The sequence below is a fragment of the Phoca vitulina genome, unplaced genomic scaffold, assembly GCF_004348235.1.
Source record: "Phoca vitulina isolate PV1807 unplaced genomic scaffold, GSC_HSeal_1.0 scaffold7, whole genome shotgun sequence".
Taxonomy (NCBI): Eukaryota; Metazoa; Chordata; class Mammalia; order Carnivora; family Phocidae; genus Phoca; species Phoca vitulina.
In genome coordinates, this window is record NW_022589710.1 from 32777805 (window position 1) to 32849893 (window position 72089).

The 72089-nt window shown below is 38.3% G+C and overlaps 1 protein-coding gene across 5 annotated transcripts; it reads left to right on the forward strand.

Annotated features, from left to right (window-relative positions):
• Positions 1–6603: 6603 nt before the first annotated feature.
• PPM1A (protein phosphatase, Mg2+/Mn2+ dependent 1A) lies at positions 6604–53473 on the forward strand. 5 transcript variants are annotated; one of them, XM_032405236.1, is made up of 7 exons: positions 7418–7807; positions 8492–8575; positions 37003–37856; positions 40069–40186; positions 44327–44435; positions 45878–45935; positions 46910–53473. In XM_032405236.1, the coding sequence occupies exons 3-7, from the start codon at positions 37023–37025 to the stop codon at positions 46937–46939; spliced, it is 1149 nt and encodes a 382-aa protein (XP_032261127.1). In that variant the 5' UTR covers positions 7418–7807; positions 8492–8575; positions 37003–37022; the 3' UTR covers positions 46940–53473. The 5 variants fall into 5 exon arrangements, with proteins under 5 accessions (XP_032261130.1, XP_032261131.1, XP_032261127.1 ...); XM_032405239.1 differs by lacking the exons at positions 7418–7807; positions 8492–8575 and adding an exon at positions 6604–6628; XM_032405240.1 differs by lacking the exons at positions 7418–7807; positions 8492–8575 and adding an exon at positions 6898–6920.
• The last annotated feature ends 18616 nt before the right edge of the window (positions 53474–72089 follow it).

Below are 72089 nucleotides of genomic sequence, written 5' to 3' on the forward strand. Positions count from 1 at the left end.
CATATTAAGATGTAAAAATATCTGCCTTAGGTAAGGACACCTAAACTACCATTCTCACTGGATGGCACAAGGTATAAATAACTAGTAGAATTTTAGTCTTCAGCCTTCAGTTGTGTGTTGGGAGAGCATCAAGTGGAGAGGGAGAGGATAATGAGGTTCTTGGAGAGTATTTTTGAGGGCAGTAGGTATTCACCTGTAATTGAACCACTTGAATGGGTGTCTATCTTACCTACTCTTAATTTAGCCTTTCCTACAAGGTACTCCTTGCTACATTTTACTGTACTAACCAAGAAAGGTTTTGTGATGAGTCATTGGCAAAAATATCCAAGTATCCTTCTCAGAAAATGAAAACATAAACTCCAATAACAAGAGATCTCTAGAAGACCTCAATCCTACCACCAAAATGTAATCATTCTATGATATTTAAAGCTGAAAATAATTTCACTTCCTCTTTAAGGATTTATGAAACTGACATGAAAGGATTTTTCTACTTCCACTTTTACTTTTCTAAAATCTCTTCTTCATATTGCAGCAAGAGCAAAACATAGATCAGATCACATCATTCCCCTGCATAAAAACCTCCAGTGGTTTTCCATCACACTTAAAATAAAATCAAAATGCTTACTGTGGCCAATAGGCACCCTGCCTACATAGCACTCTCTCCCACATTGACCGTGTCCCGGACATCCCAGAGTTCTGTCTGTTCCTTGACATGTCAAGAGCACTCCCACCCCAGGGCCTTTGCTCTTGCCTGGGTCTTCCCTTAGATTGTTACATGGTAGTTTCCTCTGTTATCCAGGCCTGCCCAGCTGCCACCCCTGTAACAGGCTTTCTCTGACCGGCTGCTGTAAAGTAACCTTTCCTTTGCCCCCTCTCCCATCCTGCTTGCCCACGTCATACTTTGTTCTACATATATTACAGTATTTATTCCTCTGTAAGAAGCTTGTTTGTTTTCTGTTAACCCCAAGTAAGCTCTATGAAAACTGCCTTTCTTCTTCAACACAATATCCCCAGCCTCTAGAGCACTGCCTGGGATTTTTGAGGTACTCAATACCTATCGATTAGATAAAATGCATGGTGGTGACTCAAGTCTATAATATAAAAATTACAAATACTATAACGTATAAAATATAGAGTTTGGAGTCCTTCCTTTAAAGCTGTATAAGAAGAACAACCTAGAGTTTAGGTTCAGAACCAAATGGTCACCTCTGGTATAGATGGCATGAAGTGGAAACTCACATAAAAAGGGTCAGCAGTGGTGGGGATGTCATAGGTCACACATACATTCCCACAGGCCCTCAGTAAGCCAATGGACTAGAAGTCAAAACAAGTCTTGAAAAGAATAATTTTAGCCCTACAACTGACAACTCTGTTGTGAACCTTTGTAGGCCTATAGAAGAGATAAAATATTGCATGGAAGATGTCAAAACATTTACAATGTGTTATTATTAAAAATATCACATGATGTGCTTTAAAGTAACAGTTACATTTTCTTGTGGCAGGTTCTTTCTGTGCAAGATCTCATCTGTTTCTGCAAGGTGATTATTCCTGTGTTCCTGATGAAGAAACCAAGGTTAAGAGAGGTTAATAACTTGTCCACAGGATAAACAGAGCAGAGATAGGCTTTGGGATATCCTCTTTGGCTCTAACGTTTTTAAAATATTCAAAAATGATTGTTATGAATATCTTCAGACAGAATAAATATGCTCTCCTCCTCCACAGTTTTCACAGAGTCTTAGGAGAAGGGAAGAGAGAAGTTTTCCTTGAGTAGAGAGAGCAGGAGAACGGAATTGGTGACAGCTGGAAACAAAATTCTAAGAGAAGTGATGATTTTAAATGGAGCATGAGAAATATTTTGCTGTTCAATGTGCTGTGTACCTCCTCTCCTAAGACATCTTCAGCAAGAGCACCATTTTTGGGCTTGTTCTTTTTTTCTTGGATGCGAAACTGAAGTGGAAAGGGCCTCAAAAAAAGAGAAAGTCAGTTCAAGAGTCAGCTTCTGGGACAGAAAAAGCAGTGACTTTGGACTCAGATGGTCTCAGGTCTGCAAAAGAGCTCTTATCCTCAGCCTTAGTTTCCTCTTCTGTAAAATAGGGGGTGAGAGAGAGAGAGGGGAAGTATCTTTTTTTGCTTCTGGGACAGAAAAGCAGTGACTTTGGACTCAGATGGTCTCAGGTCTGCAAAAGAGTTCTTTTCCTCAGCCTTAGTTTCCTCTTCTGTAAAATGGGGGGTGAGAAAGAGAGGGGGGAAGTATCTTTTTTTTACAAAGTTATTGTGAGAATTAAATAACACCCATAAGGGGCCTGGTATGGAGCTTGGCATATTCTGTATCTTTTTTTTTTTTTTTTAAGATTTTATTTATTTATTTGACAGAGAGAGAGACAGTGAGAGAGGGAATAAAAGCAGGGGGAGCGGGAGAGGGAGAAGCAGTCTTCCTGGCGAGCAGGGAGCCCGATGCGGGGCTTGATCCCAGGACCCTGGGATCATGACCTGAGCCAAAGGCAGATGCTTAGTGACTGAGCCACCCAGGCACCCCAGAGCTTGGCATATTCTAGTCCATATTCATTCCCTTCCCCTTATATTGAACTAGAATTGTTTTCTCTGGAATTCCCATGAGTTGGTTCTTGTTCTACTCTGCAGAATCTGAAGGGATTCTATCACTTTTTTCATGTGATAAAGCTCTAGTTTGTCTAGAGCTTTCAAGAAAAGAAAATGTGTATCAACATCTCTGTATGAATTGCTCTCAAGCCTAAAATGACTTCATTTTTCAATTACTGTTTTTACTACCCAATTAAAAACACTTTTAAGAAAGAATCAAGATAAAGATTAAAAGTGAATCTACATACTGAACAAACCCTTCAAATATTAAGGAATAAGATAAGTATACATCTCACCATGCAGCTTTTCTAAAGGCAAAGGATCTAATTTGGTAATTAGTTAACCTTATTGAGCACTCACTGTGTGTCAAGGATGTACCAGTTCTTCTGTATTTGGCTGCTTTTAGCTACAAATAACTGAATACAAAAATAAAAGTGGCTTAAACAATGAGAAATATTATCCAGTCCCGCTCCCAAAATAAATTCCCAAGATAGGCAGTTGCAGGGATGCCTCAGTGGCTCAACAATGTGCAGGACCCAACCTTTTGTCATCACTCACCTTCTCCACGTTACACTGGTTCTTTGCAAGATGGCTCAGAAGTTGCAGGCTCACACATAGACGTAACAGCATTGGTTGAAGAAGGCATTTTCTCTTGGGTGACTCTTCTTATTATGGAGGAAAATCTTTCCCAGATCCATCTTCCAAGGCTTTTCCCCAAGTTCCATGGGTCAGAACGGCATCACATCGCCATGCCTTAAGCCTGTGCTTCCCAATTTTTTCACATCGTGATACAAACAGGGGTCCAACATACAGGGGTACCTGGGTGAGGCTGTTTGTGGCCAGACAGGACAGTCTCAGGTTTCAGCAGCTGACCCTTATTCAAATATTCCAAGGGCTTAAGAGATCAATACTTTGTTACATTTCTAACCCATTCAGACCCTACTCTGAAGACTCCCTAGGACTTGGCCTGTGGTGTTCATGGGGACCCCCATTTCTCTTAAAAGATCCAGGAGGAGTCACAGTGGCCACACAGGACGGCTGGCTCCTATCTGCTCCACCCCGATGGGGCGCCTCAGTGATGTCACACAGGACCGGGTTCTCTAAGCCTTTTCATTCTGTGACAGTCCTTTAAAGACCTCAGTTTTTCATGACCTTTATGGTGGGGGGGGAGGGGGAGGATGGAGGCAAGAGGGCCAGGTGGGGGGCACACCCCCCACCGACAAAATTAGTTTAGGGGCACTATCCACTGATACGTACTGCTTCAGGAGAAAGTGGGTAGCAGAGGCTGTAATTTGGACTAAGCTAAGAAAAAGCGAGAAGAGCAGAATGGGGAAAAGAAGGGCAAAGGGGACTAAAAAAGAACAGAAGAAAGGGAGAAGAGTGATAAGGAGAAAAGAGAGAAGAGGAGGACGGATGAAGAGGATATTTGTGAGAAAGACTCGTGGAACAGGTAGTGAAGTAGGAGGAGGAAGGAAGAGTTGAAGTTCTGTTCTGCTTGGCTTCGTGACCCCTGAGTAGTGGTTGACTTCAGTGTGAGAGGATGGATGGCTCAGGTGAGGGGAATTCTCAGGCACTCCCCCAAGGGATCACTTAAATTGCTGACCTCGATTTTGAGAGGCCCAAGCCAGGCTGTCTCAAGGGACTCTCCTGGATGGATTCACAATAGTAATTTGGGAACAAGCAATGTACCCTTCACTTTAAATTGTGATTCTGGAGAAAAAGAGGAGAGGGTATTGCTAACCAGATTAAGCTTCAGACTCCTCACCTCAGCCCCCATCCTCACCCCATGCCTCCCAAGTACTAAGCTAATAGCACACAGTTAAATTCAGGACTTGAAAGCCAATCTTCCAGAAAATCTTCTTCCTCTTTGGTAATTGAAATGTAAACAGATTTCCAAAGCAGCGTAGGATAGTTTTACAATATGCCTATAAGAAATTACTAAAATACAATTATGAGAATATATTCTCACTGAGGTTTCACAGAAACTCATATGAACATCCCAAATACACGTCGGAGGCCCCCTATAGTTTAAACAAAAAGAAAACTTTTAAGCCTCTTTTTTCTTTCTTTTTTTTTTTTAAGATTTTATTTATTTGACAGAGAGAGACACAGCGAGAGAGGGAACACAAGCTGGGGGACTGGGAGAGGGAGAAGCAGGCTTCCTGCGGAGCAGGGAGCCCGATGCGGGGCTCGATGTGGGTCTCGATGCGGGGCTCGATGCGGGGCTCGATCCCAGGACCCTGGGATAATGACCTGAGCCAAAGGCAGACGCTTAACGACTGAGCCACCCAGGCTACCCTTAAGCCTCTTTTTTCAATGTCCTTTTCTCCCTTCTAAATAGTTGGGTTTGGTCTATAGCATAATATTTCAGGAACATAATATTTAATATAATAATAAGGAACGGGATATTATAATATCAAGCGTATTTATTCAGACAATATTAAGATATCTTTGTTCCAAACTTTAAAATGTTATCTGATAACCCATGAGTTTCCTAGTTCATACCAAAATGTCCCTGCAAGCTGTATCCGGATATAAGAAATAGTAGGAAGGTACAGCTTTATCAGCAGTCTGTGGTACACTGTGCAGCCTCCTTAAAAATCTCTTTATGCTCTTATTTTCTATTCTTCTGCCTCTTCTGCTATAATTGACCCAGATTCTCCTGCAAGTGTAGAACAGAGAGAAGAAAAGATATGGAAGCCTAAAGGAAGGAAGCAGAAAGATAAGCAAGTCCTTCAAGTTGACTATGGTCCACTACTGTCATTGGCTACCCAGGCTCTGCCTTAGGAATAAGAAAATTTGCTTTCCAGGGGCACTTCACATAGTGGTTGCCACATGGGCTTTTTAATTTTACAATTGTAATGAGTCTACTAGCATGCTAATCATGCTGTTACTTGTCTTAAGTATTAGGGATTTCAATACGGCGCAGTTTCAAAGATCTTTGATCTAATTTCCCTTTTTTTTTTTTTTTTTTGGCAAGTGTACAGAGAAGTAATTAGGAACTGTATCCTCAGATGATACTGGGACCAAATGCATAAGTGAATTTTATTTTCACATTGTATACCTGGAAAAGATCCATCTTCCTCTTACTCTAAGAAATTCTAACGCCATAGATAGTGGGGAGAGTGATTTTTGGGTTTCTTGAAGAATTGGCCAGCCAGGGACTATTTGGTGAAACTGTTTTATCCTGTTGTCAGGTTCCAGGCCTAAATGTGAAAGGAAGAGAATCTTCTCAAAAAAGTCATGTAGAGAAAATTGGAGATGGCTTTCACAGCTTCAAAAACAGCTAAGTGTGCGCTGAATGACAGAAAGAATAAACAGATTGCTTTTGATCTAAGAGTTGGGGCAACAAAGTGCTTTTAGGATATACAAAGTAACAGGGTATAAATTGCTACAGTGAGTTCCTGAGATAAAATGGAGAGGCCTCATCACAAGTTTACCTTCTTATTGGCCAGAACACAATTTGACTAATATTTTCAGGTGCTCTTTTTAAAGTACTTGCCTCCTACAGTGAACTATCTGGTTTTTTCTTTGTATATACGAGACCATCTTTTTAAAACACGGATTTTTCTTTTAAACTTCTCTTCCAGCCAGCGTGGTATAGGTCAAATCCATGAACAGGTTAAGCCTCTGACAAGAGAGGGAAAGACACCCCGGCCAATGGGAACGCATGCTGGTGATGTACTGCTCCCAGTTCTGATTCATTGGCCGCCTAGGGTTTGTCATTCTATCCCGGCGTCTGCAAACAGCGTGGGTCGGTTTTCTGTAGTCCAGCTAGCTAAACTGGATTTTGGCCGCCTGCATGTGCAGTTTCAATTAGGTTCACTTGATCTCTAACTCTTAACAGAAGCAGCTGTTACGTTTCTGATCATTCTCAACAAAAATCTTGCGTTCCTTAAACCTTGCAGGAGGTCGTTGGAGGTCCCCTGTGACAGAATCACATGACTGTCTAACATGTGCAAATAAATACAAGGTGGAATCCGATGAGCTACACATGGAAAACCTGCCAGAAACTCAGAGCATGTGCCCCGTGCGTGTATCAGCCGCAGTCGCGTGTGGGTGGGTGGTGGTAGGGTGTGGCTGCCCTTCGGGACCAGAGGTGTGTGGTTGGGGCACCTGCGTGGGGCTCCCGGGGTCACTGGCGAGGGTGGCTCCAGAGGCCTCGGGCCCCGGGGGAGGGGGTCTGGCGGCTGCCTGGGTGCAACAGTGCGTTCAAGCCGCAGCCGCCAGGGGGCAACGAGGCCGCGACCGCGTCCGAGAGAGGTCGAAAGCACGGGGTCGGTCCTCCGGGTTCTGAGAACGGCGTCTTTGCAGGGAGTGGGGTGTGTATTCAAGACAAGTGGAAGCGCGGGGCGGGAGGAGCCGACGCCCTAGGGGGAGCTCCCGAGTCCGGGCTCGACAGACTGCCGGGTTTGGAGGAGCTCTCGATGGCCGGGGCTCCTTACGCTTACACACTCTGTCCAGCCCCCAGGGCCGGGGGCATAAGGGCCCCAGTCCCGGTTCCGATCCGGGATTCGGATGCTCCCTTCGGCCTCAGCCTGGGGCCCCGGCCGCGAGGGGGCTGCGGCGAGAGAAGCTGGGTAGGGCAGTGATGTCATCTGCGGCCGCCCCTCCCCCGCCTGCCGGCCCTCGCCGCAGTTCCTGCCCAACGACATCCGGGTCTCTCCAGCTGCTCCGCCGCGCCGCAGCTGTAGCGGCCGCCGAGCCCGCGGGGCGGGGCGGACAGAGGAGTCGGGGAGGGGCAGCACGGCGCCGCCGTGAGCGCGCCTGCGCGGGGACGCGCTCGAGGCGGCGGCGGCGGCGCTAGGGGCGGGAGCGCGCGCGGGAGCGAGGGAGCAGTGGTCTCGGCGCCGGCCCGGCCCGCAGCTTCGGGTGTTCGGGCGGCTGCAGCGCCGGAACGGGTGGTTGGGGAGGGGGGGTGGGGGGGCGCCAGGCAGGTGGGGCGCGAAAGCGATGAATCTTCGGATCTTCCTCCTCCTCCTCCGGGACCCGCTCTCCGCCTCCCGCTCCAACGCCCGGATGATCTGAGCCGCGAGGGCGCTGAGAGCGGGGGGCCCGGACGCAGCCCGGCTCCTCCCCTCCTCCGCCCCCTCCCCGGCCTGACCTGGCCGGCGGCCGCCGCGGTGACCCCCTTCCAGCCCCCTCCCCGGCCGCCGTCGCCACCGCTGCCTTGGCCGACCAGGGACCTGCCAGCCCGCGGCTGCTCCTGGTAAGCGCGACGCTCGGGCCGAAGGCGGGCGGGCGGGCGGGCGGCGCGGGCCTGCGCGGCGGCGGTGGCAGCCAGGCCTGGGCCTGGGGCCTGTAAACAAGCCGGGCGTCTGCCCGGGCGCTCCCGGGAGGAGACACGACAACTCCACCCCCTGGCCCGGCCTCCTCCCCGAAGCCGGGCGGCGGGCCGCAAGGGGTTAACGCTCAGCGAGGGCGGTGGCGGCGGCGCGGGGAGGGGGCGCGACCCTCCCGCCGCCGAGGCCCGGCGGGTGTTTGTGGCCGCGACGCGGGCGAGAGCCCCAGGCCAGCCTGGCCCGAGAACGGCGGGCGGAACTTTTCCGAAACGAAGAGTAGGGCGTCGCGGCGCCCCCACCCGCAGGGCCGCCCAGGGCTCCAACCCCTGGGAGGGAGGCCTGGAGAAAGGAGGGGGTAGGCTTCCTTTGGACCGCACTTAGCCTCGAGACACCAAATTCTGGAGGATTTGCTTCAGGTTTTAGAGGGGTCTGAGCTGAGAGTGAGGCTCCTTGCGAACTCAAGTCTGTGATGCCTCCAGTTCATTCATTACATCGAACAAATCCATTGAAGTAAATCACACTGATTTCTTGTATTTTTAACTGTAAATTGTGTGATAAAGTTCTTAATGTTAGAGGTTGGTGGTTGAGGTATGGTTCTGTTCTGCTTGTAGATTTAAATATTGAAACACAGCTGGCTGTGGAGAGCCTTCTACCAACCGCAGTTTAGATACGTTTTGAAAATTTCATCACCTGAGGTATTTTTCCTTCTCTCTTCTCAAGCACCGCATGGTACTTACAGATCCACAAAGGTCATACTTAAGTTGTCCAAGCCAAGAAATGTATGCGCCGCCCCCATCCCTACCCCTGAATTTTCGGCAGATTGCACTAATGAGCGGAATGAGTTTTAGTGATTTGTAGAATGATGGGAGGTGTAAAAATCAGTGGGATATAGGTATTATTTTCCCAGAGTAGGTGATTTTGACATTATTGAAAGAAATTAAAAATTTTAAAAATTGTTCTGAGGAAAAAGGCTTAATCTTTTCAAACTTGCGTATTGGGATTTTAAACACAACCAGTTTTTAGATGCAAAGAGCTCTGAAGAGTAAGGGGATTTATTTATTTAAACGGTACTCTGCTGAGCCTTAGGGGTTCCACAGCTCCCAGGAGTTCAGCAGGGCTTACTCCCCAATTCCTCTTTAACTGGAACAACTTCACTTTTATAACTTTTATATTTTTACATATTGGGCCTTTTACAAATATTGTATTTCTGTAACACTTTAGAAAATTGATTAGGGAGATAGTGACCCACCCCACTGCCAATTTTCTAATCATAGATGTTACCTTTGATTAAATGTTTCTTTGTCAGTAAATAATTTGAACCACAAAGTGGCATTCCTTGCCTGATGTTATAGTTCTGTTCTTATGTGTAACTCACATATATCTGAATAAACATTCAATCATGTAGGGATGATTACTTTTAAGCTGCAAGTTGGCGGCAGTGACACATTATTGAAAGTATAATGAGAAGTGCACATGGAAGTTACTAAATACATTTTTGATGTGATATCATCAAACATTTTTCACATTAGTGAAGTAATTTTATTATGGGAGAGGTATATAAGACCAGGAAGTTTGGCTAGCTACCTCAGTATATATTTGAGAAATAAAAGGGTTGAATGCCAGAGTCATTAAAATTTCTTTTTTAGGCGCACCTAGGTGGCTCATTTGGTTAAGCTTCCGACTCTTGCTCTCAGCTCAGGTCTTTTATTCCAGGGTCGTGAGTTCAAGCTCCACCTTGGGCGCTATGCTGGGCTTGGAGCCTACTTTAAAAAAAATTTTTTTTCTTGGGGCGCCTGGGTGGCTCATTCCTTAAGCGTCTGCCTTCGGCTCAGGTCATGATCCCGGGGTCCCGGGATCCAGCCTCGCATCGGGCTCCCTGCTCGGCGGGAAGCCTGTTTCTCCCTCTCCCACTCCCCCTGCTTATGTTCCCTCTCTCGCTGTGTCTCTGTCAAATAAATAAATAAAATCTTTTAAAAAAAAATTTTTTTTTTTCTTTTTTGGTGGAAATTTACATAAATTTCTTTAAACATTCTTTTTTTTTTAAACACAAGTTGTATGTTTTCATATTTCAGTTTGAAAGGCTGGAATGATGACCATAATTACAGTATAACCTGTTGAAGGGAACACTGTACTAGGAGATAAGAATTGTTTAGTCATGACTGTGCTCCAAAATGTCTGTGTCCATGGACAAGTCCTTTAACCTTTTGAGTTTCAGTTTACAAATCAGTAAAGCCAAAGTGGTAAACTGTATTATCAAATGCATGGCCAGTTGTTAAATTTTTTTATTCTGCTAACATTGTCTGTTCAAAATGCCTTGACCAAATGCCTGGTATATGCCAGGCACTTAGATGTTTCAGTATTCTATTTTTTTTTTTAAAGATTTTTTTTTTATTTATTTGACAGAGAGATAGAGAGCACAAGTAGGCAGAGAGGCAGGCAGAGGGAGAGGGAGAAGCAGGCTCCCTGCCGAGCAGGGAGCCTGATGCGGGGCTCGATCCCAGGACCCTGGGATCATGACCTGAGCCGAAGGCAGCCGCTTAACCAGCTGAGCCACCCAGGTGCCCCAGATGTTTCAGTATTCTAAATCTGCATGTTATTTAAAAATAAGTGTCTTCCATAAAAGAATTTTAAGTTGGTGGTTGATCTTTAGGGATGATATTCTTGTAGGCAGGCTTTATTGATTTTTCTGTTGGGATTGGGAAGTCTAGAAAAACTCTTGGAGGAAGAAGGGTGGGGATTCCACAAGAGAATGGGTGGTTGAGACTGCAGGTTTGAACAAGCACAGGACCCTTGGTAGTTTGATGTGAAGGGCATTATAAGAACACATTATGAAGATGTTTCTGTGAGTTCAAGCTGGGTCTTGCTTATCTTGACTTGTTAATACACCTTTGTCTGAAAATTTGTTTCCTAATACCTAATTTTTTTTTAAGATTTGATTTATTTTTAGAGAACGAGAGCACAAGCAGAGGGGAGGGGAGGAGCACAGGGAGAGGGAGAAGCAGACTCCCCACTGAGCAGGGAACCCACCGTGGGACTCAGTCCCAGGACCCCGGGATCATGACCCGAGCCAAAGGCAGACTCCCAACCAACTGAGCCACCCAGGTGCCCCTAGCACCTACTTTTTTTCAAAGGAATCTATAGCAACATTGTGTTGTCACATGGTAAACATTGCTAAGCAGTTACCAAAAACTTACAGTCTTTGAATTTGTTCAGATTATACTTAGACTATTTATTATAGTAGCTAATAAAATGTGTAGCCAATTCTGGCTTAGCTGTGAATGCTTATTTATTTAATAATTTAAAACTAAAGACTGACATATGTCCACAGGAAGCTTGTTGTCCCTGTAATGTGCACCCATAAGAGCTGGATTAATTTCTTAAGGTGGAAGTCCGTGATCATGTAGATATAATTATAGGGTGATATTTTGATGATCGACCCCACCCCCTCATGATTATCTAACTCTTGCCTGGGCACCTGACTCTTGAGTGGTACTGATTACTTTCCATCCTTAGATCAGAGGAAGGAGGCAGCCATGTAAGAAAGTCGGCTCAAGTGGAGTCCTATAAGAGTTAAGCAAGAAGATAAAATAAGGTGTGGCCCTGTGAAATGTGTGGACCTTGGGTGAGGGGAAGGTGTGAGGCAACTAGGTAAAAGTTTGTATCTTCCTGTACCTTAGGTAGTAACTTTATGCCAGAATGTGTTCTGTCTTTCATTTCAAATAATGTCGGTGACAAATTTTTAAAATTCAGTTGCTTCATTTATTATTGCACTATTAGCCAAGAAATTCTCTGAATTTCTACCTGGGATTATTAACCACCCTTATATGAAAGGAGCTTGGGTTAAATTACATAAAAATCAAAAGGTTGATTATATTCTTCTTTTGCTCTTTTTAATGTCAAATGTACAAGTAACAATTTTATATTTTATTGAGTCTCCAGAATAGATTCCTTGACGATTTTGACCTTTGCATGTCCTAGCTATCTATGTACTACCTAGATAATCTCTTTACCTAGCTTTTCTTTTGCTGAGACAGGTAGGAGGAGCTAGAAAAAGGAAACGATTAAGAGAGGTGAACTTCTGTATACCTTTATTTAAAATGTAATAGACTAGAATTTTTTTAAGAAACTGAGAGAAGAGTACTAGATGTTAATGTGTATTAATAGACTACTGATACTATGTTTATGAAATTAGAGGTGTCTTAAACATTCCTTGAATAAATGTGTGATAAAGGAGGGAGCTTGAGTTTTTATAATTTTTAATATGTTTATTTGGAATCCATTGATCAAGTTTATGTAGTATTCATATTTAGGATCTGGATTGAAAGTCATTAGAGTTTTTGTAGCTGATATGATTTGAATTAAAATCCTATGAGAACAAACTACTTCTAGATACAGAATAAAGAAATAATAAAAGCCAAAGTGTATTGACCATTTGTCAGGCTTTAATTTTCCCCACAACCCTCTAAAGTATATGATGTTATTTCTGTTTTACAAATGAAGAAACATAGATTCAGAGAATCTAAGTAACATGCCAGAATCAGAGCTGTGTAGTTATAAAGTTATTTTCAAAATATTCCTGATTGAATTTTTCCCAACTAGATGAGCCGCCTTGTTCCTAGGAATCAAAAATTGAGAAGCTGAATGTTAACACTATGATTCAGATTCCTAGAATTAGAAGACACCTTATAAATTTATGTATAAATTAAGTCTTCCAATACAGGAGTCTCTTCTGAAACCTTCAGAAAAGATTTAAGAAGTTAAGTTCATTTTCTCATTCTCTAAGTTTCCGAAGTCAACAGAGCTAAACAATTTTATGTCTTCAACTATCATTGTTTAGATTGAGGAATGGAATCAATATTAAATTCTCAAATGGTTGATATCCTTAATGAAGGACTAAGGGAAATGTTTCTAAGTACATACATTAAAGACTTTAGAGAGGAGGTGATGGTAAAATTTTCTAGTGGGGTGATTTTGGGCAAGCTCCTTGATTTCTCTAAGCCTCAGTTTTCTTACCTGTTGTCTTATGGGAAAGGCTTTCTCATAAGGTGTTCTTTTTTTTTTTTTTTTTTAAAGATTTTACTTATTTATTGGAAACAGAGAGAGAGCATGAGAGGGGGGAGGATCAGAGGGAGAAGCAGACTCCCCGCTGAGCAGGGAGCCCAATGTAGGACTCGATCCTGGGACTCCAGGATCATGACCTGAGCCGACAACCAACTGAGCCACCCAGGTGCCCCTCATAAGGTATTCTTGAAGATTAAGTGAGATGATTGTGTAAAATACTTGACGTTTTCTACCATGAAGAAAGTACTAAATAAACAGTAGTTGCTATTGAGTTTGTGAAATCTTGAGATACAGGAATAGAGATTTACTGAGTGTGAGTCTTTGAGTACAGTTTTAGCAGTGAGCCTGGAAACCATACTGTAAGAGATTGAGTAGAGACTTCAGAAGAAGTTACAAAGATTGTGGGCATCTAGAATTTATATATAAAAGTTAAATGTTAAGAGGTAATGGAAGAAAAAGTTGAGTATGAGTAGATTTATTTGAGTATATGAAGCTGGAGAGGTCATGCATTTGGAGTTAATGGTTAGGTGGGAATAGATGGTTAAATAGAGGATGAAGAGTAAGAGTAATAGCAAAGGTGAATGTTCAGAGTAGAATGATCAGTAAGTGAAGAAAAACAAGGGTTGGTATTTTGAAGAAAAGTTACAGTTTATGATTAGACATGGGCAAGAAGATACTGCTATGGAAAAAAGTGCAAGAGAGAGTAAGAAAACTAAATTCTAATTAATTCAGTTCTTGTAAAAAAAAATAGTCTTTATGTAAAAGGTATTAAGGCTTTGCAGGTGGGTCCTGTGTTATTTAAGTTTGAAAAATTGTATTAGAATAGTACAGATCTTAATTACTTCATACCCAAACCGTGCTTTTAGCACTCCAGCTGGTCTTTCCCACTTTCATTTTGTGCTGCATCTCCCTTCTCCATTCTATAAACCATCACAAACTTTTTCTAAAAAACTATTTGTATCATATTATTTCTGTGCTTGATATACTTTGTGCTTCTGTTTTCATCTAGGATAAAGTTTAGAATTCTTTGCTGGGCTTTTGACACTTTCCATAATTGAACTTCAGGATTGATCTGTTTCTTTCTCTCTCTTTTTTTTAAAGATTTATTTATTTATTTTGGAGAGAGAGTGGGAGGAGAGTGAGTGGAGAGTGAGTGGGGGGAGGGGCAGCGGGAGAGAATTTCAAGCAGACTCCCCATTGAGGGGGGAGCTAGACGTGGGACTCGGTCATGAGATTGTGACCTGAACCAAAATCACAAGTCAGATGCTTAGCCAGCCGAGCCACCCAGGCGTCCCAGGATTGATCTGTTTCAGCCAAACCAGTACACTTGCCATCTCTGGAACACACCCTATCCTTTTATCTCAGTGGATTCTTGTTCATGCTAATTGGTAGGTTGGATTCTTGCCCTTCTTTTTCCCCCCTATCAAAGCTCATTTCTTTTTTTTTTTTTTTAAGATTTTATTTATTTATTTGACAGAGCGAGACACCGCAAGAGAGGGAACACAAGCAGGGGTAGTAGGAGAGGGAGAAGCAGGCTTCCCGCGGAGGAGGGAGCCCGATGCGGAGCTCGATCATGACTCAAAGCTCATTTCTAATATTTCATCTTTCACAAAGCCTTCTCTGATCACAGTGTTTCATCTCTCATTTCTCTGTACTTCTATAGCAGTATCTATTGTATTATTTGTTAGGCTTTAGTTGTATACTTTATTGCTAGGTATTTGTGTTCTAATTATAACTGTGTGTTCAATTTAATTATAAAACTGGGAAGGGGAAAATACAATAACTTTTTATTATCCCAAAGCTTACCACAATGCCTTGTGGATAGTAGATATTCAGATATTTTGTAAATATTAGGCAAAATCTACCTGAGAGTGGAAGTGATTGCTGTAGGAGGTGGTGGAAACAGTTCAGAGCTTTCGGGTAGCAGACATTTCTGACTTTTCTTCCTATATATTATTTTGGCTGAACCTGGGTATTTAAGTGTGAAGATTATACATATCAGAAATGTGGCAGAGTTCTTATGTTGGTATAGATAATTAGGTTGATTGATTCTAGACCTAAAGGTTTCATTTTAACTTCCAGTGTTTTCACTTTGAGGGTTAATAGGACATTCATAGTCATGCATCTCTTTCCAGAGTTATATTTGCAGATACTATGAACTAGGCAACCTTTTAAATGGGAGTTGTGGAGTCACAGTAATTAGATGACATATTAGTTAAAGAAGGGAGATAACTTTCAACTGATTTAATTTGAACCAAAACCATAATACATGAATAGTCTATGTTCATATAAACCTTAAAGCTAAATTTTAAACCATATCAAACTGTTAAACTGTTTCCAGTATTTGGAAAATGCATAGTAAAATTTCCTTTATTGAATTTTTAAATGGATAATTTTATATAGGCAGTCTGGTTGCTAAGACCCATTTATTGGAGTATGATACTAACGAGACCAGAATGATAAATTTGATTCTTGTGCGACTTTTAAGTTTTTCTAGCTTTAACATTAGCTACTAACAATGATAGCTAACATTATTGAGCAGTAGGCCAGGCATTATCATAGAAAAATTTTGATTACTGTCTCATTAAATCTTCCTATCTCTGTATATGAGATAGATACTATTATTACTTGTATCTTAACAGATGAGGGCTTGAGACAAAGGTTAAGTTACTTGTCTAAAGTTTCACAGCCGGTAATAGAAGCTAAACACATGTCCTTCAATTTTTCATAGTTATTGTATATATGGATCACAGCAGTTTTACTCCTCTTGCTAAAAGAAACTGTTGGCAGTTGTGATGGCTTAGAAAATCTTTGGTTATGAAGGGTATGACTACATTTCCGTTGTACCCAATGAGTGAATCTTGTGATTGAGTTGGGATCCTAGGTGGAAGGGTATACTAAATTTGAAAAGTATAGTGTCATGTGTTAATGTCAATTCACTTTAGAACTTTTTACCAAGAACTATTAAATTTTGTAATATAAGAAAGATACAGGCGTAATACAACTAGTACCACAAGCCATACACAGTTTTGCCTTATGGCTTATTCATTACTTTGCAGCCCACTGACAAATGCTTTCATCAGTCCTTTATTCAAATTAAATTCTTAGTGAATTTAGGAAGATGGTCTTAAACACAAGCTACCCCATTGGGCTTAAAATAGAAGTTATACTATAAATGGAATATTTCAATATTAAGATTTATTAAAAATAAATTCCTTGAAAGCAGGGACAGGGTTTTGTTTTAAGTAGATGCTCAATATATGATTGTTTAATCTTTATAGTCTCCTTGCTTATTTTCTGATGAACACATGACAGAGAAAATTGAATGTGAACCAGAAGTATAGCAAATTATGAGAGCATAGATCATGTATAATCCATTTTATATTTAGGCTAGTTCTTTTTACTCATCTGTGATATGACAATTCAGGCAGGGATGTAGATAAATGGTTTTTTTGTGTGTGTATTTTGTTTTGAATCAGGCTATATGTAGCTTAGTTATTTTATTTCAAGAATATGTTATTCAGTGGGGCACCTGGGTGGTTGTCAGTTCAGCATCTGCCTTCAGCTCTGGTCATGATCCCAGAGTCCCAGGATCGGGCCCTGCATTGGGCTCTCTGCTCAGCAGAGAGCTTGCTTCTCCCTCTGCTCCTCACACTGCTCTGCTCTCTCTCTCTCTCTCTCTCTCAAATAAATAAATAAAATCTTAAAAAAAAAAAATGTTATTCAAGAACTATTGTGCTATTTCTAAGAATGTAATTCATTACTGATTTTGAATAAATGCCTTGGCTTTTTTTTTTTTTTTTTGGCACTTCTACTTTTCTTTAGCATGAGTGGTAGAAAATTGCATCTAATTTGATATTACGTCTGTAGGAGATGCAGCTTGCTTACTTACCTTTGTTACCAAATTTCAGAAATGAAAATATTAATGGTAAGGATAAGCAAGGAGTGGCTGGCTATATATTGCTTTTTTGATTTTGTTTTACAAACAGAATTACAAAACTTACCAGGCTTTAGAAAAACATCTCTGCAGTATGCCATCATGCTTCAGAATGTAAATAGATGGTAAATAAAATTTTTACTTTTCATAAAGCAGTGGATTATTATCCTTGCTGAGAATCTTTAAGGCTGTTTTGGATGTTAGGGGCTGATCTTAGAAGTGGCAGTTTTTGTTCTGCTGTAACCCACAGCTTAACCCTGTATTACTCCATATCTGTCATCTTCATTTTTCTCTGTGTAAATGCTTCCTGATAGTATAAGCAAGTACTTCAACAACTAGTCAGCCATCTAGTATGATCTTGTACTAGTTTGCTACAGTCAGTAGAATAAGGAGCTCCTTAAGTGCATATGGGATAAATTCATTTTATATACAGTAAAACTCCCAGACTAAGTTAAAGATATTTTTGTCTAAAATACATTGAAAATGGGTTTCCTAGCTCTCAGAAATTATTCCTTTGTGTCTAAATTACCTTATACTTTGCTTCTCATATAGAAAACACTTTAAAAAATTTACCCATTCATGACTATTGATTGAATGATCAGATGAATAAATAAATAGCTCAGGGAAAGAGAATGTATAGGCTCTAACTTCTAGTCAAAACTACATCTTTCTCTTTTGTCCCTTCCATTTTTCAGTAATGAGAGTGTCAACTAATAATGTCAAGAAACTTTTTTTTTTTTAAAGATTTTATTTATTTATTTGACAGAGAGACACAGCAAGAGAGGGAACACAAGCAGGGGGAGTGGGAGAGGGAGAAGCAGGCTTCCCGCTGAGCAGGGAGCCCGATGTCGGGCTCCATCCCAGGACCCCGGGACCATGACCTGAGCCGAAGGCAGACATTTAACAACTGAGCTACCCAGGTGCCCCTGATGTCAAGAAACTTTTAAAAGTCATTAATGAACACAATCTGAAAATCAAATTTTTAATTGGTAAGCTGCACATTTGCTTTAGAGTCCAGTATTTTCTTATTAGAAATCAATTCTATTTCTGTAGAGGTTTTAAAAATTAGAACTGTGCATTCTATAGAATAAGAAAATGGAAATGGTAGGATACAGTTTGTTTGCAAGTCCTCTTCTATGGGAATACCTTTTCCTGGGTAGAAAAGAATTCCTGAGGCTGTTGACAAGAGAGAAGTCATGATGATGGCTATCATTCCCTTGTCCTACGTATTAAACAAGTGTCTCACGATATGCAAAGTATTATGAATAGAAAAGACATGATCCCTTCCCTCATGAATCTGAAAATCTAAAATGAGAAGAATTCACAGGGTCTTATATACTATGATAAGGGTGAAATACAGGATTCTGTGAGCTTATGACTAATGGTAGATCTATTTCCTGAGACAGGGAACTGGGTAGGAGAAGTGGCAGGGAATTGAGAAATTCATTTTAGGTCATGTCATTTGAGGTGTGGCTAATCAAGTACAGGAGGTGGTTAGATATATATTTTTTTTAAGCTAATAGAAAGATGGAATTTTTCACTTAAAAAAAAAACTTTTTTTCTCTTACTTTCCCAATACCCTTTTCCATACACTCAAAGCATCTCATCAAAACTTATGGACTCAGTGAATGAATCTGTTTTTGAAAAATGTTAGATTGTATGGACAGAAGTCTTTCTCTTAGAGGCAAATACTTTTTGGTTCTTTTTTCTAGCAGTGGCATTTCATGTGTAAAATACTTAAAATTGCTACATATTTTGTTTGTGAATAAACCTTTTATCATCTTAAATATTTAATAAGTTTTATTTTCCCCTTCTTTCAGGTTACCAGCATACATTTTTAAATGTACTGTCACACAGGGGGTTTTGTTTGTTTTAAGCAAAAGAAAAAAGAATGGGTTGGTTGGCTAAGGGAGTCAGTTATTATTTTCTAGGTCAGTCTGAGTCTGAATCCTCAAATATGCAAGGTTTAAAAAATAGCAAACTGGAAATTGAATCCATTTCTGTAGACAAGTTATTCACAACCAAGAAATTTGAAATAGTTAACAGATGAGGCAAATTGAGATTGTGAATACTATAGAACATTCTTAGAAAACTTTAAAAACTAAATAGCTCTATGCTTTCCACATCTTTTCAATGTTTTTGCTCATACTGTAGTTGTTAGTGAAAATAGGTCAGTATCCAATTTTTATAGTCACTAGAACCCACCAACTAAATTGAGCTTAGATATTTTTCAGGCAATTATGTCCTTCTGAAGTTTACTTTTAAAAATTGCTCAATACGTACCTTTGTAGAAACTTGAGACTACCTCATAGAGCTTATAATTAATACCACAGTACATGTCTAGAAGATACTGATATATTAAACATGAAGGAAACATCAAAAGTGGCAAGCTCTTTCTACACTTACTATGTGAAATTGAGACTGCTGCTCATACCTGCACAAGGTGACTATGGTTTCTGGAGTTGGAAGTTTTTACCTAATTCAGCAATGACTATTTTTGAGTGATATTTGGTAGAAAAAAATGACTTATGTCATGGACTTCATGGAAATACTATTTAGCATAGAAGAACTGTATCTGACTTATTTTGGTTGGTTTGCTTGGTCACTTTTGGTTTGCTTTTTGAAATTTCATTTTTAAGGTTTTAATTTAGAGCATTTAAATTTAGGTATTATTTAACTCAGTAACAGTCTTTTGCATTATAATTCATTTGGATGGAATTTGGTTATTTGGAAGAAATATTCAAAGAGTGAAATCAGTGTTTAGTTGAAGCTATAAGATGAAGAAATATTGGGCAACTGGGGAAGTTTCAAAGGTAATCTTTGAAAAAATTTAATACAGTATTTTACATGTTACTCCATATAATCTATAGTCATCTTTTAAAATCTTTTTATGCAAAATAAAATATAGAGAAAACCATAGCAGTCTTTTTAAAGGACTTTATTGAGACATAGCTCACATAGCATAAAATTCACCCATTTAAAGTTGCAGCTCAGTAGTTTTTAGTGTATTCACAGAATTGTGCAACCATTAACCACAATTTAATTTTAGAACATTTACATCACCCCCAAAGAAACCTTGTAGTCATTAGCAGTCACTCCCCATTCTCCTCTCCCCCAGTTCTTATCAACCACTAATCTACTTTCTGTCTCTATACATTTTTTTGGATATTTCATATAAATGCAATCTAGATAACTTTTTGATCAGTTAATTTCTAGCCTTTATAAACATCTTGTATATCTTTCTTATGAGATAACCAGTGATGAATAATGTAGCTTCCTTATAGAGCTTAAATAATGGTTGTTTCCTCCTCCTCTGACCAGGAAAAATTAATTCAGTAATTGGAAGACTGTATCCAAATTTAAACCAAGAATCAGGCTCTTCAAAGAATATGTACGATTAGTCCTCATCCAGAAGTGCTTTTTACTGTGGGTTGCTCATTAGTCCCTCCACTTTCCTTAAAGTGTTCTCTAGTAGCCATTTCTCTTCTAACCTTTCAAACGCAGGCTTGCATGAGTTCACTGAAATATTTCCCCTAGCAGCTGACTTGCCTGAACTCTACCTACTTACACCCGTAAACCCAAGAATGGGAAAGGCAAGAACAGGAAAATAGAAGAGATTGATCAGGCTGGGGAGGGACAGAGTTCTCACAAGGAGACTGAATTTGTGAACAGAAGAGTAAAACTCGGAGTTTGCTTAGGAGAGAATAAGACCTAGAGGGAAGAAAGCAAAGGCAGAGATGTTATCATGTAGTAGAAGATAAGAATTTTTTTTAATTCTCTGTTCTGAACTTTGAATTTTAGTCATTATCAGTGGAGCACAAATGATAATTCCATTTTCTGATGAGGTTTAGTACCCTTGACATATTTTCTTTCCAGAACTTTGTATAGGAATTTTGAAGCTGAACTATAGTCATGTGTTGTTTTTTTGGATTATTTGAAGATCTTCAGGTTTGAACCAGGGTAGCATGGGAAACCTTATCACCTTGGGATACTTTGGAGAAATCCCACAGACTTAAATGACATTGTTCCCTGAGGGTTTTTAAATTGGAGGGGTAGAATCCTATTCTGGGTGCCTCCATACTCAGTGGACTACTTCAGGGATCTAGAATTAGCTAGGGGAATGGCACTAATTGGGAGATTGCCGCTGCCAAAGAAAATCTAATTTGATTTGATAGATCAGGGGCCTTCTGGTTGGACTAGAATTGTTAGTGGGATTTTAGGCACAGTCAGTGAAAGTGCCCCCAAAGAGCCATAGTCATACATACAGCATTAAAGGAGTAAAATCCTGTAATAAGCAAACTCAAAATTTGGGAGAAAGGGAATGCAAACTAATGGGAACTGTTTGTACTTGTATTTTACATCTTGGATGATATGTTTAAAACCCCATAATCAGCCCCTTATCAGAAATATTGCCTACAATATTTTGTATATAACTTTCTAAAGGAGCAGGTGATGAAGATACTTAATTTCTTTAGAACCATGAGATTCGTTATTTAACATATAAAATATGTTATCTGATTTAAGTGAATGTTTTTAGTATTGGAACTCAAGTTTATAAAATGTGTGTTTTGTTTTTTTTTTAAATAATAAGTATTTCTATTCAAAAGAACTCTATAAGGGCACCTGGGTGGCTCAGTCGGTTAAGTGTCTGCCTTCAGGTCAGGTCATGATCCCAGAGTCCTGGGATCTAGCCTGCATTGGGCTCCTTGCTCAGCAGGGAGCCTGCTTCTCCCTCTCCCTGCCGCTCTCCCTGCTTGTGTGCTCTCTCTCTCTCTCTCAGCTCGCTTTCTCTCTCTCTGTCAAATATTCTTCTTAAAAGAACTCTATATAAATCTTCATAACTTTTTTTTTAAAGATTTTATTTATTCATTGAAGACAGAGATACAGAATCTTCATACCCTTTATAGATTACTTATATTGTAGGAGAAATTTAAGAGTATTTGTTGATTTAACTGACTATAAAATTGAGCTTTATTAAAAGAATATTTAACCAGAGAAACCTGTGAAAATATTTTAGGCCTGAGGGAGATTGGAGCACCATTCCAGAGGCCTTAGCCCTATGAGCTGCAAACTAATGGATCCCATAGGACACTTCTACCTCTAACTAAAGATATACAAATTTAAAGATTGCTATGATTTAGGTATATTTAGAAAATGAGATACCAAAGGAGCATTTGTTAAATGAGATTAAGCTGTACCTTATAGAATTAGGTGCCATTATTTTGCTGGTGTTTTCTGATTCTCTCAATGGAATAAATGTTGATTTAGAGTGTAAAGAACTCTGCTACTACCATAGCCATGTTCTAGGGAGTTGGCATCAACAGAGAGATTAGTTAATAGTTCTTGGGCTTTCAGAGGCACTATAAAGTCCAAGTCTTAAAATTTCTTAGAGCTACTTCTGTGTGAACTATTTATACTACTTAACTATTATTGGAGAATTTGATTTTCTTTTTCTCCTTCCCCTTTCCCCCTCATCCTTTGGTGGTAGGTTTTTTGAAGTGAACATAATTTTATTTTTTTATTTCTTCAACTCAGTGAACTAAATTTATTGCATTTGTTTCTAATCTGTTGTCATCCTTTGAAATTTTAATATCAATGATTTTTAATTTTTAATTTCCAAAAGTGGCATTTAATTCTTTCCCAATTCCTTGGTAAATTTTTAAGTAATTTCTTCTCATTTTCCTGGGGCTGTGTGTGTGTGTGTGTGTGTGTGTGTGTGTGTGTGAAAAATCTTGTTAAACATTTCATACATAGTTATTTTATATCTTGTATTTGTTATGTTACTCCTATTCATTGCACCCTGTTTCCTTGTATATTTGGTGATTTTTTTTTTCTCTGAGCTCACATTTGATTAAACACAACATACCTTCATCATCTGTACAACTGTCTATAATTTTATTTCCTCTTTTTGTAGCATAAAAAAGTTTCATTTTCTTTTTTATATTTAATACCTACTTTAATCAGTCAGATATTTCACTGTCCTTACTGTTCCTTTATATCTCACTCCTGGAGTTACCTTTCTTCTTGCTAAGGTATAGCTCTTAGTAATCTTTTCTAACAGAGTGTGGCCTGTAAATGTCTGTAATTTTTATCTAAAAGTATATTTTATACATTACTTTCTTTTTTTAAGCAAATAAAGAATTCTTGGTTAATAGGTGTCCCGTCCCCCATCCCTATTAGTACCCTCAAGATATTTCATTGTATTATGATCTCTGAGAAGTCTGGTTTCCACCTAGTTGTTAGGCCTTTGTATATAATTTTTCTCTCTACCAGTTTTTAAAAGGATTCCTTTTCTGTATCCTGTCACCACTATTTACTTTGTGACCTTGGGCAAGTTCTAAACAGATAATGAGATAGTATCTGTATTGTATGGGGTTGTAGCATTGATTACCTTAATAATATGTAAAATATATGCAGGACAGAGCTCTGTTTTTTAAGTGTGGTATAAATATTAAGTATTTGTTCTACCGTACTTGATACCCTAACACATTCCCTTATACCTAGGAGGTATGTGTATGTTGTGCTATATGGAGGTACTCTTTGAAATACATTGTTGATCTAAACACGCATATCTTTCTTCAGTTCTAGAAAATTCTTTAACCTTTATATTTTTCTTTTTTTCTTTTTTAAGATTTTATTTTTAAGTAATCCCTACGCCCAATGTGGGATTCGAGGATACAATCCCGAGATCAAGAGTCGCATGCTCCACCCACTGAGCCAGCCAGTTGCCCCTATATTTTTGAATATTGCTTTTCCAGTATTCCTTTTTAATCTTTATGTTATTTTCTAGGCAGTTCTTAAGTATCATTTTTCAATTTACTGATAAATCCCTTGACTTTATTCAGCTAGAGTTTATGTGGCCTCAGTTGTTCTTATTTCTCAATGAATATTTTTCTCCTTTTCAGGTTCTTTCTCTCTAAGAGCCACCTATTCTGGTTTGATTTCTGACTGTTTTAAATTTTTTTCCTCTTTATGTCTATTGTCTTTTTTAACTTTGGAAGGGTCCTAAACACACATTTTAAGTTATTTTCAGATTGTTATTTTTCCTTCTAGTTTGAATTCCTACAATTGTTGATTTTGTTGGCTGTCCATCATATTTTTTTTTCCTCATGTGTTTTGGAGTTTGGTTTTGTGTTCTCTTATTAAATGAAAGTTTTTGGTTTTGTTTTCTTTGTTTTCACCCTTCTTATCCAGTGTTTTTGCATGTGCCTACATCTTGGCCCTGGGGTGCCCATTCTGAAACCATATCTTACATTGGAGGTGTGGTTCCTGATTCTTGATAAGATCAGGATCAGACTTTTACCTCTCCAAGAAAAGGCACTGACTAAAAGAAGAGCTATACTTTTTCTGCTCACTGGGCACCTAACTTCATCTAAACTATAGCTCCAGGTTATGGTTAGTAAGTAGCTTTTTCCAGCTCCTTTTATAGGCAACAGAGCCCCTCCACCCCAGGCATGAGTTTCAGGGCGCTTCAGTTCTATCCCAGCTTTGCACAGGGCATTTTTAATTTCTGTTACTATCCCTACAGGATGTAGACTCATCCATCTCTGTTAGTTGAACCGGGGAGGCTCATAGTTTCGGCTTCACAAAAAGCTTTGTATTTCAAGAGTTTATCTTTAGCAGGTGGTTTGGTTTTCTTATTTTTGTTTTATAGTCCATTTATTTTAAAAGTACTTTTGGAATAGAAGGGCATTTTAGAGTGTGAATATAAAAAACCATTTAAATGGAAGTCAACATTTAAAATTAATGTGTGTCATATATACCCTTCAGAAAGGTGGCAGTTTAGTCTCCTACCTATGAGAAGTATATATATATTTTTTTTTTTTTTTTAACTCCTTTGCCAATACTGGACACTATAAATTTTTAATCTTTTTTTTTTTAAGATTTTATATATTTCTTAGAAAGAAAGAACAAGTGGGCAAGAGCCTGAGCAGGGGGAGCGGCAGACAGAGGCGAGGGAGAGGGAGAAGCAGGCCCCAGCAGGGCTCCATCCCAGGACTGCGGGATCATGACCCGAGCCAGAGGCAGACGCTTAACCCACTGAGCCACCCAGGCGCCCCATTTTTAATCTTTGATAATGTGTAAAAAATAAATTTGTGTTTAATCGCTAGTGAGATTGATTATTACTCCATGTATTTATTGTCCATTTGTATTCTTTTATGAATTGAATTGCCTGTTCATGTTCTTTGTTTCTTTTCCTTTAAAGTGTTCATTTTATTATCTTACAAGAGACTTCTATTTTAGGCATATTAACTTTACCATATATATTGCAAATACTTGTTTTAAAGATATGTGCCTTTCAAGCTTAGGAGCTTGGTTTTATAGTGTAGAAGTTTTATTCCTCTGGAATTGCTTTTTATTTCTTTAAAGTCTTTTTTTGCCTAACGGCAAAAAAGTGTCATACTTAGAAAGTCCTTTCCTACGATAAAATTATAGAAATATTTGCCTAGATGTACTTGTATGGTTTTATTATAGTGTTTCAAACTTAAATCTTTAATTACCTGGTATTTATTTCAAGATGTGTAATAGGAATTCAGCTACTTTCCATTGGGGGGCAGGATTAAAATAGGCCAGCTGTTTTAACACCATTGATTGAATTTTTCCTCCCACAGTTGTCTTTCCGGAGTCTCAGTTCTGTTCCACTGATGAATCCTTTTAGTATTCCCTCTTAAATATCATAATTTGAAATTATTTTAATATTAGATATGACAAATGCTAATGTTTTTTAGAATGTTTTGGCTATTCTCAAACATTTATTCTTTCATATGAATTTAATAATCATTTCATCAAGGTCTGGGAACAAAAAGACCCAGTTGTGGTTATACTGAATTTATTGATTAATAAAGGGAGGATGACTGTCTTTGCAATATTGAATCTTCCTGTCTCAGAAATAGGAGTGTCTTTTATTCTGAGGCTCTTTTTTTTTTTTTTTAGGATTTTTTATTTATTCATTTGAGACACAGAGATACAGAGGGAGGGAGAGAGCATGAGCAGGGGGAGAGGCAGAGGGAGAGGGAGAAGCAGGCTCCCCGCTGAGCCAGGAGCCCCATGTGGGGAATCCCAGGACCCTGGGATCATGACCCGAGCTGAAGGCAGACGCTTAACCATCTGAGCCACCCAGGCGCCCCCTGAGGCTCTTTTCTTAAAGATCTTGAATAATTCTTCGGTTATTTATTTAGATGTAAAGACTTTTATTGGCATTTTTTCTTTATTTTCTAAGTGGTTATTATTATTAGTTTTCTTAAGGATTTTCTGTAGTCAGATAACCTTAATTGAACTTTTTTTCCCTAATATTGTTTTAGATTTTGAGTTTGCCATCACATGGTTATTATCTGCAAATAGCAATTTGATCTCTTCTCATAATTTTATGCCTTTTAAAAAAAATCTTAACTGTATTGATCATTATTTCTAGACCTTGCTAACTGTTAGGGATAAGAATAAGTATCCTTGTGTTGGCTTCTTTCTGGGAATTGTTCTAATCACTATGTTTCCTCTTTGGCTTGAAATATAGATTATCATATTATAGAATGAATTTTATCAGATGAAGAGATAATCATGTGGTTTTGAACTTACTTATTTATTTATGTATTTGAGAGTGTGCACACAAGGCAGAGGGGCAGTGGGGGGGAGGAGGAGCAGAGGGAGAGTGAGAAGCAGACGCCCCGCTGAGCAGGGAGCCTGCCCCCTGGGCTCAATTCTGGAACTCCAGGATCACAACCTGAGCTGAAGGTAGTAGACACTTAACCAACTGGGTCACCTGGGTGCCCCCCTTTGGACTTTTTTTTAAAAAGATGGCATATTAATAGGTTGCTGAATGTTGGCTCGTAGTTAAATTGTTAAGATGAGCTCTAGTTGGTGATCTGCTTATACTTAGGGTTTTTTGCATCTGTATTAATATGTTTGGATTATAGTTTTATTTTTTGGTACTGTCTTTGCCAGTTTTTAATCAGGATTATGGTAGGTTTGTTAAACGAAGTGGGAAGCTTTTTTCTTCTGTAGGTAATTTAGGTATTATGTTTTAAGGCTTGTCTGATACACTCGTTTTTAATAACTTTATTTTGGAAACAATTTAAACTTACAGAAAATTTGAAGAAAAAAAGGTACAGTGAACTTTCATATTATCTGAATGACTAATTTTTTCCCACATTTGTTTTATAAATTTTCTTTTTTCCCTTTGTGTGTGTATGCATACATATTCTTTTTGCACACACAAATAATATATAAGCCCATGCACAATTGTGCATTACACTTTATTGTCATATCTCCTTGGTCTTCTTTAACCTGGAATTGTTCTTCTGCTTTTTTAATTTTTTCATGAGCCCTAGAGTTCTTTTGAGGGTTAGTTCTTTGATAACTTTCTCATTTTGTTCCAGAGTTACTGGTCTCTATTTCATCACTGCCTGAAAAAAATTTGGTAATTTGTTTTTCAAGAACATTGTCTGTTTCCTCCATATTTTCAAATTTATTAGCAAAGAATTGTACAATGTGTTTTATAAAACAAAACAAACACCTGTCTCAGAGGCAAGCTATATGCTTATTTGATTTCTAATTTTGAATAATAGTTTTTCTCAGACTAATTAGTGGTTTACCTATTTTATTCATTTTTCTCTCATGACATCATGTTTACCTTAATTTTTCTTTTTCTTTTTTTTTCTTTTAGATTTTATTTATTTATTTGACAGAGAGAGACACAGTGAGAGAGGGAACACAAGCAGGGGGAGCGGGAGAGGGAGAAGCAGGCTTCCCACTGAGCAGGGAGCCCGATGCAGGACTCGATCCCAGGACCCTGGGATCATGATCTGAGCTGAAGGCAGACACTTAACGACTGAACCACCCAGGCGCCCCTACCTTAATTTTTCTTAATATACATTCCTTAATATATTTCTTTCCTTAGGTCTGTGTGTATGCGTGTAGTTGTTCTTCTTACTTTTGGAGTTGAGATTTAGTACCGATTTTCACTTTTTTACTAAGAAAGTGTGGAGTTTTCCTGAATAAGGTTTGGTCACATCTCATAAAATTTGATATAAGGTTTTACTTATCATTATTGTTTCTAAATATTCCGTAATTATAAAAATATACAAACTCACTGCAAGGTTGATTAGAAGCATGCCTTTAAAACAATTTCTAGATGTTTAAAGTTTTCTTCTTTATTTTTACCAACATCTATTGTTATTGTATTAAAGTCAGATAATATGGTCTGTGTCATTTGTTTTCTTTTTTTGGTGGGGGGGCGAGGGTTCCTGGAGTATGGTGGGTGTGAGTGGGTTAGGAAACTTTACAGCTTTTCTAATATACAATCAAATAAATGCTTGATTTTTAATGTTTTAAGCATATTTGAACAGAAAATATAGTCTTAATTTCAGCATATAGTATTTTTGAAGGATTGTTATGAATTATCTGGCATAAAAGTATTTAGCCCGTAAAATTCATAGGTTATAATTTTAGAGTACACTCTCGTCAATTAAAAAAAGACAGTCGTTGTATTTATTGACTTATTCCTTATGCTTTTCTTTCTCTGAAAGTAAAATCGCACCCTTGAGTTCTGTTATACAGGTGACCCTTGAACAACATGGAGGTTGTTGCAGGAAAAGCAGGTTCCCCTTCCCTAAGGGCACCAATTCTCCACATGGTCAAAAATTCACATATAACTTCTGTCTTCCCCAGAGCTTAACTACTGATAGCCTACTGTTGATTGGAAACCTTACTGATAACATAAAGTTGATTAATATATATTATGCATGTTATATGTATTGTATACTGTATTCTTATAATAAAATAAGCTAGAGAAAAAATGTCAAGAAAATGATAGGGAAGAGTAAATACATTTATAGTACTGTACTGTATTTACTAAAAAAAAAATCCATGCACAGGTCCATAAGTGGATCAAACTCATGTTTTTCAAGGGACAACTGTATTTGCTTAGTGTATTTTGCCAACCCCAAAGTCCTATATACTATGACATCTCCATTTATTGAATTTCTGGTTTTAATTAATCTCTTGGCATTAACCTTTCTTTAAATAGGTTTTCCATGAATGATACTTTTTTTTTTTAAAGATTTATTTATTTGAGAGAGAGGGAGCGAGCTTGAGCATGGGGAGGGGCAGAGGGAGAAGGAGAGAGAATCCACAATCAGACTCCTCAGCTGTGCGTGGAGCCTGACGTGGGGCTCTGTCCCAGGACCCCAGGATCATGACCTGAGCCGAAGTCAAGAGTTGGCCGCTTAACTGACTGAGCCACCCCGGCGCCCCTGGATGGTAATTTTTTAGTGTTGGCATAGTTGATGATACCTTTTCTGTTACCTTCACATATAAATGCCAACTTTGCTGGGTATAGAATTCTGGGAATATCACTCTTCACCCTCAATGTTTATAGGCATTACTTCATTATTGCATATCATGTGACAAAGAAGTTTGAGGCCAGCCTGATTTGTTTTTTTTTATTTTTTGGCATGTTCATTTTTCTAAATTCTTGTATTCTTGAAATTTATTATCAAAGTATACTTTGGTATTGATCATTTCCTACTAAAATTACTACTTGATGAACACTTTCAATCATCAGTTCAAATTTTCCCTCAGTTTGTGATTAATTTCTTTGAAGTTTTATTTCTTCTCCATTATTTGATTTTCTTTTTACAGTATACTAATTAAATTATTGGATCTGCATTGTTTGTGTCTTTAATCTACTCACTTTTATCTCTTTATTCTTACCTGCATACAGGATGATTTTTCTCTTATTTTAAGTTTTATGCCTTGCAGATTGTTTTCTATAGGTTCTTTGCTCATTATTGTTTTTCTTTTTTATTTTTTTAAAGATTTTATTTATTTATTTGACAGAGAGAGACAGTGAGAGAGGGAATACAAGCAGGGGGAGTGGGAGAGGGAGAAGCAGGCTTCCTGCAGAGCAGGGAGCCTGATGCAGGGCTTGATCCCAGGACCCTGGGATCATGACCTGACCTGAAGGCAGACACTTAACCGACTGAAGCAGCCAGGCGCCCCTCATTATTGTTTTTCATGCCATTTAAAACATTACAGTAATTTTTATCTCTCAAATTTCTTTCCTTAGCTCTATTAATAATTTTATACTCCAGGTTCTTATTTGTACACATTTATTCTCTTACCATTCTAGAGGGCACAAGTCCAAAATTAGTTTCACTGGGCCAAAGTCAAGGTATTGGCAGGAATGTGTTCACTTTGGAGGCTTTAGGAAGAATGCAGCATTCCTTGGATTGTAGCCATATATCACTGTAATCTTCAAGGGCTAGCATCTTCAAATCCCTATCTTCACTTCTCTGTGACAATTCTTCCTCTGCCTCTCTTTCAGGGACACTTGTGATTACATTTAGGGGCCCCAGTATAATCCAAAATAATCCCCCCATTGCAAATTTCTTAACTAATCACGCCTGCAAAGACTGTTTCCAAATAAGGTAACATTTATAGGATTTGGAGCTGGTACCTATTATTCAGCCATTTACAGGTATCATTTGTTTTGCTACTTTGAGATGAGGTGGCCACTTCATGAAAAATAAGATTAGAGTAAATCCTCTTGGATTGTATGCTGTTATCATCACAGGTATGGTCCTCTTTATCAAATGATGCAAACTCAGATGCCATGTGGTCCATAAGGAGTAGTAGGAGCACTGGAGAATGCAAGTTGTTCAGGGACAGGGGCTAACAATATATGTGAAGATCAACTTCAGTCTACCAGCTTGTAGTCCTAGTTGGTAGCTGGTTTTTTCTTTTTTCATTCTCTACAAGTTGATTTTTCTGTTGTAAAATAATTTTATCTCATAATCTTTATCTTGGTATTGAGAATTTTATTGGCATGATTTTAGACTGAAATATTATTTACTAATGCCATTTACCTAGGTATTCCTAGAATTTTAGGCTTCTTCTACATTTCTCAGAACAAGGTAATTATTCTGAAAATGGTTAATCAAGGTTGTTTATTTATCAATGAAGAGAGTTAGAAATTAAGCTAAAGGATTTGTCCAAAGTCACATACTGGATACATCTATAACTTTTAAGTTTAATCTTATGAAAGGTATTTCCATTTATAGACATAAGGGGTTTCTCCTTAGTGTTAAATTGGGTAAGTTGGCAATTTCCCAACTTCTTTTTACTTTATATACGGGATTTTGTTTTTTAGATTATTTTTAAGAAGCAGGTTATTTAAGAGTTAAACTAATGACAAGTCATAGAGATGAACTTAGTTTTAAAACACAGTGAGTAGATGTTTGCTTGGCTGGATTTCTCATTAAAAAAGTATGAGTGTATACTTTGAGTCCTTTTGTATCTTAAAAAAGCATCTGGTTCCCTTTCCCCCATACACATGAATAATAGTTGGAAGCCAGCATAAAGTGAGAAAAGGGCTTGGGTCTAAGCCTTGAATGTCAGTATTTAATGGCTTGGAAGATGAAGATGGATCTGCAAAGGGAACAAGGACAGAAAAGCCTGGGGCAGGAGGAAAGCTGAGAGTGTGTAGCATCTTGAAAAGCCAGTGGGAAGTTGGAAGAGGGAGTGTCAGATGCTGTTGGAAACAGTCAGTGAGATGAGGACTAAAAATGTCCACTGGGTTAAGCAACTTGGAGGAGCTTATTTTGGTGGGATGGCCAGGCAACAGTGTGGGGCATCAACACGTGTTTTTAAGAAGTTGAACTGCAAAGAGCAGGGAAAGGCAGTAATGGTCGACATCTGAGTGTCTTTAGAAGTTGTACTCCAATTGAAAAGGAGAGGTTGAATATAAAGAAGAAGAGGATAATACTGTAAGGTTCCGGAGAAGACATGTAAGTAGTGTAAGATTCCTTTGAAGCATGGGCTTCAAAGCTCTTGTAGAGGGATTTATGTTAAGTGAGAGCACAGAGAGTCCTCTTTTATAACAGAAAGGTATGAGAATAGGATGGGTACAGATGTGGGTGGGTTTGTATGTTAGGAATTAAGATGAAGAAGGACCTGAGTTCTAAAAGAATTTCTTGAGGTGATCTCATTTATTGGTTTGGTTTTTTTCTGTGGTATCTAATTGGCTATTCATTGTTTCTATTGAAATTTTTAGTTCAGTATTTGTTTTTCATTTCCATGTACCTACTTTCAGAGTGCTCCCCCCCTTTTTTTTAATTGACAGCCTGTAGTTCCATCTCATAATCTCATATCTCCTACTTGATGGGTCATTTCTAGTTTGGAGATAATGAATATTGAGGTTTGTGCTCCCCTCCCTCTCTCCCTCCCCCACCCCCCATAACTTCTGAACCTTTAAAAATATATCCTCTTATTTTTCTTTGCTCATTATTACATTTTATTTAGCCTGAGTATTTAAGATTAGCTTTGCCAGAAATTGTTCACTCTGGTTTTCTCTCAGTCCTAGATAAAAAACCAAAGTTAGATTTCTTGCTTTTTTTCCTTTTCTCTTTACCTTTCCTTCTTTTTTGTCCTTTATCTTTGGCAGTATAGAAGTTTAGAAAAGAAGTTAGAGTAGGCAGAGGAAGAAATGGCACTTAAGGAAGTTTCAGCTTTGTTCTGTGACAATCTTCCCTACTTATCTGCCTTGTGTGTTGTCTTTAAAAAGCCTGTTTTTAGACTTCCATTAACTTCATTTGCAAGAACACAGGACAGGATGTGTAGAATTGCAGTAAAATTCCAGAAACGTACTACCTATTTCTCAGCTTTTACTGTTGGAACTAGCTTTGTGACCTTCAGCAAATCATCCTATTTCTTGTGTCTTCTCGTTTGTAAAATAGATTTAGACAGATCATTTCTACATTTTGGCTCTGATGAGTTACACAAGTTAATCAAAATCAAATTTGTAAATATAAATATGTGTAATCCTTTTTTTAAGAGAGAGAGGAGGGCAGGGGGAGAGGGAGAGAGAGCATCTTAAGCAGGCTCCATGCCCAGCATGGAGCACAAAGCAGGGCTTGATGTCATGACCCTGAGATCATGACCTGAGCTGAAATCAAGAGTCGGATGCTTAACTAGCTGCGCCCCCCCGGCACCCCTGTGTAATCATTTTTTAAAGTAAGGGTCGATGAGAAATTTCAGACTCCAATGAGAGAAAAATTCAGCCTTTTTCTTTTCTCAAATTGGTATAAAGTTTTGTTCATGCATTTATTTGTCATTACCATAGATAATTTTGATGTGGCTGCCTTGGATTATAAAATATAATTTATGAATTACCATGTCTCATAGCTTGGGAAGTTAAAAGTAGATTGTGTACCCTAAATTATCCTTTGCAGAGATACGGCCACAAGGAGTCTGTATTTTTTCATTGAACCCCCACTCTGCAATATATTGCTTAAATCCTATCGTTCAATAAATGTGCATTTCAGGGGTCAGCTGAGCATTTGTCTTCGTGTTTGACAAAGTCTATTCACGTATAAGCATTAGTGGGCAATGTAGAATATGCTAAACATTTGGTAGCAGTAAAGAGTTTACAGCCCACATCCCACTGCAAATGACTTGAATTTTGCCATGTTGTTTACACTGCTTCCTATGCTGCTAGTTAGTGTTCCATTTTTTCCCTCTTCCCCAAGGAGCTCCTAGCGCTCTTGTATATAGTTTTTTCCCCCTCTCGATTCCCCCCAATCTTTAAAATATATTTTCTCACATTGTTGTTTTTTTTTTTTTTTTTTAAAGATTTTATTTATTTGACAGATAGCGAGAGAAGGAACACAAGCAGGGGGAGTGGGAGAGGGAGAAGCAATCCTCTCGTGGAGCAGGGAGCCCGATGTGGGGCTTGATCCCAGGACCCTGGGATCATGACCTGAGCCGAAGGCATACGCTTAACAATTGAGCCACCAAGGCGCCCCTCTCCATATTGTTTACATGTCTATTTTGTCCTCTGTTTTTGCAGCCTGGAGGGGTTCTGTATTAGCCTGTGTCCCCATAGGTAAACAGAAAAAAAGACCTTATATCGTTTTACTCCTCAATTTTTTGACTAACTCTTGTTTCTGGGCTAATATGTTGCTTAAGGATCTTACCAGTTGAATATATAGAGCTTTTATTGGGGGGGCGGGTGATTTATAAGCAGATTAAACCAAATAACAAGGTTTAAGACTTTTCTGCTATGACTATGAGATCAGTTTTGCTTAATAAAAGCCAATGGCTGAACTTTAATGAATGACTTCCTGGCCCAGCCTTAGAATTTTTCAATTTAGGAGTTAGTTTGGTTTTCAAAGACAAAAAGTGTTCACCAAAATTTCTGATTATATCAAAGATGAGTTCAGTCTTGTGATTGTCATAGTACTTTGTTTTGAAAAGTTCAGATCAACCGATAAGCTAGTGTTGTGGTGAGATCCATCCGGCATGTGCTCAGAGTAGATCTAAGACAAGGCGAGAACTAGAATTTCTTTCAGAAACTAGCTTAAGCTTTCATGGGCAAATTGAACCCCTTGGGATTTACTATTTATAGATAGATTCCAATTTAATAATATGACTACATAATTAGTAGTCCACTTCTGGAAGATGACTATGTAAACATAGTATTTATAAGTAAGTAATTTCTGGTAAGTATTATATTTACATAACCATCTGCTGTATTTATGTAGCTATTGTTGGCTGCTTCACTAGGATTCTACAAATTACTCAGAATCCCAGGAGGTAAGATTTCTGAATTGTCTATTTTCACTATGTGAAAGTCCAATCACAGAATTACTAATTTGTCTTTGATGTATATTTTTCTACTTGCTATGGGCTGGACCTAAATTTTTATCAGATGGTTGACTTGGTTTGTTACATTTTTACATTTCTAATATACATTTTTCAAAAGTTTGGGTTTTGTTTTTAGAAATTTTATCCTGTTTGTCTTCAAAGAATTATTTTTTTGGTAGTTTTATATGTATATCTGGAAAATAGCTACTGGACTTTTCTGCAAAAGAAAGTTCCCTGTTAGGTACTATCTGAATCTAGTGTGACTGTATATGTAGGAATGTAGTAATAATTAAATAGTTTACTGAGTGCCTTATTTTTGCCTACCTCATTTAAACCTTGAAGCAACATTCAGAGGTAAGTATAAATATGTACATTGTACAGACGAGGAATGCTAGATTATCAAGCATCTTAACTATATCTCTCTCCTCCCGTTTAGTCTAGCTAAAGGAATTGAAGTACAGAGATGAGGCAAATTGCCGTTGACCTTCAGCAGATGACTTAACTTCACGATGGCTCAGTCATCATCTAGCCATCTAGATGTACCTATCTAGGCATCTCATCTAATCTTTTTTACAGATACACAAATGTCTAGGTTCCAACCCTACCCTGGAAATTCTGATTTGTTAATTGTAATTTTTCAAAAAGTCCACAAATAATTCTTTTGTATATCCATGATCAAGACCATTGCCATAGTAGTAAATGGTGTTTTAGATTCAGACAGGCTTGAATTAGAGTCCTGATTCCTCTAAACTTATCAGTTGAGTAACCTTGGCCAAGTTCTTTAGTCTCACTGAGATTCATCTATAAATTGAAGATATTATTACTGACTTTAGAGGGTTGTTGAGAATGAATGATTTAGAATTATTCTTAAACATGGTCTGCTATTAAGGTATCATCATTATGTTACTCCTTTGTCTAATCAAAACACTCTTGTCATAATAATGTATATCAACTTGGTATCTGGTAATCTGATGAATACTACCATAAGGAATAATGATGGCTAGTTTTCATTATTTACCTTCATTAGTGGAATTGTCATAAGGGACAGAGGAGTAAGCAGGAGATTGTTTTATCACACCAATCAGCCAGACTTCTCTCTTGTGTATTAGTTTGGTCCTGGTAGGAAAAGAAGGGGGAAAAGGTTACTGGGACACTGGGACCTTCCTAAGGAGTTTTTCTTAAACCTTTCTCTCCCAACTTCTCAAAGCTTAGAATCACTAGCATCATCAATCCCTTAGTCTCATAACTGCATCCTGATTTACCTAGGTACTTTTACCTACCCCCTATTTTGCCTCCCCATTTTACCTCCATTAAATTTAATTCCAGCCTTCTTTTGGATTGGTTTGAGTTCAGTTGTGACTTAATTTGATGACTTGGACCCTACTTCTCTACATTCCTAGGCTATTACTCAAGTAAAGGTCAACCTAAATTCTAACCAACTTTGCCCCTTGTGGGCCCATTTCAGACCAGAGTTTTTAGCTTTTGATTATTGGGAAAGGATTAGATTAGCTAATCCTTGTCCACATGCCTTGTCCACATGGCTTTTCCTAGACCCTCTAATCTCCTTTACTGTTTATATCTAATGGTCATAAAGTATAATACTAATGATACATGTTATTACTGCTAAATTAATAGAACATCAGTAGATCACAATAGGTTGATTTTGTTATATATAACAAGCTTTGCTGTATGTATGTATAATTGCTTTGCAACTTGACCGTTGAGGTTGTACTCCTTATGATAATTTAATAATAGCTTTGTCAGAGACTGAAAAAGCTATGGAAAAAGTAGAATTTGAACTAGACTTTAAAAGATGGATATACATTTTTCTATAAGTAGGGAGGAGGGACAAGGGATTCCAGTTAAGGGGACTGACATGAGCAAAGGCTTAAAGGAATGAGTATACAAATTCGGATCTTTGTGAGTAGATAATTTTTTTACTTTTTCAGAGTGTTCATGTAGTAGGAATAAAACTATAGGTAGTTCTGAATAAAACTGGAAAATCCGAAAAGTTCAACCAAGATGTTTGAATTAGTAGGCTTTTGGTATGTTGTGAATTCATTTGGCTTTGTCTTGATTAACATACACATACAATTTAGGTCTGAGATTCCCTAAGAGATTCACATATTCATTGCATCCTTAAACACTTGGCCTGGTTCATGTAAGCTGATGACCACTGCCAATCTCCTTTCTACCTCAAGTGGTTGTGCCTGGCGGGGCAGTGTCAGGTCAGCTACTTTTATCCTGATGCTTTAGTTCTCTCTGCCTGTTGTTCATTCTAAGCTGTGCCTGATCAGCCTCTCCCCCAATTCTTTCTTGTTAATCTCTAGGTTCCTGGTCCGCAACACAATGAGTGTCTGCTTATAAAGTTGTGATTTCTTATTTAAAGCTTTCTTTATATTTTCTTCACTCTTAAAAAGGTTGTTGGATATGTATTTTGTATATAAGATAGTTATTAACTTTCCTGTTTCTCTTCCTTTGCAGACCTAGAATATCAAGACATAATGGGAGCATTTTTAGACAAGCCAAAGATGGAAAAACATAATGCCCAGGGGCAGGGTAATGGGTTGCGATATGGGCTAAGCAGCATGCAAGGTTGGCGAGTTGAAATGGAGGATGCACATACGGCTGTGATCGGTTTGCCAAGTGGACTTGAAACATGGTCATTCTTTGCTGTGTATGACGGGCATGCTGGTTCTCAGGTTGCCAAATACTGCTGTGAGCATTTGTTAGATCACATCACCAATAACCAGGATTTTAAAGGGTCTGCAGGAGCACCTTCTGTGGAAAATGTAAAGAATGGAATCAGAACAGGTTTTCTGGAGATTGATGAACACATGAGAGTTATGTCAGAGAAGAAACATGGTGCAGATAGAAGTGGGTCAACAGCTGTGGGTGTCTTAATTTCTCCTCAACATACTTATTTCATTAACTGTGGAGACTCGAGAGGTTTACTTTGTAGAAACAGGAAAGTTCACTTCTTCACACAAGATCACAAACCAAGTAATCCGCTGGAAAAAGAACGAATTCAGAATGCAGGTGGTTCTGTAATGATTCAGCGTGTGAATGGCTCTCTGGCTGTATCGAGGGCCCTTGGGGACTTTGATTACAAATGTGTCCATGGAAAAGGTCCTACAGAGCAGCTTGTCTCACCAGAGCCTGAAGTCCATGATATTGAAAGATCTGAAGAAGATGATCAGTTCATTATCCTTGCATGTGATGGTATTTGGGATGTTATGGGAAATGAAGAGCTCTGTGATTTTGTAAGATCCAGACTTGAAGTCACTGATGACCTTGAGAAAGTTTGCAATGAAGTAGTCGACACCTGTTTGTATAAGGTAGTTAGACTTTCTTTTAAAAGATAAAAATGGTTGTATGTCATCTTAACTATTACTCTAGTATTTAATCATTTTAGAAACTAGTTCTCAGAAATAAGTTCTTGGCACAAAACTGCAGGATACTCTTTACCAATTATGAAAATTTAGGAACATTTTTTAGAAATAAATTACCCAATTACCAAATATGCAAGAATTATAATCTAAATGGTCTTTTAGTAACCATGACTACCTCAGCTTTTTAATATTGTGGAAGATTATCAAAGGCAAAAAGACTGTATCAGAGTGTATGTCTTAAAAGGAAAGGCATGGGGGAGGGTTAGGCCTTTGTGTCTCATAAATGAAAAGCATTTTAGAATTTTAATATTTTATTTTTATCATGTGATATCTCCATACAATCATGGAAGTACTGTGAGACTATAGTCTAATGAATATGTAGCACCAACAAAGAGAATTTAGTGATCACTTGGTATGATGTAATAAAAATAGCCTTGAACATGGAGTCAGAAGAACGTGGTATGAGACTGAGTATGACTTCAGGTAAGCTATTTAAGCTGTCTGGAAAATCAGTTTCTTTAACTGTAAAAAAAGGTAAGAGATATTATCACCCTATCTCATGGGGTTGTTGGGATGATCAAAGGTGTTCATATATGTAGATGAGCCAGCTCAGCCCCTTTATTTTACAGATGAGGAAGCTGAAGCAAGAGGAAGCCGACTGAAGAGGCAGGCCTTGAGTCAGGCTTACCTGGGTCACTTTTACAGTCTCGGACAAATTGTTTGACCTCTCTCAGCTATTGAGTGGAGATAGTAGCTAACTCATAGGACTGATGAGGAATTAAATTTTTTGTCTGTAATGTTCATTAATTCTTTGGGTTTTTTCTTTTTCTCTAACAAATGTTGATTTTATAAAACTCTTCTGAGACTACATATTTGATTTTCTTTTAACGTGCAGAAATAGAAAGTCATCTTAATGTTCTTTGTAGTTTTATAAGCATACTGCCAGCTCTACTTAAAATCTTAATTAAAATCTGATCATACTTAGAAATCAGGTTTATGTAACATCCAACACAAATCAAGTTTATGTAACATCCAGCACATAGGTTTTAAAAAAAAAACAATAGAGCAATAACTTAATAGTTCACACTACTGATTTCTGAATTTGAGTAGAGCTGAACAGTGACGCATGTGCTCTTTGTCCCTTTTAGTATGCATAAAAGTAGTATCTATTTGTTGGTCTTATTCTGTAGCTCTTGAGAATTAAATAGTTGTTGGCTAGATTAAAAGCTGTTTTCTTGGAGAGAATTGTCACATTCAGACACTAGTAAATTATGACTTAGCTAATACTTTATCTTGTCTGCATTCTCCATTTTAAAAATTATTCAGTACCCTATTGTTTGCCACATTTTATACTGTTTTTCTCCAAGATTCTTTTTAATATTAAATTCTTTGTATGGTTTGCTTAAACTAATGGTATAAGGTCAGTTTTCCCATATTGAGGAATCAAATATTTAAAATGTAAAAGTTAACTCCAGTTCGTAATAGGGAGGGGAATATGAGGAGGCTAACATTGATTCAAGTATTTTAATTATAGCATTTTGAATACCTAGGTGTCTTTTTAAAAATGAATGTACTTCCTAAAAGTTAAGCCATTTTTTTTAAATTATGAAAGTTAAAAAAACTGGTTTATAAATTATATATATTTAGTGTTTTACTACTAATTCCATGTTTCTGTTTATTATGAAGCAAAGTAGCCCCCAAATTTATTATAATTTATTTTAAATATAAATTTGTCGAGTATACATGTAACTATAGGTCAAATGCCCTAGAATTTTCTGTTTTGTTGATTATGTGTGTGTGTGTGCATGCATGTATGTATGTATATTTGTGTTAGCTATCTTCAAATTAAGTAGGCTGCCAGTAAATGTTCAGAAATATTTTTGTTTTATAGCATTTTAAAAAAGTGATCGTTGCAGTGGAGGTTAGCCGTAGTGCTTCTCCCGTCTTTTGGAGTGTTGGTTATACTGTATGCCATATACACTGTATGTGCCTGGGGAGGGGCATGCCTCTCCACATATGCATATTTTTTCTCCTTTAAAACAATTTGTATATTTTTTACTGGAACAAGTATATTTAAGATTGTCATGGCTGTAAAAGTTTTCAAGGCTTTAAAGAGCAAGAAGAAAGCATAATATTTCTCAAACTTTTTTCTTCCCAGGGAAGTCGAGACAACATGAGTGTGATATTGATCTGTTTTCCAAATGCACCCAAAGTATCACCAGAAGCAGTGAAGAAGGAGGCAGAATTGGACAAGTACCTGGAAAGCAGAGTAGAAGGTGGATCATTTAACAAAAAATAAGTAGCTTTATTAAAGAAAAACCTCAACACAATCAAAATATTTTAGCTTTTAGATCTTTACATGCCTTTGACATCTAGTGTTTAGTGTACAAAAGTGGGAAAGGGCATTTCTGTAGTAACTGTTCAGATGTTTTTGATTGTCCTATTACAGTTATATTAGAAATAACTAGTGTGACCCTGTACATTCTGTTCAGGATACTTTGTTTAAAAAGGCTAAAAAGTGTTTGTATGCTTTAAAATTCTTGATGAATTCACTGGCATGAGTAGTTTTATGCCAGGAAAGTCTGATTTGTGGTTTATTTAATTATAAACAGATTATTTATGATGGTGATAATTTGAATACCATCTTTCTGTGTAAAGCTATGTATATGAATTTAAGGTCTTTAGGATTTTTTTTTTAATAACTTGAAGATCACAGCCTGGTTATTAGCAACTTTCATGTGCCACAGCTTTTTAAAAAATTTATTTTAAACTGTTTCAAGGCTTCTTGCCTAAGCCATAAACTTCCTCACTGAGACAACATAGACCTGAATAGAAGATATACCAGGTTTCTACTTGGTAGAAATATAAATGCTGAATAAAAGGAAGAAATGAGTTGGGAATTTCAGGAATATATTTGTCATAATTCTGCAAATTACTTGGAGACAATTAGAAAGATGTTTGTAACTCTCAAGTGTAATGCCTTTAAATATCTGAAAAAATACAAACGGCCTTTTATGAAGCTACTGCTTTAAATGCTAAGTCTCCCCAGAGAATTCCATTTGGCTGCATATATGCAATAAGCATGTAGATTATGCAGTTTCTTTTAAGCAGAAAAACTTGACATGCCTATGATAGCGTTAAAATGCATTTTGGGCTCCTAATGTCATGAATTTGCACATTAAAGATCTAATAGCGTGTAAGCATTGACCTACACACTATTATATCCTGCTGTGCCCTGCATTATTAAAATTAATATGCACTTTAATTTTGTTTTCTCCGTTTTTACTGTTTGATATCAATTATGATCAGTCTGCTATTAGAATCATGATTGGTTTTGATTTTCAGTACTATCTAGAGCTGCTATTTTGTTTTTATTGCTCTCCCCCACTTGATAGTGCCAAATCTAGTATGTGTATGTACTATTTAGTATTTCATTCATTGGACATACTATTCACTGAGTTTGTTTTCTTACTATTACCCAAGGCTCTTGGAATTTTTATATTTTAAATGAATCATTTTGATATGTTATTTATATATAATACAGTAAAATAAAATATTTAGAATGCTACCAAGTCATACCACATTGGTTCAATCTGCTGGCTAGTGGAAAAATGAAACAGTAAGAATATGTATTGGGATAAATTGGTATGTGATTTATTGGCACTTTAAAGTAATTTGGGTGTACATGTTTTCTTATTGATTTAAAGAATAAGTACTTTAGTTTTATTTACTATGAAACAGGATCATATTTTAGAAATGAATTACAACTTTGTCTTTAGTGTGCACTCTTTAAGTTTTTGGTGCAATTCTAAATAATTGCTTTAGATACATAATTTTATGTTACAATATTAAGTTTTATATTGCTTTTTATCAAGGAAGAATTGCTACCTGAACAGAGTTTACATCAATACTCAATATTTTTGATATGTTGAAATATACTTGTATCATTCAATTTGAGATTATTATGTCACAAATCAAATTTCATATTCTTTACTGAGGTAGGTTTGATAAGACTGCAACTAGAAAATAAATAATTACATTAATTAAAATTGCTACTATATTTTAAAACATAGAATGTAACTATTTAATTGCAAAAGTTGTTCTAAGTAAAAAATACTGCATTCAGCTTCCAAAACAGGCACTGAATATTTTTTTCTTTCTTTTCTTTCTTTGTTTAAATACATGTCTTCAAAATTGCTGTGATCTACTAAACCTCATTTTATTTGCTTTGAATACTTTTGGCTTCTCTGTCCACACCATACAAAAGAGGAAAGGCCTTTTCAGCTCTCCCATTACCTGTGCCCTTCTAAATACTTGACTGTCTAGGGTTGTGATAAAAAGACTCAGCTCATAATTTAAACTACATCACTTAAGGTTCTGGTCCTTCTAAGCCAATTTAAGATTGTACTTGTACATATATACTTTTTAAATCTTTTCTGTTGACTGCCCAAGCTTTAAAGTTGCTAATTTGGAGATAACTGATAGGATGCCTCAGACTTGGTGTGGAGGGGAGTAGGGAAGAGCAGAATGTGTTTATATGTGAGTATGGGAAACAGATCTTCTATACATATATTCTTTAGTAAAAGCATTCAGCCTTTTTACAATTCTAAGTAATGTATAGTTCAAGAGCAATTAAAGGAATATTTCATAAAATTCATCTTGTTTTCCTTTTTAAAAGCAGAAGAAGCAATGCTAGTGTAGTATTAATGGTGAGACAGTTTAAATGTGTTGTCCCGTGTGGAATAAGAGATATTAACTGTTTTTAAAGCCTTACATTAATTTTTTTAAAGAATTTGTCTTCCTGTAATTTTCTTCACATTTAAAATACCCTAATATATATTTTAATAAAGGAGATGTAAGATACATCAAATATAGATGAATCAAGGTAATGTTTTTTAGACCTGAAACTATCATTGATTGAATTTATCATCAGTGTTCATTTCTATTGTATTTAGTCATCTATCCAATAATTGTATTGGCTTAGCAGAGACTGTATGTTAAGTGTTTTACAGCTTTAGATTGTGAAATTGTGCAGCTTAGGTAAACATCAAAACCCTTTATTTTTGTACAGCAGATTTCCAGCATTAGAACCATGTAGAATACTAGATGTTAAAGATTATACAATAAAGGAACTTGGCAAACCAAATCTGAGATCCTTGCTTTTTGTTCAGATTTAAGACTGGTTAAAAAAAAAAAAAAAAGCAAAAAAAGAATACGTGGTAAAATTTGGCCTTAATTCCAAAAGGACAATTGGAGCCATTTAAAGAAATATGGGTAGCAATGTCTGTCTTTTAAGATATGGCTTTAATGAGGAATTGATATTTTGAGACTTGATCGAAGGATGGAAGATCTTTATATGCATTGTGATTTTCAAAGGTATTTATAAATTGAGAACTAGAATGACAGTTTTCTTGCCCTAATGATGACAAAGAGAATTTCTTACATTTAAAAACATTTAAAAACAGAAAATTGAGCAAAACTTGAACTTTTAAATTACAAATACCTTTGGTATGATCTTGCATTTAGAATAAATATGCTAAAACTCCAAGTGAAGACTTCTTGTACTTGATAGTTTGAGAATTCTTTAAGTTGGTTGTATATAATTGTTGCTATTCTGTGGTATGAATAACAGTATGCGTCTACATGGCAACACTGCAGATCATATCACTATACCCATTTAGTAACTGGATGTTTTGAAAATAACAATTTTAAGTGCAGTTGTATGGTTTATCAAATTTTTTCTTTGTAAAAATTTATCATGAAATTTAGATTTTTTTTCCACTCCATATGCCCTGTTCAAATGACCAACTGAGGAAATGGTATTATATATCTATTTACTGCTTAAAGATACTTCAGACAAAAATTAAGCTGTGAGTGGTAATCTGCACATGCTACTTAATCTCACTTTGCAAGTATAAACATATGTAAAAATGATTTGGGTTCATATATAATCAAAAAATTCCCTTATGTTTAAAGAGTTTTTTTCTTTTCAAATTTTGAGATTGGTTATTTTTTTTAAAAAACCTGTGCAAAATTCAGGAAACATGTTTCTAAAGAGAGGAGTTGACCTCCTCAGAAGTAACTAGTTGGCATCTTAAGAATATTCTCATTTGTATACCCATATCCTTGATCATATAGTACATTGATTTTAACATGAAATTTTTTTCACATTTTTGTATTGTTTATTTTCATTCTTCGAAGTTAATCTGGAAAGTATCTCATTTTTTTGTGTCATCTTGTGCATCCCTTTGTCATAAATTTTCAAAAGTCAACTTGATTTTTTTTTTCTAATACCAGCTTAGAAAATCTCAGATGTGGTAAATGCCATCTTTAAAAACCTAAGTTATCTTTGTTTCAGTTTTTTTTTTTAATTAAATTTGGACAACACTTACAAAAAAAGTACTTCTGATTCCCAGAAATCATAAAGAAGCAGGGGGAAGGCGTCCCTGACTTAGTCCATGTGATGCGCACATTAGCAAGTGAGAACATCCCCAGCCTCCCACCAGGGGGTGAATTGGCAAGCAAGTAAGTTACATTCTGCATACTCCTAAAATTTATCTCCGCACATAAAAATGTTAGGTGTTCATTGATCAGATGTGTATTTACCTAATTTCTAAAGTGATGCAGTAATCTGTATGTTCAAAATGTTTAGCCTGTGATTCAGTATTTTTCATTATTAATGATACATGATGCATGTTTTAGAATAGGTGTCAGAATGTCATTATGTGTAACTAATTATACTGAAGGCTGTCTTTAGTGAAGGCTTGGGTTATAGGATAAGTAAATTAATATAGTGAAATTTTTTTGTGTGAAATAATTTTTTAAGCTAAATTATGTAGCACTACAAAATTCTAATTGTCATTTTTATTGCTACTATTTTAATTTGATTTTGTCAATCCCTGGATAATTTAGCACCCCAGGGATGAGCATCTTTCCCTTCCTCCATCTAGGCCATTTTTTTCTATCTCTTGATTTCCCCAGTGTCTTTGATTGTTGATACCTGGTTGGTTGGATTTTGTAACAAGGGAATATAGGAGGATGCATTTCTTGCCTTTTTCTGTGTGCATTTCAATTCATAGAACTGGACTAATTTGTGTCAGATATTAAGCTTACATCTTTATAAACTAAAGTGGAGACTTTAAGAAATTTTATAATTCAAACATTTTTACCTCCGATATCCATATAATGGACCTACAAAGATACATTGATAATTTCCTTGATTCTCTACTGTGTTGTGTAAATGTAACCATGTTCTTTATAATCATTTCTCTAAATAGTAATTGTTAAAATTCCTATTTGAAGCTTGGAAACCTTTTCTTCCAATATGACTTTCTGTGAAATGACTGTCTGTGAAATTGCTTCAAATCAATTTTGGAAGTAGGGAAGGCTATAACTTATAAATACCACTACAGATTGTTTAACAAAATGTTATTCAAAAAGTCCTAGACTTGGCAGGGAAATGTCATATTTGACATTTTAGCTTTAATAGAGTTTTTTAAAGGGGCATTACAAAAAGCAGAAATTTAAATGTAAAATTTATCTAAATTATTTTACCGCAACAGATGCTGAAGTTACTTCTACTTCAAAACTAACATTCAACTCTTAAGCAGGATATATATTAGTATTTTATCTTAAAACTGCATTGTCATTGCTGACTCATAACCACATAAGCCAGTTCAAACGAAGTAGACCATATATAGACTTGATTTTTTTTTTTTTTGTACCATGACTTTTAGTCTTCTATTAATTGGGTTGGTGGAATGTTAACATTTTAGAGTAAATTCCCCTCTAGTTTAACATAGGGGCTCAAATACCTTAAAGTGAGGATCACTTATTGACAGTAAGAAATAGAATTAAAATAATTTCTAAGTATAAGGTTATCTTTGACATTTTAATGAGCACCTAACTATGAATTGTTAAAGTTTTGTGCTCTAAAGAATTAACTTTCTGCATTTTTTTAAATTTAGGCGGAATGTAATTGAAGCCGTTTACAATAGACTGAATCCTTACAAAAATGATGACACTGTAAGTAACATTTTGGCTCCATCTGCTTTCCCTTCCACTTCACTCTAAATGCATATCCTTCCTACCTGTTTTTGCAGAGCTGTTCACTGCACCCATTCTCTTACACACACCCCTGATTGATTGCTCTGAACTCTTGGCTGCACCACAGTTCTAGTGATTGAGGACATAATCATGGTGAGTGGCCACCTCTCGAAAAAGAAGAAAGTCCCTTTGAATTATTCTTGGTTTTTTAAGTCTCTGCAAGCAATCAGCTTCAGAAGGTTTGCCTCCACTAAATGATTTTTTGAAGTTGGAAATAATACCTCTGCTCAGAATTCTAAATTCTGAGTTTTATAAGCAGCTGCAACAGAACTTCAGAATGCTCAGCTCCACTAAGTAGTTTTTGTTTGGAAATACCTTTGCTGAGAACCCTGAAATATATACTTCATTTAAATACTAAAGTAGAGAATTCTACTTATATAAAAAGACATTAGAATGTCCTATTCGCCACTTAAATTTCCTGTTAGAATTCTGTTGTAGTATGGTGTTTACAGAAAAGTGGTGACTTAAAATCATTTGGGCACAGCTCTGAGATATATATTGCATTATGAAGCCTCCTCAAATCTCATATTACCTGAGGCCTTAATATCTTCGTATGTAATAAAAGTAGTGTTCTGAAGATAAATTGGGTTTTAATTGAAGAAAATAAAAATTTTTTAGTAATTATACTGATTTAGAAATACATTTGGTCAACCTCATGGTAAAATTGTATTTCAAATATTTTATTCCAAAACAAAACAAAGGGTTAACAATTTTTTGAGCAGATAGAATACTGATATTACATATACACACAAACACATACACTTTAAAGAGCACTTATAGTCCAAATGTCAACTTTATAAAACCTTACCTTTCTGCATTATCCAGAAAGTAATGTTTTTTGGCACCTCAGCTTTAATGTAGTTCCTTGTTCTGTTCTGTTTCCTTTTATAAAGGACTCTACATCAACTGATGACATGTGGTAAAACTGCTCATCTAGCCATGGAGTTTACCTTCACCTCCAAAGGAGAGTACAGCTCAACTTCCTTGAACCTTTTAAACATCCATCCTCAACTTTAAAGAAGGCCATCTGACGTGGGTGAGAGTGGGCCACACCGGAGAACTCAGCAGTACAACAGCTAGCCCAGGACTGATTTTTTTTTTTTTTTTTTTTTTGTAAATTTGAGACTTAATGTAAACGTGATTTCAAACCATAATTCATGTTGTAAATCAGACTCCAGCAATTTTTGTTGTATGATTTTGTTTTTTGTAAAGTGTAATTGTCCTTGTACAAAATGCTCATATTTAATTATGAACTGCTTTAAATCACTATCAAAGTTACAAAAAATGTTTGGCTTGTTGTGTGATGCAACAGATATATAGTCCTTTGAAGTCATGTTGTGCTTGGACTTGGGGTCGGGACAGGGAGAGTAGCAGCCATGCCAGCTAGACGCTCAAATGTGCTCACAATTATGGAGAATAATTCCAAAATCTTACAAAGCTGAACATCCAGGGAGTTAACCGAAAACTATCTTGGCAGTGGGGTTGGCACTGTTGATAAAGCTGGTCCCTTCATTTAACTGTCTTTTAGGTTGGTCTCGCCTTGTTGCCAGGAGTATTGCAGGTAATACAGTATATTCATAAGAATATCAATCTTGGGGCTAAAATGCCTTGATTCTTTGCACCTCTTTTACAAGTCCTTACGTTGAATTACTAATTGATAAGCAGCAGCTTCCTGCAGATAGTAGGAGACTGCCACGTTTTTGCTATCATGATTGGCTGGGCCTGCTGCCATTCCTAGTAAGGTATTCTGATTCCATTTTATCAATAAAGCTTGATTTAACAAACAAGAAATTTAATCATGTATGTGTAATTCCTCCTTTACCCCACCCTTATAAAACACCATGCCATTGTAAATGAGAAGTTTCTCATGGGGAAAGATGCTAGTCTCTTTTAATTGGGAAATACTGTTACTCAAGGCACAGATGGAACTGTTTCCCTTCCATTAGAAAGACTACAAGATTTAAGTCTGTGTTGTTTCTTAATGTGTTTTTTAATGGAGTTCTTTCTGGCTGCTTATTTTTCATTAAGATGTGGATCAGCTTGAATTTGCCTACTGTTTAATTAAAATAATTGTCAGAGCTTGACAATCTAACACTCTATAGTAGGGGTGTGTGTGTGTGTGCGTGTGTGTGTGTGTGTGTGAGTGTGTGTTTGCCTGTGATTCTTAATTGGCCCATGTCTTTAGAATCCAAGTAGTTCAGATGTATTTGTGATTTGAAATATAGCATGTTGCTAATATTTAGCTGTTGGCCTTTAAAAATAACTTTCAAAGCTTAAAGAATTGTAGATATAAAAATACCTAATTTAATTTAGGCTTAAATTCCTCTGATTAAGCATGTGAAAGTAAGTTTTTAAATCTGTCACGCAGAAAAGACTACTGTTTTGTGCCCTTCTGTATTTTTGTCTGTCTAGGTTGGATATTGTATTTATTGCTGTGTAATTTAATCATTCAGTAGGCAGATTCCCCACTAGAAAACTATGAACGTATAAGATTACAATACAACATTGAATACAAAATCGAAACTCTGTATAAAAGGTAGTATAATCAGTTTTGTTATATTTGTTTTTTTCCCTAACTTGGAAATATACATATTTGTATATATAGCCTTAAAACTAATGTAAAGTTAGGGGAGTAGTGGGCAAAGTAATGTGAAATGTCTCAGATTTAAGTAGTTACATACCAGCAAAACCTTTCCATTATCCCTCTTATTTGTGAGGCGATTCAATGTAATTTAATTGTATTTAATTTATAACTCAATCCAGCATGAATGAAGAAAAACAAGTACTATTTATATTTAGAAATTCGTAACAGTTGGAATTACAGAACCAATTCCAAACTTACAAATAAATGCTCGGTGTCTAAATCTGTGGTAGAGTGCGAAGTATGACGATGTTCTATCCTGGCTTTGCGGGCAGTTCCACGTGCGGTCCGCGGATGGCGGCGCTTCTCGTGTAGAGTGAGTCCTAGACCTACTAGCGCTGAAAACTAAATTCCTAGTGTAAGAAGCCAGCTCCTTAATATTTAAAGTAGACTGAATCTTTTAGTTCTAGAAATTTCAAAACCTTGAATTAGACTTTGAGATGCAAAATTGTAAGTCATGAGTAAAAATATGTGATGGAACGCTATATTTCAAACCATAACAGCATATTTAGAGTTGTTTTTTATTTGAGACTTTTTAAATAGAAAAGAAGAGGTTAAGATATTCCTTGTTAAAATTAGTACTGAAATGAAGCTTGGAAGTGAGAGAAAACTACTAAGTATTCTCTGAGAAGACTAAATCTTTTCCGCATGAGTCAGCATTGCCATACTATATATAATTTTTCATTGTAAAAAAGGAAGTATACATTATAATAGCAGACTGTGTGTGTTCTTGATTCCTGGGGGTAAGGGTGGGGGTGGGAACCAACTACACTTTTAAAAGGCACTTTTGCACCTCTGTTGTGCACATCATTTTTGTACCACTTAAGTTCTTACCCTCCCAACCCCATTTTGTGTGCTAATTAGCATCTCAGGGCAATGCCTCAAAATTTTTTGATGTGTTGTATGTTACTTTCTTTGGAGGGTGGAAGTTCTTGTATGATGGTAATATACCATTCAAAATGTACTTTCATTTAAGTGTTTTAATAGGATGAACTCAATTTGCTGCTTTTAATAGGAAATTCATTTTGTGTAGCGGACTCTTGTTACCCTAACATTAAAAAATTTCACCGATCTCTTACTGTTTTAGCAAGGTAAGCTCTCTTAATTTCCACTTTCTTAAGGAGTATACTTTTACAGATAACAGAAACAGTGCTCAATATTAGCATTAACTTTGAAAAATCCAAGTGGTATTTTTCTTATTTAGCTTTAGAACTATTTCAAACATTTGTAATTGTAATGCTTGCTCCTAGAGTACTATGCAATTAGCGTGCTGCTCTGACCACGCATTTGTTTACCACGTCAAGAAATTTGGATTAAAGACTAAATCAAGTATGTAATTCAAATAATCTGAATTATACTAACACTTTTAGTGACCATCCATTTGACCACATGTCAATTCTGCTAATAATCCAGCTTTTCCACAAAATGTATGGAGTGTTATCTGCAAAACACTGTTCTAGGCCAAGTACCTTGGAACTATAAAGACATGAATAGGTCCTTGCCCTCAAGGAGTTTACATTTGAGTACAGTTTATAATCTAATGTATGTTAATATTGTAACTGAATCACTCATCCAGAAAAATAGTTACAGCCCCCCTACTGTCTGCCAGATAATTGTCCTGAAGAAGGCAGGTCTCTGCCCTAAAGAGCTCCTTTGTACTACCATTATTCATTTGAAAATGCTCCTGTTTACTTTCTTCTCCCCAAAGTTAAAAATCTCATTCAGAAGAAAATTTTGCTCAGCATAGTAATAAAATTGGACTGAGGAGGCTCAACTCTATTCAGTATGCTTGACTACCTTTAACAAATGGCCTTTACTCTTCCTGCCGACAGCAGCCAGTCAGAGAAATAGGTCATGGATTTCTTAGAATTCTCCAACCCTGGAAATACTGGTTGAGTTTGAGTTTAAGGCATTTAAAAAAAAAAAAAAATATATATATATATATATATATAGCTAAATTTATCTTATTTAAGAGAAAAATCTGTTTTTTGAAAACACACTGCCAGTGTTAATAATTTTATCCAAATGATTACTATGTGTTTTAAAAATAATTTCACTGCCCATCTTTATTGGACAAATTCATATGGGAATTCAATTTGTGATTTCTGAAAGAACTGACAAAATTGGTTACATGTTTTCTGTTTTCATTTTGAATTTCATGGTGTATAGTTTTAATTCATAAAGTTTGAATTAGAGGTGTAAGCCTATGTTTTGTTATTTGTACAGTATTAGGATTTGGTAGTAGAAAATATGTAAATATTTCAGTACATAGATGTTTCTCTTTTGAGGTTTTTCTTTGAAGGAATCTTAAAGAGTTTCATACCTTTGCTTGCAGGTATTGCTAGTGAGATGACCATTTTGTAATTGAGTCTTCTAATTAGTTTTTCTTTTAGTCATGAGGACGACTTCTCTGTAGTTTAAAACTTTAGAAGCCTAATTTCACTTTATTTCCTTCAATAATGTGCCATGAGTTTGGATTGTATTTTTAAATTATACATTACTTTAGAATATGCTTGAAATATTTAAGAATACATTTTCTAAATGTTGGGAGTAAAATACTGTATTGTTTTGTTGGTCAGAATAATAAGTCTCAAGTGTTAGTTATTCCTGAAATCAAGATGCCATACAGAATTGATGAGAGGTATTTGGTTCCACTTTGTTGTCAAATGAACATTTCTACTTCTGTTCACCTTCACGCAGATTCTTTCCCTTTTGCCTGCTTTATATATTAACCCAGGGGCCTCTGCTCTCGTGTTTTCCCGATTATATTACCAGCAGGTAGGAGTGCACCAACTAGAAAAACTCAGATATATTTATATTGTAGTTGACAACATATTAGATGGGGGAAAATGTTGTTTGAATTGATATAACAAAGAAGTGACTTTTTTTTCCCTCCTTCATGCAGCACGAAATGTTGCTTGATTTCCTCTACTACCCTCTTGGTGATGGTTCTCTCTGTCTCTCTTTCAGCAGGCCAGTTCTGTTTTCTTGGGTGCATTACCTCACCAAGGCCAATTAACACTATATAAAAGTGGGCCAAAAATAAGAAAACTTAGGAGATGGAGGGGTGGGTAGATGCCAGTGAGGAAGACAGAGAGGATTGCTCTTAATTATTTTAAATGCCATTGGAAGGTCTTCCTTGAGCCTAGCTGTATATTATTAACTGTTGCATCACATAAACCAGCAAGAACCAACCTTTGCTTCTTCAGATCATTTGATTTTTTCCAGCAAGGGAGATAATGGTAAAAATTACTGCTGCTTCAACTTAACTGAGAAAAATAAATGCAATGTTTATTCACCACAAAACCCAATCCTTCTGTTCTTTTAATTGCTCCAAAACTCAATTTTCTGTTAGCTTTCTTATTGAATTAAATGTTTAGAAAAATTTAATGTTTTTCCTTTCTTTTATATAGTCCTCCTGATCCAGTAAAGGACATTTAGTAACATTTGTGTTTGTATGGTACTATCTGAAGATTTGTATAGGAGATTGGGTAGCTGCAGAACAAAATTAGTAAAAATTAGGTACAGTGAGTGGTACAAATTCATTTTAGCAGTGGTTCTTAACTTTTTAGGTTCCCAGGCCCTTTGAAATTGATGAATCCTAGGAACTTCCTTACACAGGAAAATTCATATAATGTACATAACTCCCCAAAGTTTACAATATTGCGTTGGTTCGTCAGCCTTTTTCCTGCAAAGCCCATAAAAATTTGAAGGGCATCAAAATAATTTGCGTCTATATTTTAAGGAAGTGTTTCACTTTTTTAAAAGATAAAAGAGGTGGATGGGACCCTAGGCTAGAACCTGATATGAAAACATCCTTTTTAAAGATGGTATTTTGGGGGAAAGCAAGTAATTAAAGGTGAATAGAGTATTTGGACTAGTTTTGGAGGATAACATCACTCTTAAGTTTGCTACTTGAAAACAGAAAAGAGGTCAAAAATGGAAATTGAAAGTTTGAAATGTTTCTGACCTGCATATGCAAATACAGTATATTCACAACACGTTTAACTGTCAGATCTCACTCAGGTTTTGAGCTCCCTAGTCTTAGAGTTCATCAAACGTTTAATTCACTTCAGATTCTAAGGAATTGGGTATTTACTTACTGACACAGAATGTTAAAATAGGATGTAACATACAGCCATTAATGTACAGAATTAATGGGATATCTACTAAAATATAACCACCATGAAAAAATTTATTAGCTTGTTGCATTTGTTGCCAAAATAAGTTACAGCTTATTTAATTCCCATTTGTGGGAATTTTGAAACACAGAAACCATTGTCTTACTTGGTTAGCCATTGATTAAGACAACAGCATATGTGCAGGAAAATACCTTGTTTGTAGTAATACGCCCAAATAGTAGTTGGTTTCACTCTTGAAATGATTTTTTTTTCACTTAATTTGTATAAATGTTATGAGTGGAGAGACCATGTACATGTTAAAGCATGTTGCATTATATAAATACATTCATTTTTTAAATCTATAAATGTAAAACTAATACAACTGCAGAAATATTTTTCCTAAACAGTGTATAACAAAATTCTCCACAGTTAACTCACCCACTGTTTGCCGTTTATGTGATCCAAACTTTAAAGAAATTCCATAAATGTATATTTTGTATTATGTACCATTTTCCTGGTCCAAAGAAAACATGTGGATTCAGTTCTAACTTTAAGAATGTACTTTTGTTTTTAAGTCTGTTAAAGAAATTGCATTCGGCCTGTGAATGATTGCAGATTGTATGTGAGATGAAAAGTAGAAATAATTTCTAGTTTGCAAAACTGGTGCCACTAAATAAACAGGCAATTGCATAATGTGTGTGTGTGTTTATGATTGTTCGATACTGCAGGCAGCATTTTTGTTCTGCCTAGAAACATGGGAGTTTTGAAGTTAGTTATTAGGATACCTTAAGAGAATTTTTGTTCAACTCAGTTTGGTTCATTGGCTAAGGAAGATAGAACTGATAGTCATAATTTGAACTAGACTTGTCCCTTCTTGATTTTAGGAAGATTACTGAAAGCAAGTAAGTTTGAATTGATGGTTATTTTCATAAAAACATTCCAGAAACGAAGAAGCCAGAAGTTGTTCCTCTTTGGCAAGAACATTTCCATTTGTCTTCTTACAATAAAGATTTCTTACTCCCTTGGAGAATTGGGAATTGGGAGTGGTCTGGAACTTACCCATTTAGTGTCCCTGGTGTAGTGCTCACTTCATTGTGTGTGTGTGTGTATGTTGGTGCTTCTGCTAATTCTGATATTTTGTTGTATTACCTGTGTTCATGTCTGGAAGTGTGACTTAAAGGCTTGCAGAATTGAATTAGAGGGATTTTAACATACATTGAATTGGTGATGTAAGTTAAGTTCTATGAACTGCAAAAGCTAATTGTCATAAAATGTGTAATGAAAACACATTAATTAAAGGTAGCAAGTCTTAGAAATAAGTAAGGTTGAGGCAAATAAGAATTTATTTGGCTTACATGTAACTAGTGCCTGTTCACCTGTCAAAGTGTAGTTTTGTATCCTGGAGTTTTGTTTTTTGTAATCATTCTTTTAAACATTGAAGGTAGTTTTTTTTTTTTTTAAGTAAAAATTGTTTATTTCAGTTACTTTTTCCCTTTAAGTGATTGCTTATGAAGAAACTAATATTGGGGTACTCTTTCCTTGTTATCACTCAATTGCTTAGACTGAAATTCCCATCAAATCACAGAAATTTTGATTCTAGTTGAAAAATCTATTCTTAAATGAACTACCCCAGAAAAACTTAATTTGCATGCTGTCCATAGGATTTTGTTTACTTGCCACAAAACCACCCACTTACCAGAGACAGGGAAAGGATTTGTGCTCTGTTGCTGCCTGTTGTCTAAAAGAGAATTATAGTAATTTCTCTGATACCTTATATAAGGTGATACAGAGTATCTAAAAAGCTTTTTATAAGATTGTGTTTCATGTTAATAGTTGTATCATTACCTAGATAGTAGATTAGCTAAACATACTGCGTAAGTGTCCTCTTCTGTTTATAGTTTAGGTACGGGCTTGGGTCTCCCAGACCAAAGCACTTTCTCTATGGCTTTCCTGATAGGTACAAAGAGTTTTTCCAGATGTTAATTTGAACCAGTGAAATTTCTAATTGAAATTTCTTTTTTATTTTTTAAAGATTTTATTTTTTAGAGAGTGAGTGAGAGTGAGTGGGGGGCGGGGGGAGCAGAGGGAGAGGGACAAGCAGACTCCATGCTGAGCACAGAGCCCGACATAACATGGGGCTTGATCCCACAACCCTGAGATCATGACCTGAGCCGAAATCAAGAGCCGGACGATTAACCGACTGAGCCACCCATGCGCCCCTTTAATTGAAATTTCTAATTTCTAATTTGACCATTTTTAATCTACAAAAATGGCAGTTTTATTTGGTTCAATTTCATAGTTTCTGAAGTTAGTTGTTCTTGAATGATCAGATTGCAAGTCAGTACTTATCTCATTTCAATTTAATCGTGTCTCCTTAGAATTGACCCTTAGAACTGGATGACAGGTTTAAAGAAAAACATACATAAATAAAATTTGCATTTATGAAGTTTGATAAATATAAACAATACCAACTTTATAATTCCTACTTTGAAATTAAATCTAAAGATACGTTTTTATTTTAAATTACTTATTCTTTGTCATTTCAGCTTTTTCATAAAGCCCCCTCTAGATGCTCTAGTATTAGATCAACTTGCTTGGACATTGGATGGGAAATGTTATTCCAGCAGTTGACCCAGAAAGAAATAATATTGAGCTTAAATGTTAATGCCAGATTATAATATAGCATAAAGATAAGATGGGAAAGTGATTTTAAGGTTTTCTTTTGAATAACACAAAAGTGAGTTGAGTGGAGAGTTCCTTTCAAACTCTAAGGGTGTTGAGATTTATGGATCCAACTCAGTCTGACTGAGACATCACTGAAGTCTCCGAAAATTAAGTGTAGTCTCTGTTAGAGGTGGATGAGGGCTCTAACTAGGTGACAGTCAAACTCTGACTTGGATTATAGCCATGCTGTGTCCTTAAAGATCCTTTTTGTATTGTATTTTGCTATTTGTGTTTGTTCTGCTATCAACTGACTAAAATTGTTTAGTATTTAAAAATCAAAGGGTTTGCTAGAAGAGTTCGTGACTGTTCTAGTTCAAATGGGTTATATGTGTACCTCACATTAGGATACTGAAATCATTCTAAGGATTGTCTTAAATTTTCAGTATAACAATCTTCAATGTATATTTGATTCTATTTAATGAAGAAAACAAAGATTCACTATATATCATTATAAGAGCAGAGCTTTTTTCAATTATTTTAGCCATTCCATCTTTTAACTCCTTACTAAAAAAACAAAGGTTTTTTTAGCTAAAATTCTCCAGAACATTCCTAACAAAACAACTATAATGTTCTAGTGATTTGATGTAGTAGAAGCACATGGGAAGTGACTTTTTAACCTGGCATTAAGCAAAAGTCTTCATGTAGCTGATGTAAATTCAACTTTCATAACTGTCCACTTTTCTTGATGTATTTTGACAGATTTTGCTGCAATGATCCTTAATAAAATAAAAAGACAGAGGTCTTAGCATTTAATAAGGGCAACGAAACGGCTAATGTGCCTAGATCTCCGAAAGGAAGCTTGCTTGGTGTCCTTCTTCCTTAGTATTTACTTTAATGTCTGAAATCAGAATGCTTGCCTTGTTTTTTTCCTTTGGTTTTGTTTTAAATATGTAAGCTGCTAGACTACATTTGCTTTAGGATTTATGTAAATATTTTTTTAGAAAAATCTGAGGGTGTTAAATTCTGCCTCTCATATCCTAAGGGTTTGCATTGTGCTTTGTCCCGATTTCCTCAATATTTCTAGGTTGGACTGTTTAATGACAATATGGTTATAAGGGTGTTACATATGCATATATAAATATCCTTGTTCAAGTTCAAGTGCCTGGCACAAGTGTTCCTGGTTCATCTTGACCTTCAGAGAGGTTTGCTGCTTCACGACCAGATGGATTTGGCATCTGACAGAACTACAGTGTCAGTAAAAGCTTCATCTCAGGAGGAGCAGGGCTCCAAGAAGGAAATTTCCTGGAGGGTGAGTCTCCATGATTTGAAATAAGAAGGCTGTAGTAGTTTTTGAAGATCATGTAGTTGGTTCTCTAAAGCTGTTAGAACTGTTTGGATATTTTAGTTTCTTGGGCTGAAAGTCAAACACTTCTGTTCAAAAATCATTTGTTCAGGTATAAAAATTTGACTGCTTTATGTGAAAATCATTGTACTTTTTAATCTTAGAATCTATGATTTTCTTAGACTTTAACTTGAAGTGATTTAACGAAATTGGCAGTATTCTTTTTGGCAAGAGAGGAAGAGGAAAAGGGAATGTGGAGGAGGGGAGGGAAAGGCGATAAATACTAAGGGCGAGAAAGAAGAGGTTCTAAAGTGAAAAACAAGGTATCAGGTTTTTTTTTTTAAGTTAAGATAATTCTACTTTTCTGAAATTAAAAACAGAATTAATCAATTTAGGCTCCATAAATCCTTATGTTTTTATAGCCGTCAATAGGCACCCCTGGTTGGCAGATTAGGCGTCCCTGCTCTCCCTGCACTATGTCCCTCCAAAGGCCCTGTATAAGGGAAGCTGGGGATGACCCAACATTCAGTTTTCAACTGTCACTTGTAGGTTCGATTAGGAAAGCAATAAAAATGAAGTTTAAAATAAGGATCGCAGGTTTCCCTTCTATTAATTGGTCCCCTGGCTTCTCTGAAGCAGTGGTTCTCAAGTTGCCCACAAGATAGAATGACCTTCTTCCATCAGTGAAGGTTCAGTTGGAAGGTTACTCCACCACCAGCCCCAGGGGGTACCTGCACTCTCCCTCGCCCCTCAGACCCTTTGTTCAAGTTCCTGAGATAGCTGCTGTTTCACTCAGTAGAAGCCGGAGCCCTTCACAGCGGCCTGCGAAGCCCTCTGTATGAGGTGGTCCCTGAGACCTCTCAGACCCACCTGGCTTGCTTTGCTTCAGCCACACTTCCCAGAACATGCCTGTCTCATTCACATCCTAGGGTCTTAGGGGAACTTGCTTTACTGTTCCTGTACTTGCATGGTTTCATTGGCCAGAGCAGGTCACATCTAACTTTAGGAGACTTGAAAGGAACAAACCGGAATAATCGTGAGTAACCCTAATAAGTATGTTGGGTGCACAATATGCACTTGGATAAATAAGCCTGTGCGTGTATCTGTGCCCGCAGAAAACGAGATTGGCGTATAGCTCCGGGAGACGTGGTCTTACTTGAACTGTGCACTTTGAGACCAGTGGCTGGGACCACATGGGATGATTTCATGTTGGAAGTGCTCATAATTATGAGAGGTGAGCGTTCCTGCATCTTTGGGGAAGTGGAACACACCTGGCGTTAAGGGTGAGGTTAGATTTGCATAGACAGAGCTAGGCAGGCAGTCTTCCAAGCAGAAGAACCCGATGAGCAACGGAGCGCAAAGGAAAGGCGCCGAGGCGGCGAGGCGGGCGAGAATGCCCGGCTCCGCAGGAACTTCCCGCGCCCGGACCGCCGACGGCGAATGAGAGAGGTTTAAAGGTACATCACTAAGAAACCGGCTTTCTCTGTCCTTTGCTTCCTGAGAAGAGCTTTTCACTAAGTCTATGTTATGAATAGGACATTGCTTATGTTAAATCAGCTTCACCCCAGTCCAGCGGCATCTCCCCCATACGCCACCAGCGCAGTGCGGGCCCCAGACCTAACAGTCGGTCAGTAATTCGGGCTGATTGCCCAGTCAGAAAGTTTATCTGCTACGGCCTCCCCGCCCCCCACCCCCCACCCCCAGGAGGGTTCTGGAGCCTCTGCGTTAGATACGGCTGTAGAGGAGCCTCGGCAGTAGCTCTGGCAGAACTGTGGCCCCGAGAAGACACCCATGACCTGAGCTCAGCCCCCCCGCTGACTGGCCTCGCTATTCCGCCGCCCGCACGAGCCCGGAGCCGGGGGCGAACTTGAACTGTGTACTTTGAGGCAAGTGCGTGGGAGCAGAGAGGCGGGGACCACATGAAATGCTGTTTGAGGTTTCCTGCCACCACCACCCTCCGAGCGGAAACAAAATAACACCAACATTTGGAGTGTGGAGTCAGCTAAGAGCCGTTAAGCATTTGATAGTTTGTCATTTTTCAAGTTTTAACAATGGACAACCCATTTCATAATTAAAAAAAAAAACACTTTTACAGCCTCCGATTTATCGGCAACTTATTTCTGATGTGACTACCTTAAGATGTACGATTACTATGTCCCTATTTTTGAGCTGCTTCGAAAGCTACTGCCCAGGTCCATTCATTGTGACTATGACAGTTTGGAGGTAAACCTTGCAAGAGGCTTTGTTTTTTTATCAGAAAGCTTCCCTCCTCACGCTATGCTCTCCTTCCTTCCATTCTGAAACAGTAACCTGCAGCCGTTGTGCCTAGGACAGGAGGTAGCACAATCTTGTGTTTTTCTTCTTAGTAAATGTGATTCTTTGGAGGAGACATTCTCTGAATAGAAGTGGTGAGCAAAAAAACAAAACAGAAGCAAAACCCAAGGCTGGGGGCTCTGCCTGCTTACTGCTATTTCATCTTCCTGTGGCTCCTGCCGTCCTGCCCTTCGTCGCTGGCCAGACTTACCAACCAGTCTTAACTAAAGACCCCCCTGGGGTCACTAACCCTGAGATATGCCACAGCTGCCCGTCAGCGGCCTCGCCTCTGCCATCCATCCTCACCTGCAGTGGAGTCTCTGCCTCTGAGGCTCAGTAGGCAGTTGCCGTGCAAGCCTCTCGCCGCCCCTTGTGCGCTCGGGCCACACATCCCCATCCCCGGGGCCTCAGTCTTAATCTTCTGCAGATAATGATCGTTTCTCTCTCAGGCGCTTCTGGGAGCACCAAAGTGAATTTGAGGTTTGCCACAGAGCCTACAGTTTAAGTTAGACTAACTTAACCAGCCTCTGAGTTTCGTGACCATCTTTCCAATCATTTTCTTGTGATTCAGGGAAAAGACAAATCAAATAGAAATTCTAGTGTATATGGAATATTGTTTAAACTGAGGAATATTAATAATTAAAATATACTAGACTTACCTCCAACCATGATTTATAACAACCTGTAAAAAAAAAACCTCAAGCTGGGAAAAAAAACAGTTTTGTTTTTTTTTTAACTTCTTTGATCATAAGCTACCTGAATTAACTTCTCAGGGAAGATCTCACCAGCTTTATTATCTTGACATAGTTTCTTTATTGCAACATGTACATAACAAAATTACCATTTTGAGTGTACAATTCAGTGGCATTAAGTACATTCACAGTGTTGTTTAACCATCGCCAACATCCATCTCCAGAACACTTTCATCACCCCAAACAGAAACCCGGTATCCACTTAACAATAACTTCCCAATCTTCCCTCCCCTCAGACCTTAGCAACCTCTATTCTACTTTATTATCTCTAGAAATTTACCTATTCTACATATTTTATATACATGAAATCATACACTATTTGTGTATTTGTGTGTGACTTATTTCACTTAGCATCATGTTTTCACATTTCATCCATGTTCTAACGGGTATCAGAATTTCATTCCTTTTTATGGCTATTATTCCAACAATGTGTATACCACAGTTTGTTTAACCGTTTATCCATAGATGGACAGGTTTTTTTTCACCTTTTGGCTATTGTGAATAATGCTGCTATGAGCATAGGTGTATAAATTTGAGTCCCTGTTTTCAATTCTTCCAGGTATATATATGTAGAATTGTTGGGTCATATTGTAATTCCGTGTCCAACTTATTGAGGAGCTGAAAGATGGTTTCCCACAGCAGCTGTTCAATGTTACATCCCCACCAGCAATGTATGAGGGTTCCAGTTCTCCACATCCTCATCAACACTTTTCTCTTTGTTTGAATAATAGCCATCCTAATGGGCATGCAGTGGATCTCACTGTTGTGGATATGCATTTCCCTGATGACTAATGATGTTGAGCATCTTCTTATGTGCTTACTGGCTACCTGTGTATCTTTCTTGGAGAAATGTCTAGTTTAACCTTTGCCCATTGTTTAACTGTGTTATTTGGCTTTGTTGGTGTGTTGAGTTGTAGGAATTCTTTATGATTCTGGATATTAATTTCTTATCAGATAGATGATTTGCAAATATTTCCTCCCATTCTGTGAGCTGTTGATGGAGTCTTTTGATACACAGTTTTTAATTTTGGTGAAGCCTGATTTATTTTTTCTTTTATTGCCTGTGCTTTTGGTGTCATACCTGAGAAATCATTGCCTAACCCAAGGTCATGAAGATTTTCAACTATGTTTTATTCTAAGGGCTATATAGTCATTAAATTTAGGTCTTTGATCCATTTTTTAGTTAATTTTTATATATGGCATAAGGTAAGGGTCCAAATTCATTCTTTTGCATATGTATATCCAGTTTTCCCAGCACCATTTATTTAAAAGATTACTCAGCTATCAAAAAGAATGAAATCTTGCTATTTGCAACAATGTGGATGGAACTAGAGGGTATTATGCTAAGCAAAATAAGTCAGAGAAAGACAAATACCATATGATTTCACTCATATGTGGAATTTAAGAAACAAAACAGATGAACATATGGGAAGGGAAGGAAAAAGAAAATAAGATAAAAACAGAGAGGGGCCAAACCATAAGTGACTCTTAACTCTAGGAAACAAACTGACGGTTGCTGGAGGGGAGGCAGGTGGGGGGATGGGGTAACAGGGTGATGGGCATTAAGGAGGGCCTGTGATGTGATGAGCACTGGGTGTTATATGCAACTGATGAATCACTAAATTCTATCCCTGAGATTAATAATACAGTGTATGTTAGCTAAATTGAATTTAAATAAAGAAAAAAAAGATTAACAAATTTATTTATGACAATGGCTTTCTCTTCCTACTTCACCTGACACTGGGCATAGGCTGGAGACAGAAAGCTTACAAACTGCTTCTTCTCCCTGGCTGGTGAGGATCAACCCCAATTTCTACAGTAAAAACTGCACTTATGGTCCCCATTTAAAATTCCCTGATTAGCAGAGATGAATGGATCTGTTGTTCTTGCTACTAGCAATTAGCCTTTACATGCCTGTCTTCTCCATGAGGCTGGTAGATGGCTCTGAGAACTGTTGACGTGTATACAAAACACCTACCACAGTGCCCACCACATAGCGAACAGATCAGTCAGGGCTCTTCCTTTCCAGGCCATAGATCCTGACTCTAGATAACTTAAGCAAAAAGTGAAATTTATAGCAACGCTCTCAGCAGCTCACAGACCTACAGGAAGCTAGAAAACCAGGCTTGGAAATGGGTGGAAACCAAGGTAATTAGAGGAAAGATCTATCATCTTAGCTTCCTAGTAAGGCAGACACCAAAATTTAGATGCACCAAGACCATACATAAGGCTGTAGAGGAGATTCCCTAAAGGAAACAGAGCCCAGGACGGGGAGTGAATATTGGGCCGCAACTGACGGCAACCGTCTGCTAGAAATCATCTTGCTGGTCTCCCAACATCTACATCCACGTCCCTTTCACTCCTATATTTCCCCAAATGCTCCTGGCCTCACATAATGCAATTTTCAAAAAATGCAGTAGCCCTGAATACCTACCATTTGCATCAACATGGATGGAACTGGAAGGTATTATGCTAAGTGAAATAAGTCAAGCAGAGAAAGAATTATCATATGGTTTCATTAATATGTGGAATATAAGAAATAGCGCAGAGGAGCATAGGGGAAGGGAAGGAAAACTGAATGGGAAGAAATCAGAGAGGGGGACAAACCGTGAGAAACTCTTCACTCCAGGAAACAAACTGAGGGTTACAGAAAGGGAGAGGGGTGGGGGGATGAGGTAACCATGTGATGGGCATTAAGGAGGGCACGGAATGTGATGAGCACTGGGTATTATACACAACTGATGAATCATTGAACACTACATCAAAAACTAATGATGTACTATAGGTTGGCTAATTGAACTAAATAAAAAGAAAAAAAAAAAAGAAAAGGAAAGAAATGCATTAGCCCTTCCCCAGAGGGAGACAATACAAAGTGTCATCAGTCACTGTTCCAGGTCCAGGAAATCTCTGTGATCTCTACTCTTCAGTCCTCGCCTGCAGTAGCTGACATACTAAATGGTGAATCTGACCAACAACCGGCAAGAGTGTGTGGGCCGACAATGGCGCCATTCGTTGTAGCCGCAGTGCTGCTTTCTGAGCCGTCTGGGAATGAGCTGCAAACACTGAGCTTCTTCTGAATACACACACACACCTCTGAATACTTCAGCGTGTGTTTCCTGAGAGCGAGGACGTTTCCTTACAGAATCACAGCCCAATTCTCACCATCAGGTCATGTCACATTCCTAAAATACAGTTCCCTAACCCACAGTCCATATTCGAATTTCATCACTTACACCAAAATGTCTTTCTAGCTATTCTTCCCACCCAGGGCTCAAGCGGGGATCACGCATGGCCATCAGCCTTCTTGTCGCTTTCATTGCGTCCTCAGCCTGCCTTTGTCTTTAGTGACTTTGCCACTTTTGAGGAATAGAAGCCAGTTGTTCTGAGAATATCCCTCAACTTGGGTTTTTCTAGTGTTTTCTCATTACTAGGTTCAGATATTATCTCTGATCACTCAATTAAGGTGGTACCGGCTGGTTTTCTCCACTGTGAAGTCATTGTTTTTCCCTTTGTAATTAATGTGTACTTGGTGGGGAGATTATCTGAGACTGTGTAAATCGTCTATTGCTCATCTAACTCCACCCACCAGTTCTAGCATCAGCTGATTTTAGAACTCCATACTTTCTATATTCTACTATGAGGAAAGGCTTTCTCTTATCTCTCCGACTTTTAGCTTTTTAAAAAATTAATACACACGTGCCCAGCATATTCTCACTCCATCCTTGATTTCCTTATCCTGAGCTCCAGCCCAGAGTTAGTCCCTGCCCCAGTCCTGAGCTTGGTCTTTGACTGCCATCCCATCCTGCCTCCTTCCTCATCTCTGAGCTAGCCCATCCCCAAGCCATACCCCTCCCCCCACCCTATGTTCAGTCTTGAGTCTGGATAATGTGCCCTGGAGAGTAGACTGGACATTGATAATGTGCTATTAAAAGCATTTATCTCAGAGAGCACATTACGTCAATCTTTACCTCAAGATTGTATTCCCTCTCTTACATCTTGCAGATTTCTACTATTTTCCATCAGTCCTAAACGTTTTAGACATACTTTCATTGCTAATCTTTGTCTCACTGGCTTTTCTAAAAGTCAAAACTAGAATTTTTTTTCTCAAAACATGAGTCCTGGTTTGGCGATTTGTTTTTGCCTTATTCTCAAAGGTAGTTTTCAAAACTATACCAATGACTTTAAGAGAAAGATTGGGGATTAGGGAAAATACAATGGGCTAAATGTTCAAATGTCTCATATGTTCATATATAAAAATGCATATGTTGAAACCCTAATCTCCAATGTCATGGTATTTGGAGGTGGGACCTTTAAAAGGTGATTAGGTCATGAGGGTGGAGCCCTCAGGAGTGGGATTCATGCCCTCAAGAGAAGAGGCCAGAGAGCTGGCTCGTTCTCTTTCGACCATGTGAAGATACAGGAAGTTGGCAGTGTGCACCCTACAAGAGAACCCTCGCCAGAACCCAACCATTCTGGCACCTTGACTTCAGACTTCCAACCTCCAGATTCGTGAGCAATACATTTCTGTTCTTTATCAGCCATCCAGCCTATTGTACTTTTGTATGGCAGCCCCAACTAGGACAGGAAGCAAGAATAGCAAAAGTAAGATTAAGCCTGGAGCAAGGCTAGTAATATAGAATGCATGTCATAGGGGCTTTGCTTGGTTTGGGGCTTTTCAGTAGCCAGGCAAAAGGGAGATTTATCATTACCTAGTCATCTCCATTCATCAAATAGAGGGTGATACATTTTAAATTCTCTACACCCAAGTCACATTCAGTTGCTCAGAAGACAGTGGTTCCTGAACTATGGAATATGTGGAATACTTACACATTATCCAGTGCTGGGTGGTTCGGTAGCTGACTTCTGTGTTTCCTCACACGCCTGTGCTGGTTGGAGCTCAGCTGGAGACTTGCAGGAGGCTCTGTTGCTCTCTAGAGCCCTTTCTCTTCAGGTTTCTCAGAGACTCTCCTGAGAACTCCTGAGCTCCCCCGACTACAAACTCTGTCTGCCCGGTGCAGAGGGGTCACCAGGCTCCACCTCGTTCCCCTCCCTGTGATGTAGCCTCTTCCCAGGCAATGAGCTGGCATTCATGGGCTCATGTTTTATGTTTCCCTTCTCTCAGGGATCCCTGTGCCTTCCTGCCCAATTGTCCAATGTCCTGAAAGCCTTTGTTGCATATATTTTGTCGATGTCCTTAATTGTTTCATGTGGAAGGATAAATCTGGTCCCCAATACTCCATCTTGAGCAGAACCTGAAGTCCCTTGCTTCTTGACAACCCCGCATTTTAAAGTCCTAGCCTGGATACACCAACCTGTGATCAGAACTTTCAGGAACCACTGTCTTCTAAGCAACATTTATATAAAAATATCCTAACAGAAACTCCATGACATTTTATTTCCTCTAACTGCATTCAGGTGGGATGTCCTCACATCCACAATGAGTTGGGAAAAGAGATTTTGTAGTCTTACAAAATCACGTTATGTTATATAGACTTGCCAAATCACTACATTGTACGCCTGGAACTAATGTAACATTGCATGTCAAGTATACTTCAATTTTAAATAAAAGACAATGCAAAAGCAATGGATGCATTGTCTATGGGTAAGAAATTCACAGGAGAAATATGAATTTCCAGTGATGATGGAAATATTCTGATCTTGAAGCTAAAGTCAAGTCTCAGCTCCAAATCTGTTTTCAACTCCACCTTGTGATGCTAGGGCTCCAGTCCCTTCGACTACTTTTCTCCTTTGCCAGCAGATTTTGTTTTGTTTTGAAGTTACTTCATACAAATGATAGGAGATGGACTAGAAAGTGGGAGTAAATTTTCCATTTTCCTGACTGGACTATGACTGATAAATCTACCACCCATTAGGAAAGGGACAACTAACGGCTGCTCCAAAGGGGCTCTTTGTCACCTCTCAGATCAGCAAAAACAAAAAAGAGTAAGATCCTGTATTGGTCAGTGTGTGAGAACATATGAACTTATACACTCTTGAGTGTAGGTTAATATAGCCATGATTTTTGTGGACAATTGGCAATACATGTTGGCAATGCGTATGTGTTTTGACCAATATATTTTACTTCATGGCAAAAAAAATCATGTTATGTTATTAGCTGGTCATGTTATTAGCTGAACCCCATACTTATTTTCTAGAATGTAGTTATTATTGTTGGTTATCACGTCACATTTGTTGGTAATGCCCATCCTGTAAACATGTCTGCATCTTACATGGATGTATATGGATATATGCAGATTTACTGAGAATACTCAATTCCCTGCTATCCAGAGACAAGTAAACTATAATGAGGATAGAAAAAGACAATGCACATTGGAAAAATAAAATAAAATTACCTAGAAATTGACAAAAAGCACCTACTAGTTGGAAGGCATCTATTGTTTGGCACTACACGGGAACAGCAGACCCCAAGCTAGATCTACCACATCCTGGGAATGCCCCTCCCTGGCCAGCCAGAAACACAACAGTCAGGCAGTTTGATTTCTCAACCCACAGCCCCTCTGGAGAACAAGACGGTGACCCACGGTCTGGGTACAGCAGCCCGCGTGGCCAGAGACCCCATTCCAGTTAGCCACGTGAGACCACGGAGCTGGGCGAGGAAGGGGGGCAAGAAAGCAGTTGCAGACACTGGGCAGCGCTTGGCCTCATCCTGAATTTCTAGACAATGGGCTCAGCTAAGAAACTGGCTGTTTTTCATTTCAGCTTATAGTTCCAAACTCTTTTACAGTATTCATACGTTGGGATGGTGGTTGTAGAACAGTAAACATGTTCCTAAGTATAGGATTTAGTTTTAGCTAGACCAAGCCTCCGACACCATCATCTGAGGACATACCAGCTCTAGCCCCTGACACGCGGGGAGCCATCGCTGCTCACTTCCAGGATTCCACTGTGTGTGTGACTCAACTTGTTTCTACTACTTTTGCTACCACCAGTTGATGAACTCCATAGACCTTTCATCCAAACTCCCCAGGAGAGGATCTGACGGGCTGGCTAGTCAGCATCCATTCTCAAGAGTCGGGTTGGGCTGGGCCCCCTCTCTGGGCCAGTCCTTCAGAGACCACAGCCAGCCTGTGAGACAGGGGGCTTCCACTCAGGTGCCGACCTCTGACCTAGGACAGTAGAGTCACGAGGGGTAGGGCAAGGTCATCTGTGGGTATGGCAGGCACTCGGTAGATGACCTCCAGTACATAAGTGGAGGATTTTAACATTTCCAACGGTACATGCCAGCCCCTGAGCTGGTCTCTGTGGGAGATAAAAATGTGAGAAAGACTTGATTCTTGTCACTGAGAAACAGTGATGGATGCTGCTCACATTTATGAATGAACAGGGGAGTGGAAGAATGCAGCATTCAGCTGATGCATAATGTTGGCTCCCCCCTGAGTCGAGCATGTAGGTCAATTGCTTAACTCGGATGCTTCCTAATGACAACTCAGTGAGTGACAGCTATTACTAGGGAGACAGCAGATAAAGCCCTATCCTGGAACCTCCCAGGCATGTGCTTGTGTCCTACCCAGCTCTGCTGGACCAGGAACAGTTGGGGAGCGGGCACAGCCAGTCTGTGGGGGTGCAGCTGCTTTTGCAAATGGGAGAGAGCAGGACAGGGGCGGAGACCACGGGGCCTGCCACTATCATTCCAGAAAGCTCCTAACTGTTGCCGCAGGGCTGCCCTGAGGTTGGCGGGGAGGCACCTGGACAGGGCTAATGGGAGAAGCTCACCTGGGACCTGAGGAAGCTTCGAGTACATACAGTTCTGTAGTCCCCACACCCTACCCCTGGCTTGTCAGCAGTCAGCTCCTTTCGTGGGCACAGCTCCGATGTCTGTCTTGGAGTTTGTGTATTCAGATAAATTTCTGCCAGGTTTGTTGGGGCACCTTCAACTTCCTCAAAGCCATAAACCACAGCAGTTGGCTGGAGGTTCCTCCTGAACAGCAAGTGACTGTGTTTCCCTGGGTGTCCGCTGCCCCTACAGAGCCAGCCCTGCGGTTCCCCACTGGCAGGACGGAGGTTCACATGGGGGCTCCCACCGACCACTTCGCAGGCAGGGTGAGCTCTTGGTTTCAGATGCATGCTTCCCATGCAGAGTGAGTTGAGTTTTATGAATAATAAGGAATACTTCATGGAGCACTGCAGAGAGCACTGCAGACACTGCTTGTAAATTCCATTTGGGTGTTACCCTCAAATTGGCCAATTATTAATCTTTCACCACAAAAACTCAAGATCACGACATAAGCATGACTTTTGAAAAATCACCTTTGAAATATATTTAGGCAGGATCTCAGCCTTTGGGAAGCACAGGGGCCAGCCCTGTGGTCTCCCACCCTGATGGAACTGGGAGGTGAGAGGTGGGCTAGCAGCCATCCAAAGTGACTGCCCTCATGGGCAGCTTTTCAAGGGCCACAAATATGAATTGTATCCTTATGACTAAATTTGGTCTAATTTCTAACTTGTGAGCCATGACTATTTGTTTTTTAAGTGTTTTTAAAAGTCTTTCCGGCTGTTGCCAAGGGTTCAGATGAAGTCTAGTTCAGGAAGGGGGTTGGGGCTGATGATCATCATGCTTCTCATCTGTGAGCAGGTGTCTGCTCCTTCCTCATGGCCTCTCCTTCCCATGTGTCCCACATCATTACTCCACCTTATTCCTAAATCCTTGCCTTGCTAAATTCTTCCTAAGTCTCTCTCAGAGAAATGAAGATGCCTGGAGAACTGGTATTCCCATAAACCCCTCAAAGGCAATCTAGTCCCCAGAAGAGCTGACGGGAAGGGGTGGTAAGGAAACCTGGTTACCAAAATAAGATTTTAAATCCTCCAGAATAGGCTCCTTAGAGAATGCATTGGTCTGGAAAAGACTGGAGGCGCTACCTGGGACCCTTGGGGTTTGTACCTTCTTCTGCCACCCCCTGGGAAACCCCAAAGCAGGGAGACACGCTGAACACACAGCTTAGAGTCCCTTGTATTTGAGTCACAATCTGTAATTCGTTCCTCCGTCATCCAAGATGGAAGTTATTTACCAATGGCTCTTTTCTTATCTCTTTTAGTTCACTGGAGCGAACTTCCCAACCTCTCAGTCTGGAGCAGTAGGTCTCCGGAGCCAGGTAAAGGCCTGAAAGGAGGAAGAGTCTCTGTCAGTCTGCCTTCCTAAGGAAAGAGACTTACATAGAGGCCCATAGAAGCAAGAGACACACAAAACAATGCATCATTCTCTTCTTCAAGACACCGAATATGACAGGCGTTGAGGGAGATGCCCCCAAAACACGGCCTCTGTCTTAGGACTACTCTGCACGGGGCTGGGCAAAGCAAATCAAACTAGCACCACCACATGGTTGACACTACTGTGTGTGTATTCTGTGTCAGGTACTGTGCTAAGTGCTTCCCTGCAACATCTCCCTTTAGTCCTTAAAACAACACCATGACAGAGGCATGATAATTGTCCTCGCACTCCGACGAGCAACTGAGGCTCAGAGAAGGTGCCTGACTTGTATGAGGGTGCACCACTACTAACTGGCCAAGCCCCGGTTGGAAACCAGGAAGTCCGCCTTCCAATCCAGCCTCCTAACTACTCTGTGGTCTTCACTGGCAGTCTGTTGAGTGGATAAACCACAGCCTTTGGCTTCCTTGCCTTAATCTCATTTTGGCATCAGGGCAAATGCCTCCCTCGGAGTTACTCAGCACCAACCCCAGGAGCTCCTCCCACCACAAGCCCCTTCCTGTTCTGAGTGCAGTCTCCGTTCTCCCAGAGCCCTGCGGTCAATCCCACAGTGTTGTCTAGGCCTAAAGAGAAGTGAGCTGCAGACTGCTTTGTTCCCTGGGTAAATTCCATTTCCTTTTCTATTGTCTAAGGATTCTTAGTGATGAAACATTATACCCAGGGTATTCTGCTTTTAAAAAGAAACTTCCATGGAGGTGGGCAAATTACCACTCGAAGCTCTGTGAACGATAAAGTCACAGGGGATGAGAGGAAGCAGTGCACCTGGTGTCAGTAATTACAGGCTTGGACAGGGAGGAAAGAAGGGATGAGGGCAGGCCAAATACAGCTGGGTGTGGAGACAGGCTCTGGAAGGTTTTGAGAGTGCTGTGGGAGGGGAAGCAGGCATCCCAGGAGGTTATATCATCTCCCCCCCACCCCCGCCCCAACCTTGCTTCTCCACCTTTTCTTCTCACCTTGGGTTTCTTTTTTGATCTGTGTGTTTTCCTCATCTCAGATCTCTTTGTCCATCTTCCCACACCAGTTCCAGATGGCCTGTGAGGATCAAAATACAAGCTCTTGAGGCATCTCATGTCAAACAATCTGTGTTTTGCTTCTTCATTTGGGTTCTCTAATCTGTATTATGTGTGAGAACGTGCCAGGAACACTCTAGGAATTTAATCCATTGACAAAACTGGAGGGATTAGAAAACAGACATCACAATGTCTACTAGCCCCCAAACTGGATTTCTTCAGTGACTCCTTTTACTTTTTACCTGGAAGATAATCTAATCTCTTAGACCTGAACTGTGGCTATTTAAACTGTAACATAAATTAATAAATATCAAATGCAAGTAAAAAAAATCAGTTCTTCATTTGCACAGCCATACTTCAAGCACTCGATAGCCACATGGGGTTCGTGGCTGCCATATTGGACGGTGCGATATAGAATATTTCCACTACAGCAGAAAGTTCTGCGGGACAGTCCTGTCTTAGACACCACTATTATTGTCCTAATGCTGACGACATTTCATTGGGGCAGAACTTCTGACGAAGGAGCTAAAAGCTACTGCTAACAGCGGGAGCCCACTGCCTTCCAGGCAGCCCACTCACTTTTTGGGAACCACTTAGACCATGATCCCAGCTTCTATCTCTTTCTGTCCAAGGAATAATCTGAGTTCTGAGGGTGAATTAGGGGCTCCAAGAATTATGCTGGCATTAAGGGTGAGGCATCTAGGACATGTAACATCCTCTGTCCTTGGTAGCATTTGGATATTGGCTCAGTCTCTAAGCAGGCTTTAGTCCTGCTGGGGTCTCCAACATATTTGGTCCAGTTCATTTGTTGATGGCATGCCCATGTCATAACTGAGAGACATCATCCAGGCTATCAGCCCTCTCAGTCACCTCCAAGCCCTTTTTAGGGGACACAGGACACTTCTGGAAACTCCCATAGACCACTCGGTATTGAGGTTGCCGCCAGACCCTTCATGAGGTCACCTGCAGGCAAAAGTTTCTCTGCTTCCAGTTCAATCTGTGGTTTTTATTTCCCACTCCCTCTTTTGGACTTTAGCTCAGGATGGTGGGCTCTGTGCCCAGTCCACGGGGCCCAGAAGTCTCTAAGCTCTAGTGACCCATCCTTAAATTTCTCCCTTCCTCCTGCAGGTCAAATCCTTATCTCGTTTGGCATGGAGAAAACACCACCTCTTCTTATATTCCTCCTTTTATGGTTTATGCAGAGTTCAGCAAATTTTCTGAAAAGGGCCAGATAGTAAGTAACGATTTTAGGCTTTGTGTTCCATACAGTCTCTGTTGCAATCACAACTCTGCTGTTCTAGAACAAAAGTAGCTATAGACAATTCATAAAGAAATGGGTGTGACTGTTTTAATAAAAATTTATTTATAAAAGCTTTACCCCTGCAGGCCATAGCTTGCTGACCTCTGGTTTAGAGAATAAAGTCTGGACTCTAGGTACTCTTATCTTTGGCCCTTAGTTTGGAAACAAAATTTTAGAATTAAAGACAAAAATTAAAAAGTACCTGGCTCTTACATTTGAAAGTCTGATATTTGCTATAAGTTTTTTAAAATCTACCTTTGAACTCAAACAGCAAGAATTTTCTTCTTTCTGCTAGGATTTTAGTCCTATCCATATAGAAAGTCCCCATGGATGCTTGAATAATAAGAGAAAGGATATGGGTAAAGGATCAGAAAATAGTTAAAATCATAGTATTTCTCAGCTCCATTACAAAATGAACTAGAGTTCTTATCTGTGATTGTAATGATTATTTTATAAATTGTGCCTCACACGTTGCGAGGCACGTTCCATAAATGCCCCTCCCTTTCCATTTCTAAACCTTTAGGGTCAACACTGTGATGTCATGTGAACAACAGCTAGAAGATCTGCTCTTTCCTAAAGTGTCTGCACTCATCAGCTGATTGAGTTGAAATGCATTCCTTTTTTTTTTTTTTTGAAAGATTTATTTATTTTTTTTAGGGAGAGCGTGAGTGAGTGGGGGGAGGGGCAGAGGGAAAGACTCTCAAGTA

What these genes read in the sequence shown, in the direction of transcription:
- PPM1A (XM_032405239.1), top strand. Translation starts at nt 37,023, where the DNA reads ATGGGAGCATTTTTAGACAAGCCAAAGATGGAAAAACATAATGCCCAG. An exon ending in GGGGGTGAATTGGCAAGCAA is followed by an intron (nt 44,436 to 45,877) that starts GTAAGTTACATT and finishes TTTTAAATTTAG; the next exon opens with GCGGAATGTAATTGAAGCCG. An exon ending in CTTACAAAAATGATGACACT is followed by an intron (nt 45,936 to 46,909) that starts GTAAGTAACATT and finishes CCTTTTATAAAG; the next exon opens with GACTCTACATCAACTGATGA.